This window comes from Pelophylax lessonae (assembly GCF_965119305.1).
Source record: "Pelophylax lessonae genome assembly, contig: HAP1_SCAFFOLD_395, whole genome shotgun sequence".
Classification (NCBI taxonomy): Eukaryota; Metazoa; Chordata; class Amphibia; order Anura; family Ranidae; genus Pelophylax; species Pelophylax lessonae.
Window position 1 is genome coordinate 29,470 of NW_028119949.1, and position 72,089 is coordinate 101,558.

At 45.7% G+C, this 72,089-nt stretch overlaps 1 long non-coding RNA gene across 1 annotated transcript; it reads left to right on the forward strand.

The window, feature by feature from the left end:
• Positions 1-2,226: 2,226 nt before the first annotated feature.
• Positions 2,227-27,385, forward strand: LOC309543833. The gene is made up of 3 exons (XR_014224815.1): positions 2,227-2,350; positions 12,040-12,153; positions 27,275-27,385. It is a non-coding gene; the product is annotated as an uncharacterized lncRNA (long non-coding RNA).
• The last annotated feature ends 44,704 nt before the right edge of the window (positions 27,386-72,089 follow it).

Here is a 72,089-nt window from a genome sequence, read left to right on the forward strand (position 1 = left end):
GTGCATCCTCCCTCTCCCGGCAAACCAGGCTGCATTCTCGGATTCAGGGTCTGGCATAAATGTATAGGGTGGGGGGGGGGGGGGGTGGGTGCTCACAATTTTTTTTGTTGCCCAGGGTCCCCCTTAAGTTTGTTCCAGACCCTAAGAACAACATGAAAAAGACAAATACTGCTCCAATTTTAGAGCTTCACTTCCTATGAGACAATTTCATGACTTTAGTGGTCAGAAACCAGCTCTCCCAAGCAGTCACAGGTTCTTATTATTGTACAGAGAAAATTGTTTGTGTATCTAGCTCTTTACACCCCTATGAAGAATAATGAAAACCCAGGATGTTTTACTGACAGTGATAGATAAGTATCACACAAAATGTGGCAGACTGGTCCTTTTAAAATGAGCAACAAGTTCACCCGTCTATTGCTACCTATATAATGCAAACACTGATCAAATCTGTAAAGATTCTTGTGAAAATCAGACGTTTGCTAACACTCATATTGTATTCTCTACAATATGTGTGTATTATGCAACTAATTTCTGCTTCAGGATAATCAGCAATATGTGTTTATTATGTATACTATGTGTTAATATACATTCTTCTTTAGGCCCCTTTCACGCAGTCCGTCCGTGCGTTTATCTCAGAGGGGGATCGAGCCGCCGATCCCCTGCTGAGCAGGCGGGTGACAGCTGTGTCTCCGTGCTGTGCGTGGAGACACAGCTGTCAGTTTCCCATACATCCCTATAGGGGAATCGGATGGGAACGGACCGTCTGTCCGTTCTCATCCGATCCGATCCTCTGGACGGATGCAAAATAGGGTTTCCATCCATCCAGATTTGACGGATCGGATGTCAGCGGACATGTCTCCGCTGACATCCGATGCCCCATAGGGATACATGGGGGGGACCGTTCAAATCTGCCACAAAAACGGACAGGCGGATCTGAACGGTCTGTCTGTGTGAAAGGGACCTTAAAGTGTTTTTTCAAGATAGTAGTTTTTTTTTTTATTTTAGAAAATGTTAGAGAACTGTCTAACAATCATGTTACAGGTAAACCAATATACAAACCCGATTCCAAAAAAGTTGGGGCACTATAAAATGTGAATGAATGTGAATAAAAACAGAATGCAATGATGTGGAAGTTTCAAATTTCAATATTTTATTCAGAATACAACATAGATGACATATCAAATGTTTAAACTGAGAAAATGTTTTATTTTAAGGGAAAAATAAGTTGATTTTAAATTTTATGGCATCAACACATCTCAAAAATGTTGGGACAAGGCCATGTTTACCACTGTGTGGCATCCCCTCTTCTTTTTATAACAGTCTGCAAACGTCTGGGGACCGAGGAGACAAGTTGCTCAAGTTTATGAATAAGAATATTCTCCCATTCTTGTTTAATACAGGCTTCTAGTTGCTCAACTGTCTTAGGTCTTCTTTGTCGCATCTTCCTCTTTATGATGCGCCAAATGTTTTCTATAGGTGAAAGATCTGGACTGCAAGCTGGCCATTTCCGTACCCGGATCCTTCTTCTACGCAGCCATGATGTTGTAATTGATGCAGTATGTGGTCTGGCATTGCCATGTTGGAAAATGCAAGGTCTTCCCTGAAAGAGAGGACATCCGGATGGGAGCATATGTTGTTCTAGAACTTGGATATACTTTTCAGCATTGATGGTGCCTTTCCAGATGTGTAAGCTGGCCATGCCACACACACTCATGCAACCCCATACCATCAGAGATGTAGGCTTCTGAACTGAGCGCTGATAACAACTGTTGCTGTGGGGTACCGCTGGATGTGCTATGCCTGTTCCTCCAAAATACTGTGCTGGGCTCTCCATCACACCAGGCTCCCACCGAAAAGTGGAGTTTGTGTGTGGGCTGTCATGTGGGGCTCTCTGGATTCCCATCTGGTCACTTCCTTCCGGTCAGCGGGGTAATGCTGCATAGCTGGATGTTAACAGTGCCATGGCATGCTTAGGATCACATGCGTGTGCAGGCAGTAGCACCGACATGTTTCGCCCACAAGCCACATGGGCTTCTTCAGGGTACAGTGAGTGTGTGTTTGGCACATTGATTTGTTTAATAGTGGGGGGCACCTCTATTTTTGTTTTAGGTGAGTTGGTGCTCCTTGTCAGGAAGACATTAGGGTCATCAAAATCCTGCCTGTGTTTTTAACTTCATTTTTTGATCTATCTAAATTTCTTGACATTACCTATAATTTTATTTTCTTGATGTTTATAGATTTTAAACAGATTGTGAAATTAACCAACTGCTCAGTACCTCGGGTACCAAACAATGGAGGATTGGTGTGTGTTTATTTTGACAACTATTACTGCAAACCAATGTGTAATCAGGTATTTTACTTTATTAATATTATCTTTAGTGCTGTCAAAAATGGTTATTTCTCTTACGTCCTCCGACAGTTGCCGCCACTTCATATTCATCACTAATGGGGGTTATTGACCTTTGCTCCGCAGGAGTAGCTAGGCAACAAAATAGTTAATATCAAAGCTTTTAGCATATCCCACCCCTAGGGGGTGGTCCCCTCAGTCAATACCTCCCTGCTTCCTGCATTCCCAACTCAGTTTCTAATGCCTAGCTTAGGAGTAGGCTGGCTGTTCCTGTGCTGGGGCTCTCAGTCTCAGCTTCTTTTCTCTTTTTGATTTTATTTGGAGTTTTTTTCTCTTTCTTTTACTTAGCTGTTTATTTTCAGCATTAGTTAGCTTCTTCTGATGACGATGATCGTGCGGAGCTGGGTCTTGGACTGGCCACCCTGGATCCCAGGGCTCAGGGCCAGGGGCTTCCCAGCCTGCCATTGAGCGTTCAGCACAGGTTTCCCTGGCACATTGAACGACCCATCCCTGTTCGCTGCAGGGATGCTATCTGTGAGGTCGCTACCTCACTGGACGCCATTGCGGTTTCGCACCGCAGTTCCACTGCGTCACGGCTGCGACACTCCCTGTCCTCAGTACAGCGGTTTGGTCGCTGGAGCAGGCTCCCCACGCCATCCGGACTGGTAAGTGTATCTCTATGTGGGGACCTGTCTATTGGGTGTCAGTCTGGGACTGTGGGACCCTGCATGTCTGTGTGGCTGCTGAGCTCCCTGTCAGTTCCTGTGTGGAATTACTGCCTGTGTGTGGGCTGCGAGGGGGGGGGGGGGGGCTCTCCTGCTCTGCTGAGTGCATACATGAAGCAGTCTGAGTTTGGACATGCTGTGCGGCGATCGCTGCGGCGACCCGCCATTTTTTTGCGGCAGAAATGTGGTGGCCGGTCCTGTGTGGTAAGGCGCAGCGTTTTGGCGCCAACCGCCGCCATTTTGGCGGCGATCGATCAGGCCACATGTCGGCGCCATTTTCTATTTGCCTATCAAGTCCTCAGCCGAGCGGCCATGTTTGTGTAGCCTTACATAGGCTTTACAGGGGCGGTCAGTCATTGCATCACTTCCTTTTGCTCTGGGACAGCGATCGGTGGCAGCAGCCTGTGTGATCTCTCCAGGTTTTTACCTTTCCATTTTCCTGTATTCCTTGCCCAGTGTTCTTATCCCTGTGGGGGTCGGTGTATTCAGTGGGTGCGGTGGGCTACGCTCGCCGCGATCTTAAAGGGGCAGTACTCCTTTTTTCCTAATACTACTGGGGCATGGATTCTCAGGATTTCAAGTTTCCTCCCGCCTTGGTGGGGGGCCAAGGGGCTGCTGCTTCCCCCGAGGGGGCGGATCTGGCTGCTATTGTGGCAAATTTGGCTGCTCAGGTGCAGATGCTGGTGGCTGATCGATCCACAAAACGGCCCAGAGTGTCTATTTCCTCTGATTCAGAGGGCGATGGGGCTGCTATGGCTGGAGTGCCCTTCTCAGGGTCTCACTCATCTCTAGACCTTGTGGGGTCTGAGGGGGAGGCTGAGGTGGAAGGGGTTGATAATTCTCCCCCTGGCTCGTCTGAAGAGCTTGCACTCATGGATGAGTTGGTTGCTTCTATCAAGCAAACGCTGCATTTGCAGGATGAACCATGTCCTCCTGTTTTGATGTCCTCTTATGGGACGCAAAGGAAACGCAAAACATCGCAGGTTTTTCCTTGCTCTACGGAATTTCAGCGCGCGGTTGATGAGCAATGGCGCAATTTAAAGAAGCCTTTTGCTGTGCCGAGTAGGTTCAAGCTTCGTTATCCATTTACACCCGCCACTGATGAGCGCTGGTGTGTGCCGCCTCAGATGGATCATGCAGTGGCGAATTTAAATAAATCCACTGCGATCCCTGCTGAGGATACTCCGGTGTTCCGGGACCCGACGGACAGGAGATTGGAGTCTCTGGCCCGTCATTCTTATACGGTTGCTGGCTCTATGCTGAAGCCTATTTTTGCTTCCATTATGGCAGCCCAGGCTATTGCGGATTGGACGCAGGTGCTCAGGCGCACCCTGGTGGCTGACTCTGCCCCGCCGACAACTTTGGCTATGGTGGATCAGATTCATCAGGGTGTCATGTATTTGTGTGATGCGGACTTGGATTTGGTCCCTTTTGGCTGCGCGTCTTTCAAGTGTGGCGGTATTGAACCGTCGCCTGATATGGCTGAAATGTTGGTCTGTTGACAAAAAGACAAATACTGCTCCAATTTTAGAGCTTCACTTCCTATGAGACAATTTCATGACTTTAGTGGTCAGAAACCAGCTCTCGCAAGCAGTCACAGGTTCTTATTATTGTACAGAGTAAATTGTTTGTGTATCTAGCTCTTTACACCCCTATGAAGAATAATGAAAACCCAGGATGTTTTACTGACAGTGTTAGATAAGTATCACACAAAATGTGGCAGACTGGTCCTTTTAAAATGAGCAACAAGTTCACCCATCTATTGCTACCTATATAATGCAAACACTGATCAAATCTGTAAAGATTCTTGTGAAAATCAGACGTTTGCTAACACTCATATTGTATTCTCTACAATATGTGTGTATTATGCAACTAATTTCTGCTTCAGGATAATCAGCAATATGTGTTTATTATGTATACTATGTGTTAATATACATTCTTCTTTAGGCCCCTTTCAAACAGTCCGTCCGTGCGTTTATCTCAGCGGGGGATCGAGCCGCCGATCCCCTGCTGAGCAGGCGGGTGACAGCTGTGTCTCCGTGCTGTGCGTGGAGACACAGCTGTCAGTTTCCCATACATCCCTATAGGGGAATCGGATGGGAACGGACCGTCTGTCCGTTCTCATCCGATCCTCTGGACGGATGCAAAATAGGGTTTCCATCCATCCAGATTTGACGGATCGGATGTCAGCGGACATGTCTCCGCTGACATCCGATGCCCCATAGGAATACATGGGGGGGACCGTTCAAATCTGCCACAAAAACGGACAGGCGGATCTGAACGGTCAGTCTGTGTGAAAGGGACCCGACGGACAGGAGATTGGAGTCTCTGGCCCGTCATTCTTATACGGTTGCTGGCTCTATGCTGAAGCCTATTTTTGCTTCCATTATGGCAGCCCAGGCTATTGCGGATTGGACGCAGGTGCTCAGGCGCACCCTGGTGGCTGACTCTGCCCCGCCGACAACTTTGGCTATGGTGGATCAGATTCATCAGGGTGTCATGTATTTGTGTGATGCGGACTTGGATTTGGTCCCTTTGGCTGCGCGTCTTTCAAGTGTGGCGGTATTGAACCGTCGCCTGATATGGCTGAAATGTTGGTCTGTTGACCAATCTTCTCGCAAGACTTTAGCTAACTTGCCCTACGCGGGATCTCGCCTTTTTGGCGAATCTTTGGATACTCTGATAAAGGGTATTTCTGGGGGTAAGAGCACTCTCTTGCCCCAAACTCACAAGAATAAGTTTGTTTGTGGTAAGAAGAATACCTCGTTTAGACCCTCTTAGGGGTCCTTTCGTGCCTTTCGGTCGCACTATAAGGGCAAGCCCTTCAAGGGCCAAGGTTCCCAGAAGAAGCCGTGGACGGGTAAGCAGATGTCCGGCCAGTCCGGGTCCGCTGCCCATAACAATACGGCCTGAAGGGACGCCCTCACCCAGTTCTGGGGCGGGGGGACGTTTGCTCGGTTTTCTTCAACCCTGGCTGGACCGCATTCGGGACAGGTGGGTTCAGGAAATCGTTCGATCTGGTTACAAGATCGAGTTTCTCTCTCGGCCGGCGGGCAGATTTTTCCCCTCAAACCTTCAGCTGACTCCGGAGTGCTTGCGGGATCTGCACCTGGCGGTGCGGGCCCAGGGAGTGGTGGTTCCGGTGCCTCTTCGGGACAGATTTCGGGGGTTCTATTCCAATCTGTTCACTGTGCCCAGAAAGGTGGGCAAGGTACGTCCGATTCTGGACTTGAAAGCTCTGAACCACTTTGTGCGGGTTCGAAAATTTTGCATGGAATCCCTGCGCTCGGTGGTGGCTGCCCCGGTTCCGGGGGAATTCATGGCCTCCATCGATTTGAAGGATGCGTATCTTCACATTCCAATTTTCGAGGGTCACCAGAGGTACCTTCGATTCGCCATTGCGGAGGATCACTACTAATTTGTGGCGTTACCCTTCGGTCTTGCTTCGGCTCCGCGGGTTTTCACCAAGGTGCTTGCGCCGGTCCTGGCTTTACTGAGAGCCCAGGGCATCTCTGTCTTGAGGTATCTGGACGATATCTTGATTCGGTCTGCGACCAGTCAGGGCCTGGTGAACGACCTGTTCATCACGATGCAGACTCTGCAGGAGTTCGGTTGGACGATAAATTTCCCAAAGTCAACGTTGTGTCCGTCCGTTCGTCTTCCCTACCTGGGGATGATACTGGACTCTGTTCAAGCGAAGGTCTTCCTGCCGGAAGACAAGCTCCGGACACTTCAGGACGAGGTCAGGTCCCTCAGGGACAATCAGTGCTCGTCACTCCGGACGTGTATGAGGTGTCTGGGATTGATGGTCTCGGCTTTCGAGGCGATTCCCTTCGCCCAGTTTCACACACGGGATCTTCAGGCGGAGGTCCTGGCCAAGTGGGACGGGCGTCCGCAATCTCTGGATCTGCGGATTTCGTTGAGCCGCCTCACCCGAAGGGGTCTTTTGTGGTGGCTCCAGTCCCCGGCGGTGTCGGGGGGCAGGTCTTTTCGTCCTTTGTCGTGGACGGTGATCACCACGGATGCCAGCCTGTCGGGCTGGGGTGGTGTCCTGGGCGTTCTGTCCGCCCAGGGAACTTGGTCGGGGGAGGAATCCTCTCTTCCGATCAACATTCTGGAATTGCGAGCAATACATCTCTGCCTTCTGCGTTGGACGGACAGGCTTCAAGGCTGTCCGGTTCGGGTGCAGACGGACAATGCCACAGCGGTGGCCTACATCAACCACCAAGGGGGCACCAGGAGTGCCCGAGCGGCTCGGAAAGTAGCCGACATTCTGTCTTGGGCCGAGACGCACGTCCCGGCGATAACGGCAGTTCACATTCCGGGAGTGGAGAACTGGCAGGCGGATTATCTGAGTCGCCAGACCCTGGACCAGGGAGAATGGTCCCTTCACCCGGATGTCTTTCAGATGCTGTGCGCGAAGTGGGGGTCCCCAGATGTGGACCTGTTCATGTCTCGTCTAAACAACAAGGTGGAAAGGTTCGTAGCAAGGACGCGCGATCCTCGGGCAGACGCCTCAGACGCGTTAGTGACGTCCTGGAGTCAGTATCGTCTGATGTATGCCTTCCCACCGATTCAGCTGCTGTCCAGGTTCCTTCGCAGGTTGGCCTTGGAACCGCGCACGGTGATTCTGGTGGCACCGGACTGGCCTCGCCTGTCTTGGTACGCAGACCTCGTGAATCTGGCGGTCGACGCTCTGTGGCGTCTGCCTCTTCGAGAAGATCTCCTGTCTCAAGGACCGATCTTCCATCCTGCTTTAGTCGCTGGCTTTAACGGCCTGGCTGTTGAAAGCCAGGTCCTGAAGGATAGGGGTCTCTCCCCTGCGGTCATTCCCACTTTGATCAAGGCTAGAAAAGCCTCTTCGGGGAAGATTTACTACCGTACTTGGAAGGCGTATTTTGCCTGGTGTGAGTCCAGGGGGTATTCCCCTCGCTCGTACTCGATATCGAGAGTGTTGGCTTTCCTCCAAACTGGAGTGGACCAGCGTTTGGCGTTGGCCACGATTAAGGGTCAGATTTCTGCGCTGGCCGTTCTTTTTCAACGCCCTGTGGCGTCTAATTCTTTGGTTAGCACCTTTGTTCAAGGGGTGCGTCACTTGGCTCCTCCTCGGAGGAATCCTTTACCTCCATGGGACTTGTTCTGTCCGTATTGCAACATGCTCCCTTTGAGAAGATCAGGGAGATCTCGTTGTCTCTCTTGTCTAAGAAGGTTGCCTTTTTGGTGGCAATCACTTCGGCTCGCAGGGTATCGGAGCTGGCGGCCTTGTCCTGCAGCTCTCCCTACTTGGTGATTCACCTGGATAAGGTGGTCTTACGACCTAACCCTTCTTTTCTTCCGAAGAGGATCTCGAAATTTCACCTCAATGAGGACATTGTCTTGCCTTCGCTTTGCGCGAAGCCTAAGCATCCAAAGGAGGTGGCGTTGCATTCCTTGGATGTTGTTCGGGCGATCAGGGTTTACCAGTCATCGACGAAATCCTTTCGCAAGTCGGATTCTCTATTTGTCCTTCCAGAGGGTCCTTGGAAGGGCATGGCAGCGTCAGCTGCGACCATCGCCAAATGGATCAGACAGACCATTGTGCAAGCCTATGCTTTGAAGGGGAAGGTTCCTCCTTTCCCTGTGAAGGCGCACTCTACCAGGTCTCTGAGTACGTCTTGGGCCTATCGTCATCAGGCCTCTGTGGCCCAGGTGTGTAAGGCGGCGACTTGGTCGTCCGTTCACACCTTCTCAAAATTCTACAAGGTGGATGTTCAGGCATCGGCGGATGCTTCCTTTGGCCGCAAAGTTCTTAGTGCGGCAGTGCCTTAGGGCCCCTTGTTTTTGGGTCCTTGGCTGTTGGGATGTCTTTATCCCTAGGTTACTTGTTTTCCTGGGTCGTTGCTCCTGTTGAGCACGTTTTTTTTTCCTGTTGCCCAGTTGGTTCTCTTACCTTGATAAGGTTCCTTTCTCTGATGTGGGTACTGCGTTGCTTTAGGCGCGGCTGCTTTTTTTCCCACCCCTAATGTCTACACTGCTATGGGACGTCCCCATTAGTGATGAATATGAAGTGGCGGCGACTGTCGGAGGACGTAAGAGAAAACGGAAATTTTGTAAGATCTTACCTGTAAAATTCCTTCCTCTGAGTTCTCCGACAGTCGCCGCCCCCGCCCCTCTTTTGGGGTTTGTTTATGTACTCTACTGCTATGCTACTGAAACTGAGTTGGGAATGCAGGAAGCAGGGAGGTATTGACTGAGGGGACCACCCCCTAGGGGTGGGATATGCTAAAAGCTTTGATATTCACTGTTTTGTTGCCTAGCTACTCCTGCGGAGAAAAGGTCAATAACCCCCATTAGTGATGAATATGAAGTGGCGGCGACTGTCGGAGGACTCAGAGAAAGGAATTTTACAGGTAAAAATTCTGTTTTTGAATATTTCTTATACAAGACATCATTTTCTGTCTTTTAGTTCACATATTTTGTTGTCATTCTGTTACAATTTTCAGGATTGTATTTACAACACAGATACAGTATTTCCTATGCAGGTTCGTCTTCTAGTGGCTATCTGTATTTTAGATGGTGTGTTGCTGATAGTTTTGAGATTAAAATAACAGGATAAGCCATCTATAACAGTGTAAATTTGCTGTCCCCTCAAAATAACTCAACACACAACCATGAATGTCTAAACCCCTTGCAACAAAAGTGAGTACTAAGTGAAAATGTCTAAATTGGGCCCAATTAGCCATTTTTCCTCCCCGGTGTCATGTTAGAGTTACAAGGCCTCAGGTGTGAATGGGGAGCAGGTGTGTTATATTTGATGTTATCGTTCTAACTCTCTCATACTGGGCATAGGAAGTTCAACATGGCACCTCATGGCAAAGAACTCTCTGAGGATCCAAAAAAAATGAATTGTTTCTCTACATAAAGATAGCCTAGGCTATAAGAAGATTGTAATGACCCTGAAACTGAGCTGCAGCACGGCGGCCAAGACCATACAACGGTTTTACAGGACAGGTTCCACGCAGAACAGGCCTCACCATGGTCGATCAACGAAGTTTAATGCATGTGCTCAGGGTCATATCCAGAGAGTGTCTTTGGGAATTAGACTTATGAGTGCTGCCAACATTGCTGAAGAGGTTAAGGGGGTGGGGGTGTCAGCCTGTCAGTGCTCAGACCATACGCCGCACACTGCATCAAATTGGTCAGCATTGCTGTCGTCTCAGAAGGAAGCCTCTTCTAAAGATAATGCACAAAAAAGCCCGCAAAGAGTTTGCTGAAGGCAAGCAGAGTAAGGATATGGATAACTGGAACCATGTCCTGTGGTCTGATGAGACCATAATAAATGTATTTGGTTCAGATGGTGTCAAGTGTGTGTGGTGGCAACCAGGTGAGGAGTACAAAGACAAGTGTGTCTTGCCTACAGTCAAGCATGGTGGTGTAAGTGTCATTATCTGGGGCTGCATGAGTGCTGCCAGAACTGGGGAGCTACAGTTCATTGCAGGAACCATGAATGCCAACATGTACAGTGACATACTAAAGCAGAGCATGATCCCCTCCCTTCAGAGACTGGGCCGCAGGGCAGTATTCCAACATAACAACCCCAAAAACACCTCCAAGACAATCCCTGCTTTGCTAAAGAAGCTGAGGGTAAAGGTGATAGAATGGCCAAGCATGTCTCCAGACCTAAACCCTATTGAGCATCTGTGTGGCATCCTCAAACAGAAGGCGGAGGAGCGCAAGGTCTCTAACATCCACCAGCTTCAGTGATATCGTCATGGAGGAGTGGAAGAGGACTCCAGTAGTGACCTGTGATGCTTTGTTGAACTCTATGCCCAAGAGGGTGAAGGCAGTGCTGGAAAATAATGGTGGCCAAACAAAATATTGACACTTTGGTCCCAATTTGGACATGTTCACTTAGGAATTTACTCACTTTTGTTGCCAACGGTTTCGACATCAATGGCTGTGTGTTGTTATTTTGAGGGGACAGCAAATTTACACTGTTATACAAGCTGTGCACTCACTACTTTACATTGTAGCAAAGCGTCATTTCTTCAGTGTTGTCACATGAAAAGATATGATAAAATATTTACAAAAATGTTAGGGGTGTACTCTTTTGTGAGATACTGTATGTAAGCATCATCCACTATTATTTTGTTTATTGTAAGGTGCTGTTTTTCTCATTTTATTTATGCATGTCAGAGCCATCTTTACATTTTTAATTTAGCTAACAAACTTTCTGTAGCTGTGATGTGGGGTGGGGCTATATAAATCTCAGGATCAGATAGAGAGAAATAAAAATAATTTGACAGGTAAACCAGCTTCCATATATGTGTTTCAACTGTTTGTTAGGCTTTTTTTTTTCCCTAGAGCTCCAATAATATTCGCTAATACATTTTTGACACATTAAAAACATCTTTTTTCTTTTAATATTTAGTGTATAAACCCCAAAATAGTGGAGAAGTTTTGTCTTTGTGTAATTTACAAAGATAAAATCTAGAGCAACACTTAAGCTGGCCATAGAGGGGTCGGTATTCTATTAGTTCAGCAGAAATGTGGCCATTCCCGCTAGAGAGAAGTCAAATTATGGATCTTCTCTCAAACGGAAATGTTGGAACTATTTTAATCAGTCAGCACATACAGCTAATCGGCTGCGGCACTGATCAATGTATTCTGACAGTGGCAGAGTCCCTGCTGTCAGAATACAGTGGTGCAGCAGGGAGGGTTCCTTCAAATGTGTGGATGGGGAAATCCTTTTTTTTTTTTTTTTTTTTTTTGATCAGCTAGCTGGGTAATTAAAAAAAAAATCATCTATGGCCAGGTTAAGAGATTTTACAGACCCAATGTGGCAAACCATTGCAGGCAATCCGAAATAACCATTCATTAGTCCTAGATAAATGACTCCTGAAAAAGAAATTGTAGGTACTATGAGTAATTACATAACATTGCCGTTTACACTGTACTAATGTATGAGTTTTTAAAACTTTACTCAAGGGTTATGACTTCGCTTTTTTGAGAAGGAGCAGGCTATATGAGGAATGTGGAAAAAAACTGCCTACACTTGGACAACTCAGTATATCGGAGGTTCTCGGTTAGCAGAATGCATTGGTAAGTTGGTGGAATTAATTGTTGTTCCGCATGTGAAATATGAAAAGAAAAAAAAACAAAGTAAAAAGCATTTGACACGGTACCCTATAAATGCTTAGCCCACAAATTGAGGTCTGTTGGTGTATATGTAAATGGATACAGGGGTGTGTCCAGAGGGTAATGATAAATAGTGTATCTTCTTAATGGTCTGGGACCAATCCTGTTAAACTTGTTCATAGATTATATAGAGGTTGGGATAAATTGTTCAATCTCAGCATTTGCTGATGATACAAAGCTAAGCAGGGCAATCCTTTCACAACAGAAGAAAACACGTTTACAGGAAGACCTCTATAAAATTGAAGGGTGGGCAAACACATGGCAAATGAGGTTCAATGTTGGGAAATGTAAAGTAATGCACTTGGGGGCTAAAAATATGAATGCAAGCTACATGCTAGAATCAAGGATGGAAAAAGACCCTGGGGGTCCTAATTGATGACAGACTGAGCAATAGCATGCAATTACAAGCTGAAGCAAGCAAGGCCAGCAGAATATTAGTATGCAAAAAAAAGGGTATTTACTCAAGAGATAAAATGTTAATTATACCACTTTATAAAACTCTAGTTTGGCCACATCTTGAGTATGCCATCCAGCTCTTGTCCACAGTCCACAGAAAGGATGCTCTGGAACTGGACAGAGTCAAGGGAAGGGCAATGAAACGAATAAGGGGGCTGGAGGATCCCAGCTAGGAGAAACATTAACTTTATTCTCCCTGAAGAAAAGATGCTTAAGAGGGGATATGATATTATTATACAAATATCTTAATGATGATTCCAACATCAGGAGGAATCTTTTCAGTCTCAGGTCACTCAAAAAGACACAAGACCACTCAATAAAGTCGGATGAGAAGTGGCTTAACATTAAACAGTGTAAGGGGTTCTTTACTGTTAGAGTGGTAAGGATGTGGAAGACGCTTCCACAATCGGTGGTTTCAGAGGGAAGTGTCACTAATTTAAAAATACTCTTAGATTGGTATTTTATCGAACACATTATACAAGGATATAGGAAGTGGTAGAGACACAAATGCGCATGCGCGCACACACACACACACACACACAGGCACACATTGATCTGGATGGACTGGTGTCTTTTTCCAACCTTACTAACTATGAAACTATGTTGGGTTTTATCACTTTTGCAGTTCAAAAATGTGCGGTTTTCCAAAGTGAACGTCCACTGAACATACTGAATTAGGTGATGTTTCAATACCCAATCATGTGCAAGAAAAAAAAAAGCTTCCATTTAATTTGCTAAATGAACAGCCTCTAAATCAACCCATTGTGCATGTGCAGCCATATGCAAACACATTAACCACTTTACCACTAGAGCATTTTGCTGTCTTACGTCTGGGCCACTTTTTGCGATTCGGCGCTGTGCGACTTTAACTGACAATTGCGCGGTCGTGCGATGCCGTACCCAAAAGAAATTTACGTCCTTTTTTTTCCCACAAACAGAGCTTTCTTTTGGTGGTATTTGATCACCTGTGCGATTTTTACTTTTTGCGCTATAAACAAAGAGCGTTTATTTTGAAAAAATAACAATATTTTTAACATTTTTTAAATGAAATTCCCCCCAAAAAAGATGTAAAAACCAATTTTTTTTTTAATTTTTGGCCATTTTTTTTTCTGCTACCCATGTTTGGTAAAAAAAATCGCAATAAGCGTATTTTGATTGGTTTGTGCAAAAGTTATTGCGTTGACTAACAAAGGGAAAGATTTATGTCATTTTTGGTGTTTTTTTTTTAACGAGTAATGGCGGCGATCTGCGATTTTTTTTTTTTTTTTTTGCGGGACTGCGACATTGCGGCAGACAGATCGGACCCTTTGACATTTTTGACACTTTTGGGGGTACCAGTGACATTACTGCAGTAATCAGTGCTATAAATATGCACTGTTACTGTAAAAATGACACTGGCAGGGAAGGGGTTATTTTTAATGGAGAGGGAGGGGTTAATGTATGCCTGGTGCTTACTGACGTGTGGCGGGGGGGAGGTGACTGTGTGAGACAGGGACAGATCGGATGTCCAGCTATGCTGAACACTCCGATCTGTCACTCCCTGTCACTGAGGAGATCCGACCCCTCGTGTTTACACAGGCGGGCGGATCTCCACACTAGATCCCCGACGATCGGGGCAGAGCAGCGGCGATCGCCGCTGCTCCTCCCCTGGCCCGACTCCCGCTGTGAATGAAAACAGCGGGACCGCGCCTCCGGCGGCTCGCGAGCGCCGCCTACAGGGGAGGAGTCTGGCGACGTAGGTCTACGTCGTCAGACGGGATCGTGCCACTTTGCCGCAGTAGTACTCCGGTACTCAGTGGCAAAGTGGTTAAAGAGGTTGTAGAATGATTTAGTAGAACTTAACCCATTAAAACAATATATGCTCATCTGGTTCTACCCTCTCGCTCTTATAGAACTTAGGAAAATCTTATCTTTTTCTGTATGATACAGCACTTCCTTCTTTCCAGCTTAGGTTAAAATGATATACCCCCCCATACATAGACACACTGCCTCTTGGGGTAGCCATGTTACATGCTACACGTTACACACCCCAGGAAGCAGCACATTAAGGAGTGTTAGTAAATACAATTCTCTGTGCAACACCAAATGTGTTAAACCGCTACAAATAAAAATGTGTCCATTCTCCAAATCTATTAAATGTTCCTGAAAATCACTGAACTCCTCACATAAAACCATAAATATATCTTAAATTGTACTGTGCAACATTATTCCATCATCAAGAAACCAATATCTGTTACAAGAAATGTGTAAAAAATAGTGCAAATACTCCAATGTTTTGACCAATAAATATTACTCTACCAATACACTATATATGCATATATACAATAAATCCAATGTGTACAATATTCAGAGATGTGAAAAGGAAAATAATTAAATATAAAAATTTAAAGTCCATAAGTGTATGAGTGTGAGATTTCCATCACCAAATTGTTCCAAACCAACTCAATTGCTATCTACTAAAAAGAAGCCTACATTTCTTGCTGTGAGCACTCTTCTGTAAATACCAGCACCATTCACTATCGACGCTCACCTTAACACATGAACCTATTTGGCAATATAGCTCACAGTGTGCTTTCCCCTTTAAAGGGTCTTAATTGGCTGCTTCAGGTATCCAGACACCAACTCTTGACTCCTCCAGTATATCAAATGATGTGAGGGAAACACAGCAAGATATTTTCACCACCAATAACTCACAAAAGGAATAGAAATTATACATATTGTTTTACCGCTTAAATTAGCAATAGTATTTTATTAAAACAAATTAAAATGCACTCACAAAATCAGTGCACTAATAAACAGTGGCACTGGTTGCACTAATGCAGCAAAAAGGGTTTAATTAACACTGACGCTGGTTGCACTAATGCAGCTCAAACAGGTTAATTAACTGTCACTGGTCGGTCACTAATGCATCAGTGACCAGTAGCAATACATTAACCCCCTCATTCTGCATAATACAAATACCATTGGTAATTAACCTCCCCTCAGCCTCAGTCTCCCCCCCCCCCCCCCCAATCCAAAGAGGTAATGATGGCATTCAGCTTACTGGGATTAACAGTGCTTGGTTCTTCCTTGGCACGGCGGCTCCTCCAGGTCACAGCTTCGGCAAGCAAACCCTCTGCTCCTCTCATCTTGGTCCTTTGAAATTTCGGCTCCAGCCGGTGGCTGACGTCGCTACAAATCCCTATCACGTTTGTATCTCCGCTAACAGGGAAGTGAAGGTTCCGCCCCCCCTTGTACTGGCCCTGCTCTGCTGTTTCCGACCTTCCGGAAATGGCAGGCAGCGGCGGCTATCTTTGATGTGGCAAAATGCCGCAAAACCTCAATTTTGTTCTCGAGGAACCCTAGGGTTCAGCAGAACACCCATTGGGGAACGCTGGTCTAAACCGCTGGCAACAAAAGTGAGTACACCCCTAAGTGAAAATGTCCAAAGTGGGCCCAAAGTTTCACAATTTTGTGTGGCCACAATTATTTTCCAGCACTGCCTTAACCCCCTTGAGCATGGAGTTCACGAGAGCTTCATAGGTTGCCACTGGATGCCTCTTCCACCCACTCCTCCATGATGACATCAAGAAGCTGGTGGATGTAAGAGACCTTGCGCTCCTCCGCCTTCTGTTTGAGGATGCCCCCACAGATGCTCAATAGGGTTTAGGGCTGGATACATGGTTGGCCAATCCATTACCTTTACCCTCAGCTTCTTTAGCAAGGCAGTGGTCGTCTTGGAGGTGTGTTTGGAGTAGTTATCGTGTTTGAATACTGCCCTGCATCCCAGTCCTTGAAGGGAGGAGATCATGCTCTGCTTCAGTATGTCACAGTACATGTTGGCTTTCATGGTTCCCTCAATGAACTGTAGCTCCCCAGTGCCAGCAGCACTCATGCAGCCCCAGACCATGACACTCCTACCACCATGCTTGACTTGTCTTTGTACTCCTCACCTTGTTGCCACACACGCTTGACACAATCTGAACCAAGTTTATCTTGGTCTCATCAGACCACAGGACATGGTTCCTGTAATCCATGTCCTTAGTCTGCTTGTCTTCAGCAAACTGTTTTTGTGCTTATTTGTGCATCATCTTTAGAAGGGGCTTCCTTCTGGGATGACAGCCATGCAGAACAATTTGATGCAGTGTGCAGCGTATATGGTCTAAGCACTGACAGGCTTACCCCCCTACCCCTTCAACCTCTGCAGCAATGCTGGCAGCACTCATACGTCTATTTCCCAAAGAAAACCTCTGGATATTACGCTCAGCACGTGCACTCAACTTCTTTAGTCGACCATGGTAAGGCCTGCTCTAAGTGGAACCTGTCCTTTTGAACTGCTGTATGGTCTTGGCATCCATGCTGCAGCTCAGTTTTAGGGTCTTGGCAATCTTCTTATTGCCTAGTCCATCTTTATGTAGAGCAACAATTTTTTTTCATATCCTCAGAGGGTTCTTTGCCATGACGTGCCATGTTGAACTTCCAGTGACCAGTATGAGAGAGGGAGAGCGATAACACCAGATTTGACAAACCTGCTCCCCATTCACACCGAAGACCTTTTAACACTAACGCATCACATGAAACCGGGGAGGGAAAATGGCTAACTGGGCCCAATTTGGACATTTTCACTTAGGGGTGTACTCACTTTTGTTGCCAGAGGTTTGGACATTAATGGCTATATGTTGAGTTATTTTGAGGGGACAGCAAATTTACACCGTTATACAAGCTGTACACTCACTACTTTACATTGTAGCAAAGTGTCATTTCTTCAGTGTTGTCACATGAAAAGATATAATAAAATATTTACAAAAATGTGAGGGGTGTACTCACTTTTGTAACATACTGTATATATCATGGCATATAAAGTGCATAACATTAGTGCAGTCCATTTCAAAAGTGCATCTACTGTATATATCAGGCATGTCTAACCTGCGGCCCGGGGGCCACATGCGGCCCGGAACCCCAGGCAATGCGGCCCACTGCCCCGTGACAATTTTTTTTTCCGGGTGAGGAAGGACGTCGGGTCGGGGGCATGGCCACAGGGGCCTCCAACTAATTGTAGGCAGAGGCTGCCTCGGAGGGGAGGGGGGAGGCGCGCATGTGCAGTGTTTCTGACTTCTACCACCATGACCACTTCAAATCACTGAAGTGGTCATGTTGGTTAGAGTGTTCCTTTAATATTTCTCAGAAGGAGTAAACCTCTATATACTGATTCAATTTCATTTGATCATCTTCTAGTTGTGTTAAATTAGTGCGGGGGGGGGGGGGGGGCGGTGGCACAGGAAGGGCGCAGCGGCATTTTATTACTTATATACTTTAACTATAGTATATATTTTATATGCGGCCCGAGAAAATTTCTCTACGCTCAATGTGGCCCAGAGAAGCCAAAAGGTTGGACACCCATGGTATATATGAAAGTGTATAACAGTTCATTCTCCAGCTGTGATGTAACAATTATAACCACTTGCTTCCAAATAAAGTGCCTCTCGTGTGAATATATATAGTATAAACAAAGTTGTGTACTTTCACCTTCTTGTGCTCCCAGAACTCTCACCTTAGTGAGTAACCAAATTTGCTTTTTGATTACAGTGCTCAGGGCGATGTTTCCCCGATCCTGGCTTGGTTGCAGATCTATCAGATGTATTTGGATTTTCCTTGGTAGTGGTCCCTTTAAGGCTCCGTTCACCATGCATAATCCATATGTTAGGGTAATGCAAGATGGCCTCCTATAGTGTAGTAGTCAAAATCGATAAAAAAAAATAGTAACACTTACATTCAGATCAATAAAAAACGATTGGTTATGCAAAAACACAAAGCAGCATACAGATCTCCGACATCACTTCCGGTCTAGGAAAATGGCCACCATATGATTTTTAATGGAAACCACAACAGAATGGGTCACCACACAATTTTCGGGCTCCACCAGATAAATGGCATCTAACATAACCAATCCAGTTCTCCCGATGAAGTCCTGTGTTGTGACACAACGTGTAGGGCATCCTGGACCAGAAGAGATGTTGGAGATATGTATGCTGCTTTGTGTTTTTACATACCCAAGCATTTTTTTCAATCTGAATGTAAGAGTTACTATTATTTCTCTTACGTCCTCCGACAGTCGCCGCCCCCTCTAAGTCATCACTGTTGGGTATTGTCATCTGCTCCGCAGGAGTAGCTAGGCATATAGACTTAGTTAAAAACAAAAGGCATTTGCATGTATACACCCCTGGGGGCTGTCCCATCTGGTCAATACCCTCCTGTAGTGTCCACTCCCAACTCAGTTTTAATTTGCCTAGCATCAGGAGTAGTTAGGCTTTCCCTGTGCTGGGGCTTCGGTCTCAGCCTATCTTCTTTTATTTGATTTTCTTGAAAAATGTCAGTTTTTCTTTCTTTACTAGCTGTTTATTTTGTCAGCTTTAGTTTTTAGTCGACTCTTCAGACGAAGATGGACATGCGGTACTGGGATTCGGACTGGCCGCCCTGGTTCCCCAGGGCACAGAGGGTCAGATGGACCCCCAGCCCGCCATTGAGCGTTCAGCTATGGTTCGCCCTGGCATTATGAACGACCCATCTCTGTTCGCAGCAGGGATGCAGCTGTGAGGTGGCTACCTCACTGGACGCATCTGCGACTCAGCAGTGCAATGTCCCTGGCAAACGGCATTCCCTGTCAGATGAGGACAGCGGCTTTCCGTTCTGTGAGGCTCCCCACGCTATCGGGTACAGGTAAGTACTTCTGTGTGGGGCCTCTGTGTGGGGTAGCAGTCCTGGTTGCTGTGTGTTCCCCATGTCTGTGCCTTGTGTGACTCCCTGCTGCGATCCCTGCGGGGATCGCTTGTACATGCGCTGCGGCGCTGTGTGTGTTTGGGGGTGCAGACTGTGTATGGGCCGCGGCGGGGGGAAACCGAGCAGTCCGCCATTGTTTTATACACTGGGCAGGCATGTGAGCTTCTCTATGGGCACAACTACATGCTGATTTGGCGCCAATCGCCGCCATTTTTGAGGTGACCGATCGCTCGGTTCGGCCGCATGTCGGCGGCCATTTTGGTGGAGTCTCCCATACGTTCCTATGGGGCAGTCATTTTCCCTGGGTCATGCAGCAGATGGTTCAGCCTACTTTTACAGCACTTCCTCTTTCCTCTGAAGCAGGAATATTTTTTCTGTACTGTCGCTTCTGGCTCAGTTTTGTCTCCTTCCTGTTTGGGGGTCTTTTTCTATCTTTATAGCTGGAGCGGTGGGCTGCGCACTCGCAGCACTTTTAAAGGGACAGCACCTAAATCTTGCACTGTCCTTTTTTTCTCACCTGCGCATGGATTCTCCGGATAGCAAATTTCCACCAGCCCAGTTCTCCTGTGGCCCCTCTGAGACCTGATTTGGCCGCTGTAGTGGCGACTTTAGTGTCTAATATGGAAATACTGATGGCTGAACGTGCTGCTCGTAAGAGGCCCAGATTGTCCCTCTCCCCTGATTCAGAGGGTGATATGGCTGCTGCGAGTGTGCCCTTTTCAGGGTCCCGCTCATCCTTGGACCTGCAGGGGTCTGAGGCGGAGGTGGAGGGGGTTGATACCTCCTCTCCGGGGTCGTCCGAAGAACGGGCGACCATGGATGAATTAATTATTTCTGTGAAGGAAACTTTGCACTTGGAGGATGAGCCCAGTCCCCTGGGCGTTGCGTCCTCTTTTGGGACGCACAGGACCCGCAAGTCGGCGCAGGTTTTTCCCTGTCCCGCTGAGTTTCATTACACTGTTAATGAAGTGTGGCGCACGTTAAAACGTCCGTTCGTGGTGCCCAGTCGGTTCAAATTGCTTCACGCCGGCTACGGAATCGCGCTGGTGTGTACCTCCACAGGTGGATCACACGGTTGCAGTGTTGAACAAGGCTACCTTGGTTCCTATGGAGGATTCCCCGGTTTTCCGGGATCCAACGGACCGGTGTTTGGAGTCTTTGGCCCGCCATTCCTATACGGTGGCGGGCTCTCTGCTCAAACCCATTTTCGCGTCCATGTTAGTGGCGCAGGCGGTTGCTGATTGGACTATGGTGCTTAAGAACAACCTTGTGTCTGATGATGTTCCGCCTGCCCGGCTGGAAATGGTGGATCAAATCCACCAAGGAATTATGTATCTGTGTGATGCAGCCTTAAATGAGGCCCCCTTGGTGGCTCGCCTCTCCAGTGTCGCGGTGCTTAACCGACGCCTGATATGGCTGAAGAGCTGGTCGGCCGACCAGTCCTCGTGGAAAACGGTTGCTGATTTTCCCTATGCTGGCTCTCGCCTTTTTGGCGAGGCGTTGGATACCCTGGTAAAAGGCATCACGGGGGGCAAGAGCACTATGCTGCCCCAGAACCCGAAGCACAAGTCCTTCCGGGGCAAGCGGAGTTCTGCGCCTAGATCCAGTCAGGGTTCCTTTCGTGCCTTTCGGAACCAATCCAAGGGCAAGCCCTTCAAGTCCCAGGGCGGACAGAAGAAGCCCTGGGCGGGTAAGCAGAAGTCAGGCAATACCGCTTCGACGGGCCAATCCAATTCTGCCTGAAGGCACGCCCTCACCCGTTTCTGGGGTGGGTGGACGTTTGCGCGGTTTCCTCCAACTTTGGCTGCTCCGGATTTCGGACAGGTGGGTTCAGGAAATCGTTCGGTCGGGATACAAGATCGAGTTTCTTTCCCGGCCAGCGGACAGATTCTTCCCCTCAAATATTCATTTGCCTCTGGGGCGTCTGCAGGACTTGCACCGTGCGGTTCAGGACCTCCTTGCTCAGGGAGTGGTCGTCCCGGTGCCTCACCAGGACAGGTTTCGGGGCTTTTATTCCAATCTGTTCACTGTGCCCAGAAAGGAGGGCAAAGTGCGTCCTATCCTGGACCTGAAAGCTCTGAACCGCTTTGTGCGAGTTTGGAAATTCCGTATGGAGTCTCTCCGATCGGTGGTGGCTTCTCTGAGCCCAGGGGAGTTCCTGGCTTCAATAGACCTCAAGGATGCGTACCTGCATGTCCCCCATCTTCGAGGGTCATCAGCGGTACCTTCGGTTTGCTGTCGCGGAAGACCATTACCAGTTTGTGGTGTTACCTTTCGGTCTTGCTTCGGCTCCCAGGGTCTTTACCAAGGTACTGGCGCCGGTTCTGGGCCTACTGAGGGCTCAGGGCATTGCGGTCTTGGGGTATCTAGACGATCTCCTCATAAGATCAAGTGTCAGTCAGGACCTGGTGCGCGATCTGTCCATCACGGTCCGAACGCTTCAGGGAGTTCGGATGGACCATCAACATTCAGAAATTATCGTTGTCCCCTTCGGTTCGTCTTCCCTACCTGGGGATGATTCTGGACTCAGAAGGTGTTCCTGCCGGAGGACAAGCTCCGAACATTGCGGGACGAGATCGGGTCCCTCAGGGATGTGCCAGCATCATCACTCAGGTCCTGTATGCGGGTCCTGGGGTTGATGGTGTCGACCTTCGAGGCGATACCTTTTGCTCAGTTCCACACGCGAGGTCTCCAAGCGGAGATCCTGGCGAAATGGGACGGACTGGCTCGGTCCCTGGATCTGCATGTCTCCTTGAGTCGTCAGACAAAATTGGCTCTTCGGTGGTGGCTCCAGTCTCCGGTGACGCAGGGCAAGTCTTTCCGTCCGTTGGTTTGGATGGTGATCACCATGGATGCCAGCCTGTTAGGCTGGGGTGGGGTCCTGGGCACCCTGTCTGCCCAGGGCACTTGGTCGGAGGAGGAGTCCTCCCTTCCGATCAACGTCCTGGAATTGCGAGCGATCAAGCTCTGCCTCCTCCAGTGGTCGGATCGTCTACAGGGTCGTCCTGTCCGGGCGGACAATGCTACCGCGGTGGCTTACATCAACCACCAAGGGGGCACCAGGAGTGCTCGGGCGGCCCGGGAGGTGACAGACATTCTGTCTTGGGCCGAGCTTCACGTCCCGGCAATCTCAGCGGTTCACATTCCGGGTGTAGAGAATTGGCAAGCAGACTGAGTCGCCAGACCCTGGACCAGGGGGAATGGTACTTACACCCGGAGGTCTTCCAAATGCTGTGTGCGAAGTGGGGATCCCGGACGTGGATCTGTTTGCATCTCGGCTAAATCAAAAGGTGGGAAGGTTCGTGGCAAGAACGCGCGATCCGTTGGCGGACGCCTCGGATGCGTTGGTGGCCCCTTGGCATCAGTATCGTCTGATGTATGCCTTTCCTCCAATTCAGTTGCTGTCCAGGTTCCTCCGCAGGCTAGCCTCGGAGCCGCACCTGGTGATTCTGGTCGCGCCGGACTAGCCTCGCCGGTCCTGGTACGCCGTCGTTGTTCACCTGGCAGTGGCGCCTCCGGGGCGACTGCCCCTGCGGGAAGGTCTTCTGTCTCAAGATCCAATCTTCCATCCTGCTTTACAGTCGCTGGCTTTAACGGCCTGGCTGCTGAGACCCAGGTCCTGAGGGACAAGGGTCTCTCCCCTGAGGTTATCCCTACGCTGATCAAGGCTAGGAAATCCTCTTCTGGTAAAATCTATTACCGTACCTGGAAAGCTTATTTCGCCTGGTGTGAGTCCAGGGGGTTTTCCCCTCGCTCGTACTCGGTGTCAAGAGTGTTGGCTTTCCTCCAGTCTGGCGTGGATCAGCGTTTGGCGCTGGTCACGATAAAGGGTCAGGCCATCCTTTTCCAACGCCCTGTGGCGTCTAATTCCTTGGTCCGTACCTTCATTCAAGGTGTGCCACACTTGGTTCCTCCCAGAAAGGAGCCTTTACCTCCATGGGACTTGAACTTGGTTCTGTCCGTGTTACAGCGTGCTCCCTTTGAAAATATCAGGGAGATCTCTTTGCCTCTGTTGTCAAAGACGGTCGCCTTTTTGGTGGCGATCACTTCGGCTCGCAGAGTATCGGAGCTGGCGGCGTTGTCTTGCCGCTCCCCTTACTTGGTAATTCATAAGGATAAGGTGGTGTTGAGAACACTTCCGTCCTTTCTTCCCAAGGTGGTCACTGAATTTCACCTTAATGAGGAAATTGTTCTGCCTTCACTTTGCACGAAGCCTAAGCATCCGAAGGAGATTGCTTTGCATTCTTTGGATGTTGATAATAGGAGTAAGAATAAAACCCACTCAACCCAGCGCTAATAAAATAGAAAATCTAAATGTAAAGCAGCCGCTATAAAAAATCAAATAATAAGAAGAGGTGTATAATGAGAATCAGAGGAGGCTCACATATTAGCGCTGCTAGTGTATGTGAGCCTCCTCTGATTCTCATTATACACCTCTTCTTATTCTTTGGATGTTGTCCGGGCGATCAGGGTTTACCTGTCTACAGAATCCTTTCGTAAAACGGATTCCCTGTTTGTTCTTCCTGAGGGGTCTCGGAAGGGCATGGCTGCGTCCGCAGCAACTATTGCCAAATGGATCAGACAGACCATTGAGCAGGCTTATGCTTTGAAGGAACGGGTTCCACCCTTCCCTGTTAAGGCGCACTCTACTAGATCTGTGAGTACGTCCTGGGCTTGTTGGCATAGGGCCTCGGTGGCCCAGGTGTGCAAAGCTGCGACTTGGTCGTCGGTGCACACTTTCTCGAAATTCTACAAAGTCGACGTTCTGGCATCGGCTGATGCTTCCTTTGGCCGCAAAGTTCTCAGTGCGGCAGTGCCATGAAGGACCCTTGTTTTTTTATGGGTCCCTGTCTGTTGGTATTTGCTTTCCTGGGCGGTTGCTCCTGTTGAGCATTGTTTTTTCTGTTGCCCAGTGGGTTCTCTTACAGTGCATGTAAGGTTCCTTTCTCTGCTATGGGTACTGCGTTGCCTCTTATACGGTTGCGTCTCCCACCCCTCATGTCTATACTGCTTTGGGACATCCCAACAGTGATGACTTAGAGGGGGTGGCGACTGTCGGAGGACGTAAGAGAAAACGGAATTTTTGTAAAATCTTACCTGTAAAATTCCTTTCTCTGAGTCCTCCGACAGTCGCCGCCCCCGCCCCTCTATACGGGGTTCTTGTTTTCTTACTGCTATGTTACCAAACTGAGTTGGGAGTGGACACTGCAGGGGGGTATTGACCAGATGGGACAGCCCCCAGGGGTGTATACATGCAAATGCCTTTTGTTTTTAACTAAGTCTATATGCCTAGCTACTCCTGCGGAGCAGATGACAATACCCAACAGTGATGACTTAGAGGGGGCGGCGACTGTCGGAGGACTCAGAGAAAGGAATTTTACAGGTAAGATTTTACAAAAATTCCGTTTTTTTAAATAAACATATTGATTCAAACTTCTACACTATGGGTGGTCATAATATTATGGGTGATTGGTGCAACAATCCTTAACTTGCCGTAAAAGAGTTTTAATAGAAGCCCTCATTGACCCCAGTAGCTACAGGAACTGTGGACTCATTCAACATCAAAGATCACAGCAAAATATTCCTAGACCACTTCTGTAGTGAAATTTAAGGACGAATTGCTCCACGTGCCTGCATCAAACCATGTTGTGCTTCCTAAGAATATGTAAATATTTGAATGAACATACAGTGAATCCAGAAAGTATTCACAGTGCTTCACTTTTCCATATTTTGTTATGTTACAGCCTTTTTCCAAAATTGATTACATTAGTTATTTTCTCAACATTCTACAAACAAAACCCCATAATGACAATGTGAAAGAAGTTTGTTCAAAATCTTTGCAAATTTATTAAAAATAAAAAACAAAATAAGTCACATGTACATAAGTATTCACAGCGTTTGCCAAGATACTCAAAATTGTGCTCAGGTGCATCCTGATTCCACTGATCTTTGAGATGTTTCTACAACTTGCTTGGAGTCCCCCTGTGGTAAACTCAGTTGATTGGAGATGATTTGTAAAGGCACACACCTGTCTATATAAGGTCCCACAGTTAACAGGGCTTTTTCAGAGCTAAAATCAAGCCATGAAGTCCTGTAGACCCTTGAGACAGGATTGTATGGAGGCACAGATCTGGGAAAGGGTACAGAAAATGTTCTGCAGCATTGAAAGTCCTAATGAGCACAGTGGCCTCCATTACCCGTAAATGGGAGAAGTTTGGAACCACCAGGACTCTTGCTAATGTGGGCCGCCTGGTCAAACCGAGCTATCGGGGGAGAATGGCCTTAGTCAGGGAGATGACCAAGAACCCAATGGTCATTCTGACAGAGCTCCAAAGTTTCTCTGTGGGGAGAGGATAACCTTCCAGAAGAACAACCACCTCTGCAGCACTCCATCAATCAGGCCTGTATAGTAGAGTTGCCAGACGGAAGCTACTCCTCAGTAAAAGGCACATGGCAGCCCGCCTGGAGTTTGCCAAAAGGCACCTGAAGGACTCTTAGACCATGCGAAAAAAAATTCTCTGGTCTGATGAAACAAAGATTGAACTTTTTGGCCTAAATGGCAAGTATCATGTTCGGAGGAAACCAGGCACCGCTCATCACCTGGCAAATACCATCCCTACAGTGAAGCATGGTGGTGGCAGCATCATGCTGTTGGGATTTTTCAGTGGCAGGAACTGGGATACTAGTCAGGATTTTGGGAAAGAAGAATGCAGCAATGTACAGAGACATCCTTGACGAGAACCGGCTCCAGAGCCCTCTGGACCTCAGACTAGGGCTGAGGTTCATCTTCTAACACAGTGGTTCTCAATTCCGGTCCTCGGGACCCACCAACAGGCCAGGTTTGCAAGATAACTAAATTACATCACAGGTGATCTCATTTGCTGCTCAGTGATTGCAGTATTCTAGTCTGCATCCCCCAAGGTAATACTTAAAATCTGGCCTGTTAGTGGGTCCCGAGGACCGGAATTGAGAACCACTGTTCTAACAGGACAACGACCCTAAGCACACAGCCAAGATAACAAAGGAGTAGCTATAGGACAACTCTTTGAATGTCATTGAGGGGTCCAGCCAGAGCCCAGACTTGAACCCATTTAGCAATCTCTAGAGGGATCTGAAAATGGCTCTGCACCGACGCTCCCCATCCAACCTGATGGAGCTTGAGAGGTCCTGCAAAGAAGAATGGGAGAAACTGCCCAAAAATAGGTGTGCCATGCTTGTAGAATCATACTCAAAAAGACTTGACGCTGTAATTGGTGCCAAAGGTGCTTCAACAAAGTATTGGCCAAAGGATGTGAATACTTATGTACATGTGGTATTTTTTTTTTTTTTTTTTTTTTAGTTTTTTATTTTTAATAAATTTGTAAAGATTTCAAACAAACTTTCATGTTGTCAATTGTTTGTAGAATTTTGAGGAAAATAATGAATTTAATCAATTTTGGAATAGAGCTGTAACCTAAAAAAAATGTGGAAAAAGTGAAGCGCTGTGAATACTTTCCGGATTCCCTGTAGCTTGGTCACTTTATGGCATTTTTGCTTTGCCACTGTACATGACTCGGAAGCAGGCAGTATTCTTAGCTCTGTGCCCAGAATGGAATAACAATGCAGAAGGACAGCAGGCAGTGTTTTTCTTTTAATTGTGAATGAACAGATTTGAAGCTCGTATTGCTGTGCTTCCTTTTATGACAATATCTGACAGGTCAGTCTCCTAGTCAAAGGGAAGGGATTGCAGCTTCTCTGCTCAGCGTTCATAGCGGAAACATATTCCATTAGAGACAATGGCGCACATTGGTAAAACACATTTATTTTGTTCCAGCTTCAGATATCCTGGTGAGTGGACAACCATCGGACTATTTCAACAAGACAACGTGTCTAGAAGTTGTTTCGGACAAGAAAAGAAAACAGGAACATATAGATGAGTTCATAAGCGCACTGAAAGAGACAGAAAAAAAATCACAACAGAAATCTGGATTTTGTCGCTTGTGGAAAATGCTCAACAGATTAAATAAAATGTGATTTTGGAATGCCTTTTTAATTTTCTGATTTTTGGCAGCCCCCTGCTTGAATTTCAAATTAATGTCTGATTGCTAACAATGCCGTACTTACTGACATTTGTTGTTATTCATTTTGAATGTCATTAACTCTGCAAACATCACTTACAGTAAATCAAATATATAATAGTATATATTAAATCCTAAGGCTAACTATTTATTATAGCGTGGAAAGAGATTACGTTACTGTCAGGTGAACCCAATGGGGAGTTTTTCCCTCCCTGCCACTGTAACACACCCACAGGTCTCATTTTTTTTTTTCAATGAATGTATATGAAGAAGGGGGTGTTGTTCAATTTTTTAAATACAATTTTTAATTTGCACATTTACTTGGCCAAGCTTTTTAAATATGTGTTGAATTTAAGATATGTATATGTAAATAAATTTTGTAAGGAATTTTGCAACTTTAGTGGTGTTTATTGTCAGTTTGTGTTTTTGCTTTTCTTTATATATAGAGGGTGGTTGTTCAGTCAGATTCAGGTTTTTATTTCTTTGTATAGTGCTGTGATTTATTACCCACGACTCATCCACTCTTACTGAAACCAGCTTAGATTATAAGAAAAGTTAAATTTTTATCTTTGTTTTCTTTTATTTATTTTTTTTTGGGGGGGGGGCTGCTTTAGATATTTTCTTGTTTAATTGAATTTTTATTGTAATGTAAAGAAACTTACAAAACGAGAAAACAAATATCAAACAAAGAGTCCAATTCCACATACATAGGCATAGAATTAATGGAAGACAGTCATAAAAAAAAAGTAAAATTCAGGCATTAACAGTGCAAGCATAGAGGTCAACCATAAAACAGTCTAATCAAGTGTACATGTATACAGTGCATCCGGAAAGTATTCACATCGCTTCACTTTTTACACATTTTGTTATGTTACAGCCTTCATTATTTTCCTCAAAATTCTCTAAACAATACCCCATAATGACAATGTGAAAGAAGTTTGTTTTTAAGGGTCCATTCACACTGGCGCAGCATGACTTGCTGGGGCGAACTGTGAAGTCGCGGTGCACATCGGCGTGACTTGCAGGGGCGAACTGTGAAGTCGCGGTGCACATCGGCGTGACTTGCAGGGACTTCATATAATTGAAGTCAATGCAAGTCACCTCCAGGTCGTCCCAAAGTAGTACAGGACCCTTTTTCTAAGTCGGAGCGACTTGTGTCGCTCCTATTAGAACGGGTCCTGTACTATTCAATGGCGAGAGACCGACCGCGACTTGTCAGGCAACCAAGTCGCCTGACAAGTCGCGCTAGTGTGAATGGACCCTAAATCTTTACAAATTTAATAAAAAAGGAAACAAATCCCATGTACATAAGTAAACACAGCCTTTGCTCAATACTTTGAAGCAGCTTTGTGCACCAATTACAGCTTCAAGTCTTTTTGAGTATGATGCTACAAGCTTGGCACACGTATTTTTGGGCAGTTTTCCCCATTCTTTTTTGCAGGACCTCTCAAACTCCATCAGGTTGGATGGGGAGCATCAATGCACAGTCATTTTCAGATCTCTCCAGAGATGTTCAAGTCTGGGCTTTGGCTGGCCCACTCAAGGACATTCACAGAGCTGTCCCATAGACAATCCTTTGTTATCTTGGCTGTATGCTTAGGGTTGTTGTTCTGTTGGAAGATGAACCTTTGCCCCAGTCTGATGTCCAGAGCACAGTGGAGCAGGTTTTCATCAAGGATCTCTCTGTACATTACTGCATTCATCTTTCCCTCAATCCTGACTAGTCTCCCAGTTCCTGCCACTGAAAAACATCCCGACAGCATTATGCTGCCACCTCCATGATCCACTGTAGGGATGGTATTGGCCAGGTGATAAGCGGTGCCTGGTTTCCTCCAAACATGACTTCAATCTTTCTTTCATCAGACCAGAGAATTTTGTTTTCCATGGTCTGGGCGTCTTTCAGGTGTCTTTTGGCAAACTCCAGGTGGGATGTCATGTGCCTTTTACTGAGTGGATTTTGTCTGGCCACTATACCATACAGGCCTGATTAGTGGAGTGATGCAGAGATGGTTGTTCTTCTGGAAGGTTCCTCTCTGTCCACAACTGCTGGAGCTCTATCAGAGTGACCATCAGATTCTTGGTCACCTCCCTGACTAAGGCCCTTCTCCCCCGATCGTTTAGTATGTCCAGGTAGCCCACTCTAGGAAGAGTCTTGGTGGTTTCAAACATCTTCCATTTATGAAAGAAGGAGGCCACTGTGCTCATTGGGACCCTCAATGCTGCAGAGATTTTTCTGTACCCTTCCCTAGATCTGTGCCTCGATACAATCCTGTCCCGGAGGTCTTCAGACAATTCCTAGGAGTTCATGGCTTGGTTTGTGCTCTGACATGCACTGTTAACTGTGGGACCTTTTTCAAATCACTGGTGATGTAGCCAGGCCATCAGCGATGCACCCTGGGAAGGCTACATCACCTTGTCTATACACTACAAGATCTCTCCAGATTTCACAAAATCCTGCGAGAACTTCTGGCAAAGGCATTTTCATTTCTGTGCCAGATCTCACATTGCACATGCGCAAGATCTGTCAAAGATAGGATTCGTGTATTACAGATAAATTCAACCCATCGTATTTCTTCCCAACTGAAACCCATGCCACTAGCTCTGAACAAATAATGCATAACACCAATATTGAGAAAAATTTACATTTCATTTAACAAATTAACAAAATAAACATTTCTTAAAACAGAAACAATACCAAATCCAGTACCCGTAACATAAAGGTTGCCGATCTTGGGAGGCACCAAAAATCAAATTAGCATTGTGTATCAGGGTTAATACTTAATGGTCCCCAGCTGCGCATTACCTGGGATCCCCTAGAGGGCTCCTTACCTTAGATGGGTCACCCTATGAACTTTTCCAAGAATATTAATGCCTTCCAAGACCCTAACCACCAAACCCTTTCCTTTGTTTTTTTTTTTTACAAATAAAACAACCAAACAACCCAAAACAGGGCAGGAGGGCGAGGATTCCTGTTCTTGACTCCTGTTCTTCCGACTTCACCAGCAGGGTCTGTAAAACAAACTCTCTGTCCCTAGCATGCCCCCTATCCAAAACTCCACCTATCACTCCTGGACCAATCCCAATAATTTACCTCTTGCTACACCCCAGCCAATTGACCCTTGATGTCCTGTATTCTGTAAACCCCATCATGAGGCCCTGCGCCTATTTTTTATTTTTTTTGCTTTGGGCCTGCCTTTATCAGTGGGCCAACACAGATAACACATAGGAAGAATCTGGCCACTAATTATGGTGTTTTTAAAGCTGGTAGTGTGGGAGCAGGATGCATACAAATGACATCCAGTGGCAATGTGGGAAAATTTTAAAAAGGGGCATTGATTGATAGATGTAAGTCACTTGTTTACCTGGTTGCCTTTAAATAGCATTGGCAGTTTTAAAGGGGAGGGGGTCCCTTTTAAGGTTGTTAGTAGCATCACTAAGGCATAAATTCCAAGTCTTGGTTGCTAAATGGTCAGAGCAGCTGTCAGTAAACTAGCAGGGAGTGTTTCCCACAGCACTAGATGAAAGCACGGCTGTTTGTAGCTTACACAGGAGGGTGACAAATACTTCTGCAACATTGGGAGCTGGTGGGATAGCGTTGTCACCCTATTATGGAAAGGACTAAATGAAGAGCAGGAACAACAAGTATTTATTAAGCATTTACTGTACTTACAATAATATAAAAAAAAAAAAAACCTTGCACAACTACATTTACAAGTCAAAAATAGAGCTATTTACACAACATTATTATTTTGGGTTACATACACTTAACCGTAGGCTGACACATGAGAACAGTATAATAGCGGCTCTGATAAAAAGCCCTCTTTGGAAGTATGGAAAGGGTAAAACTGCTCAGTTCATTTTTGCTGTTTAAATTGTTTTTGGAAATGCAACAAGAAGTGAGAGGTGATCTATTCAAAGTGCAGAAATTCCCATTTTACACAGTTGCCACCAATAAAGTTACTCCCATTGGAAGATTTCCCCCTTAAGGCCCGTACACACACGCAGATCGTCGTCATACAAACGTCGGCGGACGAAAGATCTGCCGATTGTATGCGTGTTAGTATGGTGCCTCCGACAGATGTCTGCACACAATCTGCAGACAAGAGTCTTTCTTGCAAACATGAAAATTTTTGTCTGCAGACACCAGAACGGACAATTGTTTGCCTGTCAGTACAGAAATCAGCCGACAGACCGCAGATTTGCAAGACTGGGCATGCTCAGAAAATAAAAAACACAGGGAAAGTTAACCATTACATGACATCACTTCTGCAGTCAGCTGAAGTCTGCGGACAAAATTCTTGTGCTGTCCTTGTGCTGTCTTTGCACTTTTCAACAGACACCGACATCCCGGGGAGAAAAGACGAACATTTGTATGACGACGATCTGCGTGTGTGTATGGGGCTTAACTCCTGTTTTAGTGACAACTGTAAAATTTTTGATTTCCATCATTTTCTGTTCTGATTATTGTGGTCACCAGGATAAAAAGAGAGAGCAAATCTGTCACAGATAGCAATCACAACCTGACACATGTTTTTACTAGCTCTCCACTCTATCCACAACAGGAAAAAATGATTTGGCTATACACACACTTCAACTAATACACAATGCAATGGTAATACGACATTAGGCAAACTTATGGACTAAGGTAAACAGCGCATAGTCCCATTGTGTGGCCCTACAATATAACAAAAATTCATAGTATTAATTATTATATTTTTAATTTTGGTACTGGGGCTTGACACTTTGCTTTATGATAAAGTCATCTGTCAGTCCCTGTCACTATGGAGATCCGCCCGCTGTGTTTACACACAGCGGGCGGATCTCCAGACTCGATCCCCGACGATCGGGGCAGAGCAGCGGCAATCGCCGCTGCTCCTCCGCTGGCCCGACTCCCGCTGTGAATGAACACAGCGGGAGCGAGCCTCCGGCGGCGCGCGAGCGCCGCCCACAAGGGGCGGAGTCCAGCGACGTAGGTCTACGTCGCTGGACGGGATCGCGGCACTTTGCCGCAGTAGCCTCAATGTAAGCGGGGCTAAAGTGGTTAAGTAAATATCTCCTAAACAATACATGTTGAGGAGGTATTTACTGTATCTACAGGTGAGCCTTGTATACTGTAGGCTTACTTGTAGGTACAGTATAAATCAACAAAAACACCTTTACTACCACTTTAAGGGCCTTTGTCGATGGGCTTTGGGCTTGTGTTGATGCCGTTAGTTTGAGGGGCTCCCAAGGTAATTCAGGGTTCATTAACAGGTGCAATTGATCTGCATTAGACCTCCTTCTAACATGCATTTGACCTGCTTCAAGCAACTGTTGCATTCCTATAGATTTGTATGAGAATGCAACGTTTACCTAAAGCAAACAAAAGCCATTTGACACACGCCCTATTAGTGCTCTTATTGGCCACTGAAACCGTTTCCTTTGACAAAGGGAGGGATGCTGGTGGAGCTTAGCATAGAAACTAGCAAACATCAGGCCCCAGTGAAAAAGGAAAAATACATGAGTAGAGTTATGCCCCATACACACGTGCAGATTATCTGCAGACTTTTGTCTGCAGACTTACCAAAACCATATAATATGAGGTCAAACCTAAACACTTTCAATTTGTATGCAATCCGGCAGGCCCTTGCACTACATAGAAAAGGTAAGTCTGCAGATAATCGGCACGTGTGTATGGGGCATTAAAAGAAGATATTGTATGGCGTCTGTTCTAAGGCGGGTCTTAGTTTAAAATGGTACAGCGTCATTTGAAGCAATCCATAGTAGAAAAAGCCCTCACATTTTTTCCATTGATGAACGGTAGACTGTGGAGATGCCAGCCCGTATCACTGTTCATTTTAGCAGTTTAGGTCAGAGTTTTGGAGAGGCAGATGTACTGATTGCATAGGTGTGGGCTGAGTTCATATTAGACCCAGGGTTAAAGCTGGGGGCTCAACCCAACAGATAGGAGGTCAGTGCATGGGAGTCAGGAGGACTCCCATCCTCTCTAGGAGTCAGAGGGATTGCAGGGAGCAGTCAAAGCATGCATGTCTGCAGGAGGCAGATGTAGTCTGCCACAGAGCAGTAACAAGCTGATTGTGAGTAAGCTATGAGAGCGCTTGACTGGAGGGAAACCTTTGTGTTGGTCTGAGGAGCAGACCTAAGGCCTAGGCATGAGGCCCGAAGCAGCCGTGTGGCAGGTTAGCAAACCAGGAGGCTGAAGTGATGTAACAAGTTACAGTAAGCGTGGGACTCCTGTGTCGCAAATTGCAGTCTTTTGTGAATTTTACCGTTCCATTAAAAAAAAAATGGGCTGCCATGCCCTTAAAAATGCAGTTCTGGACTGGCACAACTTCTTGAAAAGGCATGCACCTATTCAGTCTAATCACTCCGATCTTTACAAGACCAACATATACTATAAGATTGGCACAGCAGAGCACATATACCCTGTTTTACCTTGCTTTTTGGAAATACATTGAAAAATGCATGTTTTATTGTGTGTTACGCCAACACATGTGTGTTGTGAGTTCACTTTTCGACCTAGAACCAAGTCCATGTTAGGGCCAACATGAATATCTTTGAGGCAGCACCTAGTTTGCTATTTTTCCAGCCATTCTTCAATTGTTGAAAACCAAACAAAAACCAGTCGTGCTGGAAAATGAATATATAACCTATGCCAGCTGCTGCCACAGGATACCAATATAGTGCCCTGAAATTCAGTATTATAAAGCCCCAAAAGAACTAAAATGGCACACATCACTATACATCCAAACAAATAAGCAAACTCTGTGAAATAAAGTCCAGAAACATAAAATGTCAGTTCAATATTATGTGCATATAATGATTATAAATTCAAACTTATAGTCGTGCTCTGTGGATTACAATAGTGCAACTTCAAATGATATATCAGCATGTCATGTTCCAGTCCCTCCACACCATACCTGTAGGTGGTTCCCCAATACACACCACACTCACCAGAGAAATCTGACCCCATGTGTTAGCAAGGGAGTCAAAAAAGTGCACAAGGTATCCACTGGAAGGTATGCACCCAATCTTCCAGGATATCCGGACCCTTATGCATCACTAGCGGTCACTTGCCAAGTTTGGTTAATAAACAAATGAAGTTAAGGGAGAAAAAGCCATTTATGGTGAAAACACCTTTTTTTATTAGGAAAAAAAATAATCCAATGCATGTATTAATAGGAGTGTGTACACAAAATAGGAAGAACTGCTGTGTGCAATCAGCGTGCGCTCCACCGAGTGGATGTTACATAGTTAGTCAGGTTGAAAAAAGACACAAGTCCATCTGCCTCAAACAATAAAAAACAAAAATAAAAAGTGCTGTCACAGAAGTCTTTGCCTACGCGTTTCATTATTACTATGCAACCTCCTCAGGAGCAGACAAAAACTGGCTTCACTCTGTTCTTCACTATATATATATATATATAAACCCCCACCTATATAACCATACTAAGAGTTGCTGCCTTCTTACCAAACATAGCTATTGCACATATAATTCCCTTATCTTCTCACAAGATAGCACAACAGCATATGATCTTAATGTCTCAGTATGTTATTATACATTCTTACATCTATTTAACAATACCAATATACCTATGCCTTATGCCCCATATACAGCGCCATCTTGTGTGGATGTAGGGCAAACACAGCAAAAACCTATTTTGACTTCCCCATTTAAAGGGTAACTCCACTTTCGTGGGGAAAAAATATCAGCAAATAAAGAAAAAACAATAAAGCGTGTACAATTGCGACACAAATCATGTTGTAATTGAATGTTATTAAAAATGACCTTTCCTTTTCAATCTTCAGCTGCTGTTATTTTCTGAAAATGCAATGCAATATTATCTACCTGGAGCTCTTCTGTACACAGAATGTGTACTGACTACATCCCAGAAACATCATTTCCTGCTTGTGTGATTGGCTCACCATTTTTCCCAGAAGTCTGTACTAAGATACAAGTCAGATTTCTGGTATCCCCTGCCACAAAAATGTCATTTCTGGTGAGATACTCCTAATAGGAACACATCTAAAGTAATACAGGCCAAGCAGATTTCCTCATTAGAGCCCTGCAACTGCCACAGCTGACAGATACTATGAAACCACTCCCATGAGACCCACCCAGCCCAGGGGCACAGAGGAGCAAACCATGATTTCTTCAGAATAACAAAAGGTAAGAATCTGCAACCAAGTTTGTTAAAATCCTTGCAATGTACATACTGTAGATCACCCAGAGGGGAATGTTTTTTTTTTTCTCAACAAAAGTGGAGTTACACTTTAAAGTATAAAAAAAAAATATTGCAAAGGAATACAGGTATAATAATATGTAAATCACATTAAATACAACAAATATAAAATATGCAAATATTGATAAAACCATACAAAAATACATTGTTAAAAATAGTATTTAAAAAAAAAATGTCAAAAGGAGGGTTCCAAAAACATGTAAATAAATAAATAAATACATATATTCTGCAAATTGCTACATTTCTATTTTTTCTTTCTAATTATTGAAATAGTTGGTTCCACCATGGTAATTTATTTATTCATATTGGAGGATCACCTACTGGGATGGTGTGGAGCCACTGAGTTGGAACATGGCACACTGATATATAATCTGAAGTTGCACCATTGTTATTGGACAAAATCCCAGAGCACAGCTACGAGATTACATTTATTATCATTCTATGCACATAACATTGGACTGACTCTTTGGGGTTGTTTTTCTAAAACTGGAGAGTGCAAAATTTGGTGTAGCTCTTTTTTTTTTAATCAAAACTTAATTGAACAAGCTGCAATTAGAAGCTAATTGGCTACCATGCACAGCTGCACCAGATTTTGCATTCTTCAGTAAGGCCCCTTTCACTCACTCCGTCCGTCGGACGGAGTCCATTTTTCTCAGCGGGGGATTGATCCACCAATCCCCCACTGAGCAGGAGGATGACAGCTGTGTCTCCGCTCTGTGTGTAGAGACACAGCTGTCAGTTCCCCATGCATCTCTATGGGGGAAATCGGATGGGAACGGACCGTCGGTCCGCTCTCATCCGATCCGCTGGATGGATAGAAAATCGGGTTTCCATCCGTCCAGATTTGACGGATCGGATATCAGCGGACATGTCTTCACTGACATCCGATGCCCCATAGGGATGCATGGAGGGTTGTTCAGATCCGCCAAAAAAACACAGGCGGATCTGAACGGTCCGCCTGTGTGAAAGAGCCCTTATAGGAAATAAACCCCATTATGTTTCTGGACTTTATTTCAATGAGTTTCTTTGTTTGGGTGTATAGTGCTATAGCCCTTTTCAGTTCTTTTGGGGCTTTATAATACGGAAGTTTAGGGCACTATATTAGTTTCCTGTGGCAGCAGCTGCAACAGGTTATATGTTCATTTTCTAGCACGGTTGTTTTTTGTTTCTGTTGTACTCTTTAACAGTTGGAATTTGTACTATTCTACTTAACATTTCAGTGTTTTTTACTAAACAGTCTGGCTCATTAATGTTGGGAAAACAAAATGTGACCGGTCACGATCTCACACAAGGGGCACAATAGGTTATCTGTTTTTTTCCTTTTTATAATACGACATGAGTACAAAACATAAAAAAGGTAAACACTAAAACAAAAGAATAATAAATATTCATATGTGTTCATAAGACAAAGGCCACAGAAACAGCTACAAAGCTTCTCGGAAATGATTTTGTCAATGAATCTTCTATTCTCTTTTTCCGCAGATGATAATGTCCTTTCCTTAAATTTCCGTTCAAACATCTGTTTAACGAACTTTCAGCAGATAAACCATTGTAATCAATGTCCTTCATTGCTTAACATGCCAGCAAAATAGTCTTCTGGTAACACCACTGATAGTTCTTGTAGCAATGGTTGTGTGATCCATTCCTGAGCATGTGGTTTGCCCAGTTTTGCAATACATTGTCCTAAGCATTATAATAAACCTAGTATGACACCCCAGCTGTTGGTAAATCATATGTTCTCAATGCATTCTGCAGTTTTTTTTTTAAGTAATCCTGTTGGGGCTCAAGATTGGTAGAGGAAAGAGAGCAACTGGCCTATTATTGACCTCTTAGATAAAGTTTATTCATTGTAGCAATCATTAAAAAACATCCAACACATTTCGGGGGGTTGAAGTTCCTCTTCATCAGGGTTTAGAAATATTGTGCTGGGGGAATCTAAATGAAGAATTGCATAGGATTTACAAAAAATCAGGAGAAAGTTCCCCGATATCTTTCCTCTGTTTTAGTGACGCAAATCTCTCGCAACAAACCTCCTTGGATTATAGGTAATTCTTTGCTATACAATTGGGTATATATATAATCTGTTACAATTCTAATATGTTGTTGAAATATAGAGATTATTTGGGGTTATATAGGGTTTTCTTTTTTTTTTTTTCTCTCCCTCTCCTCCTTCCCTTTCCCCCCTCTCTGCAATCACAAGGTAATTTGAGTTTGTAATTATGCTGTAAATATGGATTATATGCATTTGTTTTTGTTCATATTGACTGTTTTGTAATTCTTTTTTTTTCCTGTTTTCTTTTTAATCACAGTAAGAGCCTTATGTATAAACAAGAAACATGTATAGTCCTGAAGAAGCCGGGGATCCCAGGAAAAGCGTAGACCACGTACAAATGCATGTATACATAATACCAATGTAGCTTGGAATTACTGGAAGGTCCTTTTGTATAAAAGCTTTGTAAAGGAAAAACTTTACATTTTTTACTTATGTGTTTGTTCTCATTTGGCATATATAAAGTCCCAATGCTTTCAGTTCCACAAATTTACCAAAAATTGCATATGCTAGGTTTGGATTTCATTAGCATGTTTAAACTTTGCTGCAAATGCTGGAATAGCAGCCAGATGAAGGGGGACTTAAAGAAACCCCAAAACATGTTGATTTTTTTTTTCAACAATTATTATAACAAGCTTTTTAAGCTGTTGTTAATAGCCTGGCATGGTTTTTTTTTCTTAAATCTTGAGACTTCTACCCGGAGAGCTATGGTAATGTGCTTCGTGCCCATGAGAGGTACCTTGAAGAAAACGGTCCCACCAAATTATAATACTTGGCACATCGTAACTTCACTTTTCTAGTAAATACTGTAAATGGTCTGCCATCGGTGACCCCCTCTTAAGAATACTAATTGTCTGGATGTCTCTGGTATGCATACTTTTTCAGTCACTGACTTGAAACAAGCATGCAGATTAGAATGTCAGAGTGAAGTCAGAACAGCTGATCTGCTGGATCAGCATGGCAGCCAGAAAGCTAGATTTTCAGAGGTCAGCAATGGCACCCTAACATTTTCTCACTACATGATTTCATAAAGCAATGTCTTTACTTCCACAGCTATGTGTTGTATATGGGTGTGTTCAGGAAATGACACCAACACCCTTCACACTTTGTGCAGCTGATTAATTGTTTCATTATATTGATTACACAGTCCCATCCAGGGAAAGTACAGGCATGTGACTTCTTCTCCATAGGATGATTATCACTGCTGGCAGCATCACCAGAAAACACATAACTAGCACCATATTATCTTTGGATAGAATCCTGTGTAAATAAAAGAATAGCATAACCATAGAGTATCAAATAACTCAGCATAAGTCATGTTGCGTCTATCAATTCAATTTCTGAACATGTTTTCCATTTACAAGCAGAATGATGAAAACCTGAAGATATTTATCCTGCTGCTAACAGAAGGTTAACAAAAGAGCTTCTTGTTTAGCAATTAAGCCCCGTACACACGCAACGATTATCGGCCGACCAATCGTCCGTCTTTTGTCCAGAGTTGTGTTTTGTTGGTTGAAATGTGCCTAGACTGCACACAAATTTTCTCGCCCAACAAAAATCTGCTTCTGAAGTGATGTCAAGTGTTGGTTTGCTTTCTTTGTGTTCTTTCTTATCTGAGCATGCCCAGTCTTGCTCATAAGATTTTTCCCTGTCGAAATCAGTACTGACTGCACGAAAATCGGCCGTGTTTTGACGGCCAACAAAAATGTTATAGTCTGCACACCAGATTTTTTTCAGAGTCGGTTGTCGGAAGCATCATACTAACAAGCCAATTTTCTATGCTTGTGTACGGGGCTTTAGATCTGCTGTTTAATAGTATTGTGAGACTAATTTGCTCCACACTGGAGAGATCTGAATAAACTTTGAGGCCTGGTTCACACTGATGCGATTTCAGATGCGACTTGGGTCACATTGAATCACATCACAATGGAAATAACTTTGCTTCCAATGGTGCCTATTCACATCAATGCAGCTCAGCTGTAAGGTATCATTAGAAAAGGGTCCTGTGCTTCTTTGGTGCAATTTACAGTGTAATTTGGCCCCATCGAATATGTAAACTACATCCAAAATGCAAGCAAATTTGCATCAAAGTTACTCTACATAATGACACTGCAAATCGAGTCAAAATTGCATCACAGTAGTGTGAACCGAGCCTGAGTGGTTGTAGACTTGAAAGAGCCCATTGACGATATTCAAGCTGACTGGGGAGGATTTGAGCAGAGAGACCTCCCTGTGGTCCACAAGGGAGGTACTCAGAGGTTTGTCACTGTATTAGAAAGTGGAAAACCTTTCCTACTCTGCTTCATTTGTACATAAAATATGTTTAGTGTAAATTAGTGATGGGCCAAACACCCCCCTGTTCATTTCGCACCAGAACATCTCGAACAGGGAAAAAGTTCTAGCGAAAATACAAACTCTATGAAAGTCTATGGGACACGAACATGAAAAATCAAAAGTCCTAATTTTAAAGGCTTATATGCAAGTTATTGCCATAAAAAGTATATGGGGACCCGGATACTGCCCTAGGGGACATGTATCAATGCAAAATAAAAATTTTAAGTTAACATTTTTACAGGAGCAGTGATTTTAACGATGCTTAAAGTGAAACAATAAAAATGAAAAAATTATTTTAAATATTGTGCCTGGGGGGGTTCCCTTAATGTGCCTGTAAAGTGGCGCATCTGTACGATGTTTGGAGTCTGCTGCAGCAATACTGACATTTCAAAAGGAAAAAAAATGAATTTTTGTAAAATCTTACCTGTAAAATTCCTTTCTCTGAGTCCTCCGACAGTCGCCGCCTCTTCATATTCGTCACTAATGGGGTTATTGACCTTTGCTCCGTAGGAGTGCTAGGCAACAGAATATATTAATATCAAAGCTTTTAGCATATCCCACCCCCAGGGGGTGGTCCCCTCAGTCAATACCTCCTTGCTTCCTGCATACCAACTCAGTTTCAGTAGAATAGCAGTAGAGTATACAAACAAACCCCAAAAGAGGGGCGGGGGCGGCGACTGTCGGAGGACTCAGAGAAAGGAATTTTACAGGTAAGATTTTACAAAAATTCCATTTTCTCTTACGTCCTCCGACAGACACCACCTCTTCATATTCGTCACTAATGGGGACGTCCCAAAGCAGTGTAGACATGAGGGGTGGGAAAAACAGCAGCCGCGCCTAAAGCAACGCAATACCCACATCAGCGAAAGGAACCTTACCAAAGTAAGAGAACCAACCGGGCAACAGGAAAACGTGCTCAACAGGAGCAACAACCCAGGAAAAACAAGTAACTCAGCAGCAGTCAAGAGCCCAAATAAGGGACCCTAAGGCACTGCCGCACTAAGGACTTTACGGCCAAAAGAAGCATCTGCCGATGCCTGAACATCCACCTTGCAAAATTTGGAGAAGGTGTGAACGGACGACCAAGTCGCCGCCTTACACACCTGGGCCACAGAAGCCCGATGATCACAGGCCCAAGACGTACTCAGAGATCTGGTAGAGTGCGCTTTCACAGGCATGGGAGGAACCTTCCCCCTCAAAGCATAGGCCTGCTCAATGGTCTGTCTGATCCATTTGGCGATGGTAGAAGTGCCGCCATACCCTTCCGAGGTCCCTCATCCTGATCGCCCGAACAACATCCAAGGAATGAAAAGCCACCTCCTTCTGATGTTTAGGCTTCGCACAAAGCGAAGGCAAGACAATGTCCTCATTGAGGTGAAATTCAGAAATTCTCTTCGGAAGAAAAGATGGGTTAGGTCGCAAGACCACCTTATCCAAGTGAATCACCAAATACGGAGACTTGCAGGACAAGGCCGCCAGCTCCGACACCCTGCTAGCCGAAGTAATCGCTACTAAGAAGGCAACCTTCTTGGACAACAAAGACAACGAGATCTCCCTGATATTCTCAAAAGGAGCATGTTGTAACACGGACAGAACAAGGTTCAAATCCCACGGAGGCAAAGGCTCCCTCCTAGGAGGGACCAAATGTCGCACCCCTTGAGCAAAGGTGCTAACCAAAGAGTTAGACGCCACAGGACGTTGAAAAAGAATGGCCAGCGCAGAAATCTGACCCTTAATCGTGGCCAGCGCCAAACGCTGGTCCACTCCAGTTTGGAGGAAAGCCAACACTCTCGATACCGAGTATGAGTGAGGGGAATACCCCCTGGACTCACACCAGGCAAAATACGCCTTCCAAGTACGGTAGTAAATCTTCCCCGAAGAGGCCTTCCTGGCCTTGATCAAAGTGGGAATGACCTCAGGGGAGAGACCCCTATCCTTCAGGACCTGGCTTTCAACAGCCAGGCCGTTAGAGCCAGCGACTGTAAAGCAGGATGGAATATCGGCCCTTGAGACAGAAGGTCCGCTCGAAGAGACAGACGCCACGGAGTGTCGACCGCCAGATTCACGAGGTCTGCGTACCAAGACCGGCGAGGCCAGTCCGGTGCCACCTGAATCACCGTTTTCGGTTCCGAGGCCAACCTGCGAAGGAACCTGGACAGCAGCTGAATCGGTGGAAAGGCATACATCAGACGATACTGATGCCAGGGCGTCACTAACGTGTCCGAGGCGCCTGCCCGAGGATCGCGCATCCTTGCCACGAACCTTTCCACCTTGTGATTTAGACAAGACGCGAACAGGTCCACATCTGGGGACCCCCACTTCGCGCATAACATCTGGAAGACATCCGGGTGAAGGGACCATTCTCCCTGGTCCAGAGTCTGGCGGCTCAGATAATCCGCCTGCCAGTTTTCCACCCCCGGAATGTGAACTGCAGAGATCGCCGGGATGTGCGTCTCGGCCTAAGACAGAATGTCGGCTACTTCCCGAGCCGCCCGGGCACTCCTGGTGCCTCCTTGGTGGTTGATGTAGGCCACCGCTGTGGCATTGTCCGTCTGCACCCGAACTGGACGGCCCTGAAGCCTGTCCGTCCAACGCAGAAGACAGAGAGATATCGCCCGCAATTCCAGAATGTTGATCGGAAGGGAGGATTCCTCCTCCGACCAAGTTCCCTGGGCGGACAAAACGCCCAGAACACCACCCCAGCCGGACAGGCTGGCATCCGTGGTAATCACCGTCCATGACAAAGGACGAAAGGACTTGCCCCCCGACACCGCCGGGGACTGGAGCCACCACAAAAGACCCCTTCGGGTGAGATGGCATAACGACAGCCGCAGATCCAGAGATTGCGGACGCCCGTCCCACTTGGCCAGGACTTCCGCCTGAAGCTCCCGTGTGTGAAACTGGGCGAAGGGAATCGCCTCGAAGGCCGAAACCATCAATCCCAGACACCTCATACACGTCCGGAGGGACGAGCACTGATTGTCCCTGAGGGACCTGACTTCGCACTGAAGTGTCCAATGCTTGTCTTCCGGCAGGAAGACCTTCGCTTGAACAGAGTCCAGAATCATCCCCAGGTAGGGAAGACGAACCGACGGACACAACGTCGATTTTGGAAAATTTATCGTCCAACCGACGAAATGCCCTGGGCCCTCAGTAAAGCCAGAACCGGCGCAAGCACCTTGGTGAAAACCCGCGGAGCCGAAGCGAGACCGAAGGGTAACGCCACAAATTGATAATGACCCTCCGCAATGGCAAATCGAAGGTACCTCTGGTGACCCTCGAAAATGGGGATGTGTAGGTACGCATCCTTCAAGTCGATGGAGGCCATGAATTCCCCCGGAACCAGGGCAGCCACCACCGAGCGCAGGGATTCCATGCGAAACGTGCGAACCCGCACAAAGCGGTTCAGAGCTTTTAAGTCCAGAATCGGACATACTTTGCCCTCCTTTCTGGGCACAGTGAACAGATTGGAGTAGAACCCCCGAAATCTGTCCCGATGAGGCACCGGAACCACCACTCCCTGGGCCCGCAGGTCCCGCACCGCCAGGTGCAGATCCTGCAAGCGCTCCGGAGTCAGCTGAAGGTTTGAGGGGAAAAATCTGCCCGTCGGCCGAGAGAGAAACTCGATATTGTATCCAGATCGAACGATTTCCTGAACCCACCTGTCCCGAATGCGGTCCAGCCAGGGTTGAAGAAAACCGAACAAACATCCCCCCACCCCAGAAACGGGTGAGGGCGCCCCTTCAGGCCGCATTGTTGTGGGCAGCGGATCCGGACTGGCCGGACTTCTGCTTACCCGCCCACGGCTTCTTCTGGGAGCCTTGGCCTTTGAAGGGCTTGCCCTTATAGTGCGACCGAAAGGCACGAAAGGACCCCTTGTTCTTACCGCGAACAAACTTAGTCTTGTTAGATTGGGGCAAGAGAGTGCTCTTACCCCAAGAAATACCCTTTATCAGGGTATCCAAAGATTCGCCAAAAAGGCGGGATCCCGCGTAGGGCAAATTTGCCAGAGTCTTGCGAGAAGATTGGTCAACAGACCAACATTTCAACCATATCAGGCGACGGTTCAAGACCGCCACACTAGAAAGACGCGCAGCCAAAGGGACTAAATCCAAGTCCGCATCACACAAATACATGACATCCTGATGAATTTGATCCACCATAGCCAAAGTTGTCGGCGGGGCAGAGTCAGCCACCAGAGTGCGCCGGAGCACCTGCGTCCAATCCGCAATAGCCTGGGCTGCCATAATGGAAGCAAAAATAGGCTTCAGCATAGAGCCAGCAACCGTATAAGCATGACGGGCCAGAGATTCCAATCTCCTGTCCGTCGGGTCCCGGAACACCGGGGTATCCTCAGCAGGGATCGCAGTTGATTTATTCAAAATCGCCACCGCGTGATCCACCTGAGGCGGTACACACCAACGCTCATCAGTAGCCGGTGTAAAGGGATAACGCAGCTTGAATCTACTCGGCACAGCAAAAGGCTTTTTTAAATTGCGCCATTGCTCATCAACCGCGCGCTGAAATTCCGTAGAGCAAGGAAAAACCTGCGATGTTTTGCGTTTTCTCTGCGTCCCATAAGAGGACATCAAAGCAGGAGGTCATGGGTCATCCTGCAAATGCAGTGTTTCCTTGATAGAAGCAACCAACTCATCCATGAGTGCAAGCTCTTCAGACGAGACAGGGGGAGAATTATCAACCCCTTCCACCTCAGCCTCCCCGTCAGACCCCACGAGGTCTAGGGATGAGTGAGACCCTGAGAAGGGCACTCCAGCCATAGCAGCCCCATCGCCCTCTGAATCAGAGGAAATAGACACCCTGGGCCGTTTTGTGGATCGATCAGCCACCAGCATCTGCACCTGAGCAGCCAAGTTTGCCACAATAGTGGCCAGATCAGCCCCCTCGGGGGAAGCAGCAGCCCCTTGGCCCCCCACCAGGGTGGGAGGAAACTTGCAATCCTGAGAATCCATGCCCCAGCAAAAAATTAATAAAGGGTACTGCCCCTTTAAGATCGCGGTGAGCGCTGCCCACCGCACCCACCGAACACACTGACCCCCACAGGGATAATAAACTGGGCAAGGAATACAGGAAAAAAAAGAGATATAAAACCTGGAGAGCTCACACAGGCTGCTGCACCGATCGCTGTGCCAGAGGAAAAGGAAGTGATGCAAGACTGACCGCCCCCATGAAGCCTCTGCAAGGCTACACAAACATGGCCGCTCGGCTAAGGACAAAACCCTGGGCAAAGAGAACATGGCACTGACATGTGGGATCGATCGCCGCTCAAAATGGCGGCATTTGGCGCCAAAAACGTGTGCGGTACCACACAGGACCTTCCACCATAATTATGAAAAATGGCGCCATAATTATGAAAAACCATAATTATGAAAAATGGCGGATCACCGCAGCGATCGCCGCACAGCATGTCTAAAAATCTTACTGCTTCACATGACACCCAGCAGAGCGGGAGAGCCCCCCCTCACAGCCCACACACAGGCAGCAAGTGCACACAGGAGCTGACAGGGAGCACAGCAGTCACACAATCATGCAGGGTCACACAGTCCCAGACTGACACCCAAAAAAGACAGGTCCCCACATAGAGATACACTTACCAGTCCGGATGGCGTGGGGAGCCTGCTCCAGTGACCAAACCGCAGTACTGAGGACAGGGAGTGTCGCAAGCATGACGCAGTGGAGTTGCGGTGCGAAACCGCAATGGCGTCCAGTGAGGTAGCCACCTCACCGATAGCATCCCTGCAGCGAACAGGGATGGGTCGTTCAATGTGCCAGGGCAAAACCTAAGCTGAACGCTCGATGGCAGGCTGGGAAGCCCCTGGCCCTGAGCCCTGGGATCCAGGGTGGCCAGACTGAGACCCAGCTCCGCACGATTATCTTCATCAGAAGAACTAACTAATGCTGGAAATAAACAGCTAAGGAAAAGAAAGAGAAAAAAACTTCAAATAAAATCAAAAAGAGAGAAAAGTGGCTGAGACTAAGAGCCCCAGCACAGGAACAGCCTGCACTCCTGAGCTAGGCATATGAAACTGAGTTGGTATGCAGGAAGCAAGGAGGTATTGACTGAGGGGACCACCCCCTGGGGGTGGGATATGCTAAAAGCTTTGATATTAATATATTCTGTTGCCTAGCACTCCTACGGAGCAAAGGTCAATAACCCCATTAGTGACGAATATGAAGAGGCGGCGACTGTCGGAGTACGTAAGAGAAATGTAATTTAAACTTGCTCACGGCTGTAATGTATTGTCGGCTCCTGGCAATACAGATATAAAAAATGAAATAAACGGCGTAGGCCACAATTTAAAAAAAAAAAACGGCGTGGGGTCCCCCCCCCAAAATCCATATCAAACTCGTATCTGAGCATGCCCCCACCCCTCCTGAACCATAGCAGGCCACATGCCCTCGACATGGGGGGGGTGGGTCCCTCTTCCCAGCAACCCTGGGCTGTGGTTGTCGGGGTCTGTGGGTGGGGGACTTATCGGAATCTGGAAGCCCCCTTTAACTAGGGGACCACAAGATCCTGCCCCCCTATGTTAATGGGTATAGGGTACATCGTACCCCTACCCATTCACCGGGCAGACGGCTGGTAGCCTCTGAAGAGACAAAGCGTTTTTGAATTTATTTTTCTTTTTAATAAAGGACTTGTCAAAAACTGTGTTCTGTGGTTTTTACTTTTTTACACTTTTTTGGTAAATGGGGCGGGAACTGGGGCCACCTATTTTAAAAGGGGGTTTTCAGATTGCGATAAGCCCCCCACTCGCATACCCCCACAACCACAGCCCAGGGTTCTTGGGAAGAGGACCTTGTCCCCATATGGGGACAAGGTGCTTTGGGGGGCACCCTTCCCATGTTGAGGGCAAACGGCCTGGTATGGTTCAGGTGGGTGGGGGGGGGGGGGTCACTCGCTCATCCCCCACCTTTCCTGGCCTGTCTGGCTGCATGCTCAGATAAGAATCTGGTATGGATTTTAGGGGGGCCCCATGCCATTTTTTTTTTAAATTTTGGTATGGAGTTTATCTTAAAATCAGTACCAGACCCAAAGGGCTTGGTATGGATTATGGGGGGGGGGGACCCTACGCCCTTTTTTAAAAAATTATTTTGATGTGGAGTTCCTCTTAAAATCTATACCAGACCCAAAGGGCTTGGTATAGATTTTGGGGGGGAGCCCACACCATTTTTTTTTTTTTTAGATTCTGTCATAGGGTTCCCCTTAACCACTTAAATACAGGGCACTTTTCACCCTCCTCCTGCCCTGACCAATTTTCAGCTTTCAGTGCTCATTGGCATTTATGGGAAATCTTGGTCAGCATGACGTGGCACTGCTCTCCGTATTTAACATTGGCATCTATGGGAAATATTGGTCAGCCTGGCATTGCACTGCTCCCAAACCATAAGTGACAGGGACACAAAACTTGGGGAGCACCGAGAGGGGACTCAGGACTACAACATATTCATACATTTTAAAGTGGAGTATGCCTGTACACTACGCTGACTGCACTAATCTAACTCAACTCACTATCCACTAACTACCTGCCTAATCTCCATTATCACACACTATACATGGCTGCCATGTAAGCAGCAGCCTTATGTAGTGTGGGACGTGGACTTAGGCCCTCAGCCATGATTGGCCAAAGGCACCCTCAGGACATTGTGCTGTGATTGGCCAAAGCATACAGGTCAGGTGCATGCTTTGGCCAATCATCAGCAATCAATGCACTGCAACATCGCAGTGCATTATGGGGCGCTCATTGGCGGGCGAACTTCCCGCCGAACGCCCCGTTTGTTCATGCGTTCTGCGAACACACGAACAGCTAATGTTTGAGTCGAAACACAGAACCCATCCCTAGTGAAAATCTTCTACAACAGTATAGCTATAATGTTGAACGCAAAATGTAATCATATGTAAAGTACCCCCATTAACCCTGTTATGTATTCATTTGAAATAACTTTAACCACTTGCCGCCTGCCGCCGTCATATCACGGCGGAGCGGTGCGACCATTGTTCTGGGCCGCCGTCATATGACGGCGGCCCATTCAGGCAGGGCAGGCGCGCGATCGTATGCGTGCCGCCCTGCACTGTCGGTGGCGGCGTGTCACCGGGACACAGCCCGTCACCGGCAGGGGGGAAACAGCCAATGAGCATCTAATCACACAGTCGATCACAATAGAGGAGCCCAGAAGATGACCGCGTGATCGAGAGCGCGCAGCGCGGTCATGTCGGTGGCTCTGTGTTCCCTAGAAACACAGCTAGTCACCGGCAGTCCATCCATTCACAGCCGATCACAAAATGTAAACACAGAGCAGTAACTTACTGTTACTAGCTCTTCTCCCCTCACACAGTTTCCAGTGTGTGGAGAGCGGAGCCAGAAACAGTGAGTTACTGCTCTGTACACCTGTAAAAGTAAAAGCACAAAAATAAAGGTCCCCACACAGTCCAATTTCCGCCTGCCGAGTCGCGGTAACATCACGCAAACATCGCATGACACCCAAAAAAGGTACAAGAGTTTCTTTGGGGCGTCATGCGTTGTTTGCACAATGTTAACGCGATTCAGCAGGCGGAAATCGCGGCAACATCGCACAGCGTTTGGGGTGCTATTGCAAATCATGGGCAACGCACTGGCGCCCCGCGATTTGCAATGATTTCCGGATCGCGGTGATTCTGCCCGCGATTGCTACGCTCACATGTGAACGTAGCCTAAATTTCCCCTGTCACCAGAGACTGCCATCAGTACCGCCGTGCACCATCGCCCGTCACCTGTCACCCATCGGTGACCATCGCCCGTCACCTGTCACCCCATCAGTCATCGTCACCTGTCACCCCATCAGTCATCGTCACCTGTCACCCCATCAGTCATCGTCACTTGTCACCCCATCAGTGATCGTCATCTGTCACCCCATCAATCATCGTCACTTGTCACCCCATCAGTGATCGTCATATGTCACCCCATCAGTGATCGTCATCTCTCACCCCATCAATCATTGTCACCTGTCACCCCATCAGTGATCGTCATCTGTCAACCCATCAATCATCGTTGCCTGTCACCCCATCAGTCATCGTCATCTGTCACCCCATCGGTCATCGTCACCTGTCACCCCATCAGTCATTGTCACATGTCACCCCATCAGTCATTGTCACCTGTCAACCCATCAGTCATCGTCATCTGTCAACCCATCAGTGACCGTCACTTGTCACCTATCAGTCACCTGCCACCCATCAGTGATCATCCGCAGTCAACCGTCACCCGTCAAACAGCCCATCACAGCCAGCATGTCAAAAAGGATGTACAGCAGCGAGGAGGCCCTTCAGGTCCTCTCCATGACTGATGAGAGCACCGGGGAGCTCTCATCATTATCCGAATCCATATCCAAATCTGATTCAGAATTAGAAATCGCTAATAGTAGCAGGGCGGAGATGGACTCGGACTATTCCTGTACAGTTTCCTTTATAGAATGTATTTTGGGGTGCAATTTTTGCTATATACATGCAACCACTTACCGACCGCCTAATGACTATATACATCGGTCATTAAAAGCTAAATACTGGGGTTATGGCAGCAGATAGCTGTCATAACCCCGGTATTTTTTTAAACGGCGGGCGGTTGGCTTTCAGATAAGGGTGGTCCCAATGGCAGATTCGCCGCGGAATTACCCTTACGGTGCAGGGGAAGAGGTGCCCCCCCCCCTCCAGCCGCGTCCCAGAGGTTTTCCCAGCTTACCGCACCCGGATCCTCAGAAACAGGAAGTCGAGAGAGGGCAAGATGGCCCTCACTCGACTCTATGGTCTTGGAGGACCGGAGCTACGTCAAAAGTCGTTGCCTAGCAACCGGTTTAAAGGCCCTTTTTTTTTTCAACAATTTTTTTTTTTCTTTTTTAGTGTAGTTGTGAGGTCTTTTTGACCCCAGATCTCACAATAAAGAGGACCTGTCATGCCTATTTCTATTACAAGGGATGTTTACATTCCTTGTAATAGGAATAAAAATGATCAAAACATTTTTTTTTTTAAAACTGTGTAAAAATAAAAAAATAATAAATAAAATAAATAGGAAAAAAAAATGAAAGCGCCCTGTCCCGTTAGCTCGCCCGCAGAAGCGAATGCATACCCAAGTCCCGCCCACATATGTAAACGGTGTTCAAACCACACATGTGAGGTATCGCCGCGATCATTAGAGCGAGAGCAATAGTTTGAGCCCTAGACCTCCTCTGTAACTCTTAGCTAGTAACCTGTAGAAATTTTTAAAATGTTGCCTATGGGGATTTTTAAGTACCAATGTTTGGCGCCATTCGGTGAGCGTGCGCAATTTTGAAGCATGACATGTTGGGTATCTAATTACTCGGCATAACATTATCTTTCACATTATGGTAAACAATTGGGCTAAATTTACTGTTTTCTTATATTTTAATTAAAAAAAGTGAATATTTCTCAAAAAAATTGCATTTGGAAGACTATGATGTCAGACCAAATATGGTGTGATAAAAAATATTGCAACAATCTCCATTTTATTCACTAGTGTCTCTGCTAAAAAAAAAATATATAACGTTTGGGGGTTTTAAGTAGTTTTCTAGCAAAAAAAATGATTTTAGCTTTTAAACACCAAGTGTAAAAAATAGGCCCAGTCTTAAAAGTGAATAAATGGACAACTTTGTGTAAAGTGCTACTTGGATGTTAGGCCTCTGTATGTGGTTAGGCTGTGTAAAAGTGTTACACATGTGGTATCGCCATACTCAGGAGAAATAGCAGAATGTATTTTGGGGTGCAATTTTTGATATGTACATGCTATGTGTTGGAAATATTTAATAAATGGACAACTTTGTGTAAAAAAAAAAAATGCATTTTCATTTTCTTTCCACAGTTTCCAAAAACTTGTGGAAAAAAATGACACGTTCAAAAGACTCATTATGCCTCAAAAATTATACGTTGGGGTGTTTGCTTTCCAAAATGGGGTCATTTTATGGGGGTTTCCATTGTCCTGGTGCTCCAGGGCCTTCAAAAGTGCGATAGATTGTCAGGAAATTATATGTGTAATTTATGCTCCTAGAATGCCGGACGTTGCTACTTGGATGTTAGACCTCTGTATGTGGCCAGGCTGTGAAAAAGTCTCACACATGTGGTATCGCCATACTCAGGAGGAGTAGTAGAATGTGTTTTGGGGTGTAGTTCCAAGTATACATATGCTGTGTGAGAGAAATAACCTGTTAATACGTCAATTTGTAAAAATAAAAATCTTAATTTTGCAAAGAATTGTGGGAAAAAATTACAACTTCAAAAAACTCACCATGCCCCTTATTAAATACCTTGGAATGTCTACTTTCCAAAAAGGGGTCTTTTGGGGGTATTTGTACTTTCCTGACTTTTTAGTGTCTCAAGAAATGAGATAGGCCTTCAGTACATCAGGTGTGATCAAGTGTGATCAATTTTCAATGAATAGCACCATAGTTTGTGGACTCTATAACTTTCACAAAGACCAAATAATATATACTTATTTGGGTTATTTTTACCAAAGATAAGTAGCAGTATAAATTTTGGCCAAAATTTGTGAAGAAAAATTACTAATTTGCAAAATTTTATGACAGAAACAAAGAAAAATTCATTTTTTCACAATATTTTCAGCCTTTTTTTATTTATAGCACAAAAAATAAAAAACCCAGTAGTGATTAAATACCATCAAAAGAAAGCTCTATTTGTGTGAAATTTTTTATGGGTACAGTGTTGCATGACTGAGTAATTGTCATTCAAAGTGTGAGAGCGCTGAAAGCTGAAAATCGGTCTGGGCAGGAAGGGGGTGAAAGTGCACTGTAGGCAAGGGGTTAAACATGTAAAAAAAAATCACAATACACGCCCAAAAGGGGCAACTATTAAAATACATGTCACACATGAGTGATATTATAGAAAATATCACTATGAACACTTATACATTTGTAGCAATTGACAAAGATATTATCCTAATTGCTGGTCACTAGCTGGTTGACCAGCAATTATAGGTGTATAGGTGTTCATGGTGATATTTCCTATATAAATCAAGTCTGACATGAATTTTAATAGTTGCCCCTTTTGGGTGTGTATTGTGATTTTTGACATGTTTAAATAAAGACAATTCTTTATACATTGTCTGTCTCCTGTTAGTGCCAATAAAGTCCATCATAGCAGGATTATGTCTTGTTAATTTTGTTAGTATACACTCTACTAGGATGCGGCATTGGTAAAGGTCTCCCTTTTTTTACTTTTTTAAGGTGAAAGCAAGTTCTCGCTAAAGGTGCTTAAAATACTGAATGAACCCTCTCCACACTGCTATACACCCTTCTAGAAAACTTTACATAAAAACAGGGATTTTTAGTTCACATGAATTGTAATGCATTGCAATACATGTTTAAGCTGGCCAACTGCGTCAAAGTAATCCCTCTCTGGCCAGACCTACACTACACTATACTACTCTACACTACACTACTTTACAATAAGCTAATCCCCTCCACCCTGCCATAATCCCTCTCTCTGTGCGGCCCCGACGGGCTTGCAACTCTCTCTCTGTCTCTTCGGCCTCACCAGGCTCACGGCTCTCTCTCTCACTGTCTCTTTGGCCTCACAGGGCCCACGGCTCTCTCTCTCTGTCTCTTTGGCCTCACCGGGCTCACAGCTCTCTCTCTCTCTCTCTCTGTCTCTTTTGCCTCGCCAGGCTCACAGCTCTCTCTTTCTGTCTGCAGCCCAGCCGGGCTTACAACTCTCTCTCTCTGTCTCTTTGGCCTCACCAGGCTCACGGCTCTCTCTCTCTCTGTCTCTGGCCTCACGGCTCTCTCTCTGTCTCTTTTGCCTCGCCAGGCTCACAGCTCTCTCTTTCTGTCTGCAGCCCAGCCGGGCTTACAGCTCTCTTTCTCTGTCTCTTTGGCCTCACCAGGCTCACGGCTCTCTCTCTCTCTGTCCTCACCGGGCTCACGGCTCTCTCTCTGTCTCTTTTGCCTCGCCAGGCTCACAGCTCTCTCTTTCTGTCTGCAGCCCAGCCGGGCTTACAGCTCTCTTTCTCTGTCTCTTTGGCCTCACCAGGCTCACGGCTCTCTCTCTCTCTGTCTCTGGCCTCACCGGGCTCACGGCTCTCTCTCTGTCTCTTTGGCCTCACCGGGCTCACAGCTCTCTCTCCATCTCTTTGGCCTCACCGGGCTCACGGCTCTCTCTCTCACTGTCTCTTTGGCCTCACCGGGCTCACAGCTCTCTCTTTCTGTCTGCAGCCCAGCTGGGCTTACAGCTCTCTCTCTCTGTCTCTTTGGCCTCACCAGGCTCACGGCTCTCTCTCTCTCTGTCTCTGGCCTCACGGCTCTCTCTCTGTCTCTTTTGCCTCGCCAGGCTCACAGCTCTCTCTTTCTGTCTGCAGCCCAGCCGGGCTTACAGCTCTCTCTCTCTGTCTCTTTGGCCTCACCAGGCTCACGGCTCTCTCTCTCTCTGTCTCTGGCCTCACCGGGCCCACGGCTCTCTCTCTGTCTCTTTGGCCTCACCGGGCTCACAGCTCTCTCTCTCTCTCTCTGTCTCTTTTGCCTCGCCAGGCTCACAGCTCTCTCTTTCTGTCTGCAGCCCAGCCGGGCTTACAGCTCTCTCTCTCTCTGTCTCTTTGGCCTCACCAGGCTCACGGCTCTCTCTCTCTCTCTGTCTCTGGCCTCACCGGGCTCACGGCTCTCTCTCTGTCTCTTTGGCCTCACCGGGCTCACATCTCTCTCTCCGTCTCTTTGGCCTCACCGGGCTCACGGCTCTCTCTCTGTCTCTTTGGCCTCGCCAGGCTCATGGCTCTCTCTCTGTCTCTTTTGCCTCGCCAGGCTCACAGCTCTCTCTTTCTGTCTGCAGCCCCGCTGGGCTTACAGCTCTCTCTCTCTCTCTGTGGCCGTAGCAGGCTCACAGTTCTCTCTCATCGGCCCTGATATTTGCAGGAATGTAGATATTTATTGTAAGCTTCAGTATACCTGTCGGGATTCGAACTCGTGACCAGCCACATCCCATGCAGTAGCCCTGCTTACAAGGCTACTGTCCTCTCTACGCATTCCTCCCTGAAGCCTATTATTCAACCCTAGTCTTGCCAAGCCTTGCTCATCACCCTTGTTTCCCCACAGCTGGTACTTCCCATATAAGTCCAGCCCCTTTCACTCCAGCTTGCTGATTATTGAGCTCCTGAGCCTTGATCAAGTTCTCCTCACCTGCTGCTCTTGCCTATTACCACATATCCACTGCTGACCAGGAATTGACTACCGACTACTCTTCTGCTTTGTCCCTACCTACTGAACTGCTACCTCCGTTGCCGATCCCTATTGTCTGACCACGCTTACTGCTGCCCACCCCAACCTTTGGCCCATCTGACTTCTCTCTGGTTATCCCTTGTCTGCTCCTCCGCCTCCGGACCGAACCTGCACTCTGCCTGGCTGGGTGATCCTGGGGACCGCGAGCTGGTGTTAGCTTGCAGCGCAGTCTATCCCCACCATCAGGGGCTCTAGTGAAAACCAGCTAGCACTTAGTTTCCGCACTTCAGGTGAACCTGTGTCCTCATCAAAGTACTAGGAATAAATCCTGCGAGCGACCCTGAGGCTCTAAATCAGACGCTCCACTTCTCATAATAGTGTGCTTATTTGAAATAAATATATAGTGTTGCGCAAATAAAAAATTATTAAATTAATTAAAACAAAGAGAAAAGGAAGAATCACCGCAAGATGTCCCTACTGGATGAACCATAAATATAAGATTAAAACTAATAGAAAGATAAATACTTCTTAAAATCTTCTATAATCATAAAAATGTAAATGATGTGCAGCCGTAAAAAATCAAGTGCTTATTTGTGAAATAAAAGTTGATGATAAAAATACTTTTAAAAAGATATTGTTATTTACTTGCTATTTCACTGGCACATTTATTGTTATTCATTTGCTATTTTCACTGGCACATTATCAACTTTATTTTATATACCTGTTGTACAGCCTGCTTGGTTGTAGGGGTTCACACTTCAGAGGGCACTTACCCGATTTTCATTTATCACTTCATCTATTATCTGAATAAGATTTTTCACTTTCACATACCCATTGTGCAACCTTTTGGTTGTAGGGGTTCACTCTTCAGAGGGCACTCACTTGAGTTTTTCACATCACTTCATCTATTATCTCATTAAGACGTTTTCTTTTTTATCTTAATTGTTTATCTATAGGAGCACTTTTGTATATCATTTTAAAAGTATTTTTATCATCAACTTTTATTTCACAAATAAGCACTTGATTATTTACGGCTGCACATCATTTACATTTTTAGGATCATAGAAGATTTTAAAAAGTATGTATCTTTCTATTAGTTTTACTCTTATATTTATGGTTCATCCAGTAGGGACATCTTGCGCTGATTCTTCCTTTTCTCTTTGACTTACTTTGTATGTGGTGACACTAAGGAATTAGCTGCGGAGTCCGGGTGCTCCATTTTGCTATCAGCCCCCTCCTTATCCCCGCTCTTTTTTCTAGTGGTAGCGCATAGGTTTATTCTCCTATATATTTGTGTATTAAATTAATTAATTTTGTGCTTAAATAATTAAAAATCCAAAATATTCATATGTGACATATGTGTCCATATTTGGACTTTATTTATTGGCTTTTTTGCACTTTGCACACTGGACTTTTATATCTATATATTTTCTCTTTTCTATGAATATTATATTATATATTATATTTTACTACTTTATTAGCACTATTGGCACTTTAACCACTTGCCGACCTGCCGCAAGTAGATATACTGCGGCGGTCAGCCCCGGCCAGGCAAAGTGACGTATATATACGTCACTAGCCTGTGACCGGCTTGTGAGCCAATAGTGGGCGAGCGCGCACCCACTGAGGTGCGCGCCCACCCCGGCTTGTTCACTGAGGAGTCCGTGCGTGTGACCGGCGGACCCGATGTCTGCCGGTCACACTGCAATGGTCGGTAGAGAGGGAGAAAGGCAGGCGGCTTATGTAAACAAGCCGTCTGTCATTCTCCCCTGTGTAAAAATGGAGATCAGACAGTTCTACTATGTAGGACCGTTGATCTCTGTTTTTACAGTAGTAGCCATGTCCCATCACAGTTAGAAGCACGCCCCTAGGACACACTTAACCCCTCCCCCTCCAATACAGTTAACCCCTTCCCTGCCAGTGTCATTTTTACAGTAACAGTGCATATGTATAGCACTGATTACTGCAGTAATGTCACTGGTAACCCCAAAAGTGTCAAAAATGTCAGTCAAGGGTCCGATCTGTCCGCCGCAATGTCACAGTCCCGCAAAAAAAAATCGCAGATCGCCGCCATTTCTCGTTAAAAAAAAAACCACCAAAAATGACAAAAATCTTTCCCTTTGTTAGTAAACGCGATAACTTTTGCGCAAACCAATCAAAATACGCTTTTTGCGATTTTTTTTACCAAACATATGTAGCATAAAACAAATTGGCCGAAAATGTTAAAAAATTTTGATTTTTACATCTTTTTTTGGGAATTTCATATAAAAAAAATGTGAAAAATATTGTTATTTTTGCAAAATTTACGCTCTTTTTTTGTTTATAGCGCATGATCAAAAAATCGCACAGGTGATTAAATACCACCAAAAGAAAGCTCAGTTTGTCCGTTAAAGTCACGCAGCAAAAAATCGCAAAAAAAAACCCTGGTCAGGAAGGGGGTAAAATCTTCCGGGGCTTAAGTGGTTAATATTATGTCACATATGAATATTTTGGATTTTTATTTATTTAAGCACAAAATTAATTAATTTAATAATGTTTTATTTGCGCAACACTATATATTTATCTCATCAAAGTACTACCTGGTGTCCATCCGGTATCCAGTACAGCTACCACCGTAGCCAACCCGGATTGTCTGACCACGCCTCTGCCAGATTTCTGCACCTACTACCAGCCTGCGGTCCTTGCAACTGGGCTCCACTCCTACCTCCGGCCAGCAGTCCTCTGACTCAGGTGAGCCTGTAGGATTGTTACAATACCACACCACAGACCTGTAAAGGAAGGGAAGTAGGCGGTCCTGTCTTCCTGTTTATTAATAACTCACCAGATGTCCTCTGATTTCAGGGATCTAAATAAACAGAAAAGATGTTAGAGATAGAAGACAACATTTGGATTTCGAGTGTCAAAGTAAAAAATAAAACCTGGATTTCCAAATTCATCATATTCAAAGTGAAAAAGAAAGTTGTCGATGTCTTCTCCATGGGGCATGTCCAAGAAATCGACCCTCCGGTACACCCTTCTGGGTCCATCCTGTGAAGGAACAACATCAATCACTGCTCTGCAAAGGGGACATGAATTGCGTTGCTCCCTCCATGTTCCAATGCAGCTTGAATGAAATACATGGGAGCAGGGTAGGGTTGTAGTGTCCTCTCCTGCTTCCATTTCACTCAAGCAGATTGCACATGTGGGCAGCTCCTGATACTCCCTGGCCGGTGGTCTGGCTGGTGCTGGCTGGTCCTCAGCAATGATGCGCTCCCTTGGAGATCGACTCCTGTTGGACCTGGCGTTCTCCCGTTGCTGTCGTAGAGCAGTTCTTGACCGTGTGCGATGGGCAATTGGTGAATCCATGCCTGTAATAATAATGGATAGATTTTAGTATTTCTGTCATATAACCTTTTCTATTAGAATTTTAAACCTTAAATGACTTGTGCAAGTGTCTCATTTTTAACAGATTTCAAGTGTGATAGGTGGCTGTCTCATAGGTAAACCTGAAAATAGGAGATAATTTAACTACTTCAGCCACCGTGATGTACCCGTACGTAGCCAGATTGAAGTGGTTATACCGGGATAGGACCTGCAGCTAACGGCAACATTCCAGTATCTATTTTTTTAACCAGCAATGCTCTTTAATGTAAAAGTGATCCTAGTGGCTAATTTAGTGATAGCTAATTAGCCGCTGGATCGCGTTTACTGGCAGCGGAAGGGGCAATGTGGATTCTCCTGTTCCACTGAGGAGTCCGGGACTGAATCCAGCAGTTCCGCCAGCTAACCATAGGGATGATTGAAGATTGGAACTTCCCAAGATCTCTATAAAGAGGACCTGGCACTGCTCCAGCTATCACAAGGGATATTGTTCATCCCTTCTGAGTAGCCATAAAAGTAAACAAAAAAAATTGTAAAAAAAATTATTAAAATAAAAAAAATGGATATCCCCCCTGTCCCCCCATGGTCATGCGCAAAGGCAAATGCATACGTAGGTCACACACACACATATATCAATGGCGTTCCCACCGCACATGACACATGAGTTATTGCCTCAAACGTTGTGGCAAGAATATTATATGCAATGATTATAGCGCTAAGTGTCCTGTGTAACACTAAACTGGTAAACTGTAAAGGCTTTTAAAGCCTCGTCTATGGATAATTTATTGTGTCATTCCATTTGTTTGCTCAATTTTAAAGCTTGACATGTTAGGTGTCTATTTACGTGGCTTAACATCATATATATTTGACCAAAGAATTAGGTATTCTACTGTGTTTTTGTGCATTAAAACATATTATTGCCCTCCAAATAGATTAGCAAATGAAAAACAGCTGCGCAAATACCGTGTGATATAAAAAAAAATGCAACACCCACAATTTAATCCTCTCATGCCCCTGCTTTAAAAAAAATGTTTTGGGGTTCTAAGTAATTTTCTAGCAAAAAATGCTGATTTTATATATTTGCACCTGCGACTTTATAAATTACTACATAGTTATGACTACATAGATGGCAGAATTGATACTCGTGCCATTCAAGATATTGGCAGAGGCTCTTTATATACTTGATTATGTTTCTATATTGTATTTTTTAGAGCAATTAAAGTATTGTGTTTACGCCTATGTGCCCGCCTTTACGGGTGATTACATTAACTTGGTACACACCCTCTATTTGTCTTGTAGCACCCTACAGGTAGGTGCTAGGTAAGTATATAGTGGGCCTTGTCTGCCTAACAGCAGGGCTGTGATTTGTTAGGTAGGGTGTCAGGGCTTTCAGATGTGCCTGCTGAAGGGGAAGTATCCCCACTGGCTTCTGTGAGAGGCTTCTCATAGGGCAGTGTGGGAAGCCCAATCAGGGGACAAATCCCAGCTTGTAACTACCCCAGAAGGCAGATTAGGCTGCAAATGATTCTCTGAGTGGGTATAAGTTTGGGGGAAGTGCATGACAGGGTGTCTTTGGCGGGAGCAGAGTCCCAGGAAGGAGAGTGCGGCTGTCTCTCCTCCTGTCTGAGGAAGGAGGATGTCGCGGGTTGTCGCCCGAGTATCCAGAGAGTGCTGAGTTGAGCTGAGGGGATCCGGTGTGCCGAGAACCTACGGAGAGAGAGAGAGGGGGGTCCAGTCCCAGGAAAGCCTACACAGGTTGTGAGTACTGCGGATTGCCCCTGGGGGTCTGCCTAGAGTCAGAGGGGACCACTCCAGGAGAGGTTCTGGGATCCAGTGTCAGCTAGCTGTAAAGGGGGTACCTAGGTAGAGGACCCTGAAGTTGCAAAGGGGGTACATAGTCAGTGGACCCTGAAGAGTTCAAGGTCAAAGGGGGCACCTGCAGTCTGGGCCCTGAATTGTACAGTGCGTGCCAGTTACAGTGACAGTTATACAGAGTTCTACAATATACTACCTCAAGCTGTGCCAGGCGGGGGAAAGTATTCAGTGACTTTTACTGCACAACAGTGTCAGGAGTTCTATGGTTCTCAGTCTTGGATCTACTGGACTATAAGTCAGGGATTCAACACTTCTTCTGCTATACAGAGTGTTCTCAGAGTCAGTGAGTGTTGGCTGGCGCCGGCTGGCGTCAAGGAAGCGCCAACGGGCATTTTCAGGATCAAAGTCCCAATTGTAATTAGTTTGAGCCTAAAGAAGTATGCCACTCATTCCCTTCTCCCATCCCCTTTAATTTATAATAAAAACCCAAAAACAAAGAGGCTGGAGTTGTCGCTGCTTCAGTTGTCACACCCAGGGACTCAGCTCACATGGGCTGGAGAGGATTCCGGTACTAATGGCAGACCCACATCAGGCCACAGGCCTGGAAACCAAGTTGCTACGGTCTAAAGAGTGCTTATGTCCTTTTTCTTTTTTTACTAAATGCACCAGCATTCTCTTTGTATCTCCTGTAATGTACCTGTGGTGAAAAGTGCATTCTTTGTGATATGCAGTTTCTCTATTGGTTGTTTTTTTTTCTTGTGTAAAATTTAGCGGCCTCTCGGCCCCTGGGCCTTAGCGCAGAGAGGCCGCATATTTGCGTGAATTGCAGTCATTAGCGCTTTGTAGACAACGGATTTTTGGATGACATGACAGCCAACTACGGTGGTCATGTGATCTTAAGCTATGCCCCCCCTCTGGGCATCTTAACCTCTTCATTCCTAAGCCTTTTTCTGACACTTGTTGCTTACAAGTTAAAGCCAATATCTTTTGCTAGAAAATTACCTAGAACCCCCAAACATTTTATATATATTTCTCTATCATCCATTGACAGACGCAGCTCCATATAATTCTTGACCATTGGGTTATGCTATAATACATCATACTGTATATTTTCTTGAAAACTACACTCAAACTAATTTTAGTGCACAAAATTAGACCCAGTTTTTCTGGTAAAATATAAAAGATGACGCTGTGTCCGGTAATACGTCACCAACACCAAGACTGAAAATTGCGCACTCCTGTGAAATGGCAACAACTACGGTACCTGAGATTGTCCATTGGCAACACTTTAAAAGCCTTTATAGGTTATCCGTGGGCTCTGGCACTAGAATGTTTTCTCTCACTATGAGGTTCATAGCGATACCTTACATGTGTGATGCAATCATTCTTTACATATGCATGCCAGACCTAAGCACACAATTGCATTTGGCATGATCATGGGGGCAGGCGGGAGTCATTTAAATTGTTCATTTTGAATAATATTTTTTTTTATTTGCATTTTTTTTGTTACACTCTTTTAACCACTTCCTTACCGCTGGGCGTCATATGACATCCAGGGGTTTAGGTGGGGATATCTGAATGATGGGTGCAGATGCAGGCATCATTCAGATAATATTTTTTTCAGCCTGCGATTCCCTTCACCATGAGAACAATCATAGTGGCTGTTCAGCCGTTTCATTGTTCTTATAGGTGGCGGGAGAGGACATCTCCCCCTCCCGCCGCCCTCCGGTGCTTCTATTGACTCTCCCGTGCGATCGGCATGCTGGGGAAGGAATCGGCCACCGGCGGAAGTACACCATATAGACTGCTGAGGACCAGATGGTCCCCTGCAGTCTGTTTGACTCTTGAAGGTCAGGGCATGAGGTGATGACGTCATGCCTGGCCTGGCAGTTGTTAATACCACTGTGAGCTCGGCTGGATAGCCAAGATCGTTTTTTTTTTATTTATTTTTTTTTTTATTTCAGGCTTTCCAGCCTGTAGGAGAGATCTGAGGTCTTATTGACGCCAGATCTCTCCATAAAGAGGACCTGTCATGCACTATTCCTATTACAAGGGATGTTTACAGTCCTTGTAATAGGAATAAAAGTGATAAAAAAAATAAAATATAAAAAATAAAATAAAAAAATTAAAGTGCCCTTATCCCCGCCTGCTTACATGCAGAAGAGAACGTATGCGTTCGTCATGGCCACATATGTAATATGTAAATGGCGTTCAATCCATACATGTGAGGTATCGCCGCAAACGTTAGAGTGAGAGCAACAATTCTAGCACAAGACCTCCCCTGTAACTCTAAACTGGTAACCTGTAAACTTTTTTAAAGCATTGCCTATAGAGATTTTTAGGTACCAAGGTTTGGCGTCATTCCACGAGTGTGCGCAATTTTAACCATTGTACATATATGGCCGGGTGGGAGTCTCGTCCTTCTGATCGGACGTTCCGGAACGTCCTTTTGAAGGAGAGAGATCGCGCCGCCGTGGGCACACGCAGCGGCGCGATCTCGATGTGCCTGTGTCCCTAGGACACAGAGCAACAAGACTCGGCAGGAGGGCCCTGTGATTGGCCCTCCTGATCACATGACGGCTGTTTCCAATCACAGCCGTCATGTAATGTCAATACAGCCGTTGTAACGGCTTCGATCTCTTCTCCTCCTGACAGATCCTGTCAGTGAGGAGAAGAGGAGAGGATCGATTCTGCAGCCGGGGTGATCAGTGAGTATTTCTAATTACTCACTGATCACAGGGGGGGTCTGTGCTGGTAATCAGATGATTGATTACCAGTGCAGCCCTGGGGGGAGGGGGTGCCACTAGAGCCACCAGGGATGCCCACCCATGACCACCAGGGATGCCCACCATGGCCACCAGGGATGGCAAACAGGGCTCAGAGAGCCTGCCAGTGGTGCCCCCCTATCAGTGCTGCCCACCAATGCCATCTATCAGTGCTGCCCACCAGTGCCCGTTATTGCCATCTATCAGTGCTGCCCACCAGTGCCCATTATTGCCCACCAGTGCTGCCTATCAGTGCCCATCAGTGCCCCCCATCAGTGCCGATCAGTGCCACCCATCAGTGCCGCCTATCAGTGCCCATCAGTGCCGCCGATCAGTCCCCATCAGTGCTGCCTATCAGTGCTATCTATCAGTGCCACATATCAGTGCCCATCAGTGCTGCATATCAGTGCTACCTATCAGTGCCCATCAGTGCTGCATATCAGTGCCATCCCATCAGTGCCACCCCATCAGTGTCTCCTCATCAGTGCCTGTCAGTGCGGCGTCATCAGTGCTCATCAGTGCAGGAAAAAACGTATCTATTTACAAAATTTTATAACCTAAACAAAAAAACTTTTTTTTTTTTCAAACTTTTGGGTCTTTTTTTATTTGTGCACCAAAAAAGAAAAAACCTGGCGGTGATCAAATACCACCAAAAGAAAGCTCTATTTGTGGGGAAAAAATGACATAAATTTGGTTTAGGTACAGTGTTGCATGACCGAGCAATTGTCATTCAAAATGCAACAGCGCTAAAAGCTGAAAATTGGTCTGGGAAGGAAGGGGGTTTAAGTGCCCAGTATTGAGGTGGTTAAAGCCTGACATGTTAGGTATTTATTTACTCGACATAACATAATCTTTCACATTATACAACAAAATTGGGCTAACTGTAGTGTTTTTTTTTTTTTTTATTTATGAAAGTTTTTTTTTCCCATAAAAGCGCATCTGAAAAATTTCTGCGCGAATACCGTGTGACATAAAAAAGTTGCAATGACCACCATTTTATTCCCTAGGGTCTCTGCTAAAAAAAATATATATATAAAGTTTGCGGGTTACGAGTAATTTTCTAGCAAAAAAATGATGAATTTTACATGTAGGAGCGGAGTGCCAGAAATGGCCTGGTATGGAAGTGGTTAAAATATATTTTTTCATTGAACTTTATTGCTATTACAAGGGGTGGACAAGACCCCCTGTGATAGCTTTGGCCGGTGACAGGCACTCCTCGTGGAGAAATCAAGGGTCTGTTAGATCGTCGATCCCTCCTCTGCCCTACAAGACAGCTGATCAGACAGAGGTCTGATTTTTTTTTTTTAATACACATTTTTTTTTTTTGTTTGCTAAAATATAATAGATAATGTTGCATCAGGTAAATAGATACCAAACTTGTCATGTGCATGCTTGTGAAATGGTGACAAACTGCGCTACCTACAATTGTCCATAGGCAATGCTTTAAAAGCCTTTAAGTGCCGGTTCACATTTCTGCGATGTGGGAACGCTGCGAATATACAGCGTGATCCCGCATCGCATCCGCACCCCTGGCAGTTCACACTGCCATATGCGACACGCTGGGGGTGTCAATTAACCGTTAACAACACCCCCAGATCAGATTGCATATCGCAGTGCGATCTGAAAGTTCGCACAGAATCGGATCGCACTAGTGTGAACCACCATGCGATCCGATTCTGCTGCAGACCAAAAAAAGGGTCCTGTGCGGGTTAGGTGCGATTGCGGTGCAAATTCAGCCATACAAACTGTACCGCACAGAGATCGCATGTAATTTTAGGAGCAGTGCGCTCCGAATTACATGTGATCTCTGTGATCACACAAATGTGAACCGGTGTAACATGAGAATTACCTACCCCGTGAGAAAAACCTACCCCTCGTCACTTCCGGCCAGGAACAGCTGAGCAGCGCAGCAGTGCGCATGCTCACAGCCCCGGATACCTAATGGAAGAGCTGAGGATCAGACTAGTGCGCATGCGCACTAGTCTGAAACGATCTCGGTGTCCGTTAAAAAAACCTACCGACGCGGCGATGACATAAAATAGCTGTGCTGCACTATGAGTCATCTCCGCTCCTGTCCCGGTCACTTCCCTGATCTTGGCTAGTAAATATAAAAGCGGCTGGCGGCTCCGTGATTTATCTTTTCATACAGCCGCCGCCGCTTTTATATTTAGTAGCCGCGAGCAGGGAAGTGACCGGGACAGGAGCGGAGATGACTCATAGTGCAGCACAGCTGTTTTAATGTAACTGCTCGCGTTACACAGACTGCCGTGAACCAGAAGTGACGGGGGTAGGTTTTTCTCACGGGTAGGTAATTCTCACGGAACACCGGCACTTAAAAAAAAAAAAAAACAATATTTTTCATTTTCTTCTATATAACATTTCCAAAAAAAGAATAAAATATCAATTGTTTTCATCATTTTAGCATCAATTTGTATTCTGTTACATATTCTTGGTAAAAAAAAAAATCCCAATAAGTGCATTTTGATTGCTTTGCGCAAAAGTTATTGCGTCTACAAACTAGGGGAAAGATTTATGTCATTTTTTTTTTCTACTAGCAATGGCGGTGATCTGCGATTTTTAGCGGGACTGCGACATTGCGGTGGACAGATTGGACCCCTAACTGACATTTTTGACACTTTTGAGGGGACCAGTGACATTACTACAGTAATCAGGGCTAAAAATATGCACTGTTACTTTAATAATGACACGAGCAGGGAAGGGGTTAACCCAGGGGTAATCAAAGGGTTAAGTGTGAGCCTAGGGGAGTGTTTTCTAACTGTATGGGGGATGGGCTTGTTAAATGAACTCAGAGACATTTGATCCTATATGGGAGAATCACAGGCACTCTGTGAAAATTTCAGAGAGAAGAACGGTCTACTGTCTTTACAACAGCTGACTGGTGTTCTCTATCAGCGGGGAGCCATCACGGGTGCACAGCGGCAATCACGGCCACCGGCCCTGTGGATCGGCATCCCTGCTGCCTAGTGGGGGTGGGTGCGTGCCAGCGGCGGCATGGGCTCTCCCCCCAGGAGTGCTCCCGCAAACCGCTGTACAGGTACGGCGATTGGCGCAGCTGAGCCAGCCTGCCGCAGTATATATGCGATGGGCGGTGGGCAAGTGGTTAAGCTTTGGGCAGGGCAAACCTAAATCCTAATGAAAATGTCATTTAAACAAGCTGCTAGCAAGCTTCAGCAAGCAACCACCATTTTCCTACACAGCAATAAGTGCTGAAGCTCCCCCAATTCTACTAGAAGCATGTTTAACCTCTCTGGCGGTCTAATTATGTACAGATTACTGTGCTAAAAGCGCTACATTGTTTTGCATGCAAATCTGTTCTTTTATATTTTAAAACTCACCTTCCCCTGCCATCCCCTGCTGTCCTCCCCTGCCGTCCTCCCCCCGCTGTCCTCCCGCTGTGTGCTCGGCCGATGCTGACACCTGTCTTTCGGTTCCCTTCCCTGCGAGCGTTGCGACGCAGGGGGGTGGAACCGGCGGCAAATTCAAAAATTTAAATACACCAAATGAAATGATACAAAGTTGTGATCCTAACGGATTACACTGTATCATGCCATTTCACCACAGGATTTCACCTGGTGACTTTTCATTTTTCATTTATCATTTATCATTTCAGAGAGAAGAACGGTCTGCTGTGTTTACAACAGCTGACCAGTGTTCTCTCTCAGCGGGGAGCGATCGCGGGTGCACAGCAGCAATCGCAGCCGCCGGCCTCGTGGATTGGCATCCCTGCTGCGTAGTGGGGGGCGATGCAAGGAAGCGGGGACACGCGCTCTTCCCCCAGGAGTTCTCCCACAAACTGCTCTACAGGTACGGCGATTCGCGCAGCTGAGCCTGCCTGCCGCAGTATATATGCGGCGGGCGGTCGGCAAGTGGTTAAGCAAGCTGTGGGCAGGGAAAACCTAAATCCTAATGAAAGTGTAATTTAAACAAGCTGCATGACCCAGAACCCTAGGCACTTTTTAGGGGCATTTATTGGGTTTTAGGGCTTCAAAATGGTGTCTTTTGATTCCATATATATATCTACATTACGGTCACCTTGGCATAGCAGAGTCAATTTACCCTAAACTACATTACGGTCACCTTGGCATGGAAGAGTTTGGTCACCCTGGCATAGTAGAGTCAGTTCACTCTAAATTACATTACGGTCACCCTGAGTTCGGTCACCCTGGTATGGCAGCAGGCTAAGTCAGCTAAACTTCATTAGGGTCACCTTGGTATGGCAGGGTCTGGTCACTACGGTCACCCTAACACTTTTACTGTCCGTACAGAAACGAAATTATTAAATCTAACTATAATGTTATACAGAACACTAACTACACTGCATATCCCTTTCCTCACACTAAAAGAACAGCAGGAGTAACACTAATGCTTGCACTCTATTCCACAGCCCCTGTATTACTGTGCTAGAGATTTGGCGGGGCTAGGTTATATACTGGGGGGCGTATTCACTAATGATTGGCCTCTGGACCCCCTAGTCACTCCAATCAGCTTTTCCTAATGTTTCTGGGCCAATCACAGGCTTTTTAAGCCCATTTCCTGACCCAGGCATTTTGGGCCATTCTGGTCGCCGAATTCCGAACTTTTCCGGCAAAAAGTTTGAAATTCGGCCGAATTTCGAACAGCCAATGTTCGGGTCGAACTGATGGTCGACTCAAACCCTTCGATCATCCCTACTGGCAACAGTGGACCATACCTGCACAAAGTGTGTGGGCACCACCACTTGTAGTCTCTACCAGGGGAGCATGTGACACTGATATTGCAGTATACAGGGATGTTATCACCCTATAACAGGTCCAAATAAGCGCCTTCATGGCAGGATCAATGGGAGTTATGTTAATGAAAGTTGCAGAATAAAATAAATGAAAACAAAATAAAAGCAATTTTTAAAACTACTGGAACGTGAAGGCTCTGAGGAAGAGGCTAAGCCTCGAAACGCGTAAGCCTTTCCAGCTTCAGGGGTTTGGCCTTTGATCTTGATGCGGATGACAACGTATCTATTTGATGTGCTTTTACCAAGAACTCATTTGTGAGTATTTTTATACCTTTTATTTGAACAAATCTTTGTAGAGGATAATGCACTAGGCCAGTGCGCCCTTGTGTTTGTTTTTCGTTTTTAAAGCTTTGGTATTGTAAGAGGGCCACTTTGAGAGAAATAGGACACATTTTTGGGATTTATATGGATTTTGTGTCTTAGTACTTAGTGTTTAAATGAGAGTGCCCTTCCTTACTTAACTATTTATATGGCTGGATACCTGTCACAGGGTTCTTGCAAGCGTCACTCATCTCCATGTGCCTCTAGAGAGAGGAGGCGCCGCGTCATCACTCACAGCGTAATACAGCGGTCCGCACTGCAGGCGACTGCTGTACTCTGTAATCCCGCAAGGGTGACCGAAAGCGTGTATTGTCTTCATGCATGTAAGTGCAATTTTACTCTTCAATAAATGGTATCTATGATAATGCACTATTGGCGGTCCCTCTTCTTTCCCCATTTTTATTGAGGACAAGAGCAGCGATTACCCATCAGGGATCCATCCATTGTCACATTCTAGTAAGGAGAGGAGTGTTCGTTTGATTACAGCCCTACACATATTTAAATCTGGTAAGAGGCTTACCTCCTCCCACCTCACCCGGGAGGCATTAGTGGATATCCCTTTTGCTTGCTTTTGGTGTGTGTTCTCTGGAGTGGATCTTCTCATTTACATGCCCTTATTATTCATCTTTCTGTTAAGAAGCTATGCTGGTGGTGGGATACTGAACACTATTCACTTGGCTTCCTCATCTTAACTCAGCGGTCTCATCACGGACATTGTCAATTGGATTTCATTTTGTATATTATTTGGGACTGTTTCTGTCACGATTTCATTTGTGTTGTCACCCAAATTTTTTGATATTCACTGGTGAATTCACGGCAATATTTGTGTATCAATGTTATTTGTACCAGCAGTTTTTTATTTTATTCACTGTTATGTATGACCCTTAAGCACATTTGGTCGGTTTTATTCCAGACCCTTCTTTCATGTTTGATATCATTCATGTGATTTCATTTGAACTTTTACACAATTTGATTGATTAGCGCACCTAAACTAACAGATCTGGCTCTCCTGAGAAGCAGAACAGAGCCACAAATGTGTTTTCCTAGCACCTATTTAGGAAGGTGCTACATCATTATAACACTTAATTATTCTTTGTTTTTTAACAGCACATCATTGCTGGATCTTTCACAATAGCGGCATCTAAGAACTCCAGTGGTGGCAAGGTGACTTACTGACCTCTGAGAATAGCAGAAAATATTCCATTATAACAAATATATAATGGTCAGGGGAGTGAACCTGGTTATCACTATCAAGAAGCTTAAAAAAGGCCTTCATTCGAGGGTGGTTTATCAATACGTATGCTTCCAATACCTGACGCGGTTTGACCCGCACCTCAATGGGGCAGCCCCTTCATGGCGACTTTGTGGGCACATTTATTGGCCAGTCATCTTGGTCGGGGGCCACAGGCCCCGCTGCCACATTTACAGTTAAGCGGCGGTGTCGGGGTTGGGCTGTCCCCACCTGGTCATGACCTTTTCATTAAAGCAACTTGGAGCTTTATTTTCTTCAGCATACTGGATAATAGTTTAACTGTGAAGCTGTTTGAATATTTGTGGTTCACGACAAATGTTGCACCATTTTTTTTTTTTCCCTATGAATGTTCATTTTTTTTTGTTTTATTTCTGGATGTAATTAATAAATAAATAAAGATTGAAAATAAAAAAGGCCTTCATTTTGCATGGCATTTTGTAGAAGCTACATTTATTTTTTACATCCCAGTGTGTAAAGGCTAAAAACTCCTCTACCCCCTAGACATGACAAGCATTTTAAGCTTGCAATGGAAGGGGAGGGGCCGCTTACAGTTAATTTTATTTATAAAGCCGTCACAGTCTATATGGCAATCCTGCCCCATACCAGCATGCTGTAGAGAAGGACCCTTGCTGTCTTTGTGAAAGCAGTGGACTTTCTGCAGAGGTCCCACACACTCCCTGCTGAGCCAGAGTTGGAGCTCTCCAATCCATAGGGAGAGCTCTAGTTAAGTAGGGGGTAAGCTAGACCTTTTCAGAGAGAGCACCGCTTCCACACAGAGAGCAAGGCTCCTTCTTCTTCCCAGCATGCTGGCAGAGGACCAGCCTTTCTACTCAGGCTGTGGCTGCTTTGTAAAGAAAACAAAGGGTAAGCCCTTCCACATCTTTTGTTTTAATGCACCTCAAACATATTTAGCTGGTTAAGGCCCCTTTCAGATGGAGCGGATCTGTCCAAGCGGAATCCACCTGCCCAGCGGGAGATCTCTCCACTGATCCCTTCTGAGCGGGCAGATGACAGGTCCATGTCCACTCCACTATGCAGAGTGTACACAGACACATGGGCTCTAAGAAAGGGAGCATGTCTCCCGAAACGAGTCAGCTTTCCAACTGCAGTGATCTCATTTCCCCAATGCTGGAGTTGTGACTGATATGCTTTTTATCTTCTCATGTTTATAGGTATGTTTTTGGCATTTCCAATAAATCTTTTATGGTGTTAAAGGTAATACACTAGGCGTTTGCACCATCCTTTTTTTGTTTTTGGCGTAAACGGACAAAGCTCGCTCTCCTCTATGGGGCTGTCAGATGGAAATGGACTGCATGTCCATTTCCATCTGATTGTCATCCAATCTGCTGGACGGATGGCTAATGTATCGCCATATGTCTATTTTTAGGGGGCTTTATCGGATCAGATGCCTGGCGGGTGTCACCAGACACATGTCCACTGACATCCGCTGCCCCATAGAGAACAATGGGTGGTCTGATTGGGTCTGCCTGAAAAACTGACAGGCAGACTTGATGGTGTGAAAGGGGCCTTAACCACTTAAGCCCCGGAAGATTTTACCCCCTTCCTGACCAGGGCCTATTTTGCGATTCGGTACTGCGTGACTTTAACGGACAATTGCGCGGTCGTACGACGCTGTACCGAAATGAAATTTACATCCTTTTTTTCCCCACAAACAGAGCTTTCTTTCTGTGGTTTTTGATCACCTGTGGGATTTTTTTTTTTTTTTTTTTTTTGATCATGCGCTATAAACAAAAAAAGAGCGACAATTTTGCAAAAATAACAATATTTTTCACATTTTTTTTTATATGAAATTTCCCCTCCCCCCCCCCCCCCCCCAAAAAAATGTAAAAAAAATTTTTAACATTTTTGGCCAATTTGTTTTCTGCTACATATGTTTGGTAAAAAAAAAATCGCAAAAAGCGTATTTTGATTGGTTTGCGCAAAAGTTATTGCGTTTACTAACTAAGGGAAAGATTTTTGTCTTTTTTTTTTTTTTTTTTGCACGACTGCGACATTGCGGCGGACAGATCGGACCCTTGACTGACATTTTTGACACTTTTGGGGGTACCCGTGACATTACTACAGTAAACAGTGCTATACATATGCACTGTTACTGTAAAAATGACACTGGCAGGGAAGGGGTTAACTCTATTGGAGAAGGGGGGGGTTAAGTGTGTCCCTAGGGGCGTGATTCTAACTGTGATTGGATGTGGCTTTTCATGTAACAGCAGAGATCTACGGTCCTACATAGCAGGACTGTATGATCTCTGCTGTTACACAGGGGAGAATGACAGGCGGCTTTGTTTACATTAGCCACCTGCCTTTCTCCCGGTGTAACCGACGATCGCGAGTGACTGGCGGACATCGGGTCCGCCGCTCACACGCGCGGGGGGGTCCGTGAGCGAGCGGGAACGCGCCTCCGGCGGCGCACGCTTGCTCCCTAGAGCCTCACAGGCTAGTGACATACCCCTACCTCACTTTGCCTGTGAGGGGCTGAATGCCGACGTAAATAGTCGTTAGGCAGTCGGCAAGTGGTTAAACTGAATGTTCAGTTCTGGCTTTACCCCTTATACTTCTGCAGTCATAAAGATTATAAAAATTCAAACTCCGGGCTGTTATACTTTTGTGTGACGATGTACCCAAATAACATTGATGTGCTTTTTTTCCCCCACAAATAGTTTTCTTTTGGTGGTATTTGATCACCTCTGTAATTTAAATTTTTTGCGCTATAAACAAAAAAAGAGCGACAATTCTGAAAAAAAAAAAAAGAAAACTATATTTTTTACATTCTGCTATAAAACATTCCCAATACAAAAAAAATGTAAAAATCCCCTTTTTCTTTTATCATTTTATGCCAATATGTCATCTGCTTCATATTTTTGGTAAAAAAAAAAAAAATCCCAATACGAGTATATTGCACAAAAGTTATTGTGTCTACAAACCAGGGCAAAGATTTATGTCATTTTTATTTTTATTTTTTTGCTAGTAATGGCTGCGTTCAGCGATTTGTAGCAGAACTGCGACATTGCGGCAGACAGATCGGACCCCTAACTGACATGTTTTACACTTTTGGGGGGACCTGTGACATTACTACAGTAATCAGTGCTAAAAATTTGTACTGTTACTGTACTAATGACACTGGCAGGGAAGGGGTTAACACCAGGGGCGATCAGAGGGTTAAATGTGTCCCTAGGGGGTGCTTTCTAACTGTGTGTGGGATGGGCTTGCTGAATAACCACAGAGACCTGTGTTCCTAAATAAGAGGAACACAGGATCCCTGTGTTCATTATTGACAGAACAGCGGTCTGCTGTGTTTACAACGGCAGACCGCCGCTCTGTCTCCATGGGGAAGGATCGCGGGTGCCTAGTGGACATCGCAGCCACCGGACCCACTGCTTGGCTCCCTCTGTAGTCAACTG